The following is a 68,390-nucleotide window of genomic DNA, read 5'->3' as shown; positions in this document are numbered from 1 at the left end:
GGACCTCATTTGACCATGACACATTTAAAACTTCTCAAGTATGCAGAGCAGTTGTATCAGGGTAAACCAGAGTGTTTTACCTTCTCCCTGTTGGTTAGAGGTCTTGGTAAATGTTGGCTAAATGTGTTTGTCTGACAGCTGAGCCCAAATATGACAGCTGAGCCACAATGTTCATTGTTCCTTTGTGTCAGAAAGTTTAACAGTCACAGTCAAAATGTTTGCTGCTGGTAAGGGTCTAGTCATTTTCTTTGTTGTATATTTTGCGTTTTGTTGTGAAATGCAATTTGTTCTTGGTTTAAGTCTAAATCCCCTGTTTGAGGAGCTATCTTGGCTTAACATTGATCTCAAATCATACAGTGCACATGCAGCTATTGTTGGATTTAAAGAGAGAGGAAGTGATGAAAAGAAAAATTCCTTTGGAGCTACATGGTAGTTACCAGCCTGTATCTCAGTCCTCCTGTCTGGTATTTTTCAGCAGTCAGCAGTTGAACACGTGACACACATGGGAGAGAGGGTCTTTGTGGGCTTTTCCAAGGAAACCCTTTGTTGACACAGTAGTGATAGCATGCAAGGGTAGAGTTTCAGAGGAGGAAGGAAGGGGTTCGGGGTGAGCTCAAGATTTAAAGGCACTTGTAAATCAGGACACCTCAGATTTCACATTGTGAAACAAATGTCAGCATCTCCTGGAACATTAAGCTCGTCTTTCCTGTTGTGTCCGTGACCAGAATATAGACAAGCCTTACTCCAACACAAGCAAGCAGCTGCCATGTTGGAGCAGAACAGGGCCATGGGTTGTTTACAAAGGAAATATGATACTGTTGTAGTGGGCAGAGTGTCAAAGGTGATCAGATGAATTGTAAAACAGCCAGGACAAGACAGGATGCTTCTTACCCAACTAATGTGGGCCTGCCTGTCTGTTTGTTCATTCATCTTGTTGTTTTTGATCTTTTGCCTCAAAGCCAGTGTCTCCCATTACACAACTTCCTGTTGTGTTGTATTGCAGCAAAGGCAGGCCGAAGATATCGTCATAGGACGAAATGTTTTCCCAAGTTGCGCACATACACGCTCATTTTCGGGATGTAATGTGTGGTGAGAAATGACTCGGGGAGTTTTGAAATGCCTCATGTGGCAAGAGCCATGCAGAGGGAGGAGGGGAGTACTTTCTGAAACTGTTGGCCTACTTTGTTCATCTCTGTTTAGTATCTTGTTTTACCAGATATGTCGTGTTTGTTCTTTTGCAGTCAAGATGCTTTTGCACTTTTGCTTAGTGAGTCAGAGCTTTGTTGTGTGCTTGGTGGATGGAAGTAAGTGGCCTGATTAGGGACTTTTCATTATTGGAATTAATCACAATGAACCTGTTGATCACCTTGAAACCTCAGTTGCCCCAATGTTTCGAGGTAATCTAGAGTTTCATTGTGTAATTGTGGTTAATTTCATTTACTTTTTAACACAATCACCTCTTAGTTTTCAGGGAAATAACTTTGCTTGAGGACAGAGAACACTTGATAAGAAAAACAATGTTTTTCTTAAAGCAGTCTACAGATATGAAAATAAAAGATGGGTTAAATGTTGGCAAGGGCTTGAGAGCTTCCCCAAGGGGTGATGGGATGGGAGAGCTGGCAGGAGGGAAGGGAGGGGGGGGGGACACACAGAACAAAGCTGTGGGACAGAAAGAGAGTCCAGCTTCTGCCAAAGGTGCTGAACAGAACACAGTGAGTGTTGTTTGTTCTCTGGACTTCCTGTGGAGAGGCGTTCATTACTGTATTCAGGCTGAAGGGCAAGTCAAAACAGACAGATGTGTTGTGTTCCAATTTTCATAATATGACTCTCCTGTTCTCCTCTGGAAGCACATTGGATGGTCGGCGGTAGGGAAATGTGTCTGGGAAAACGCTTCGGCTCTCTCCTGTGTTTCACACTGAGGTGCTTGTGGAGAAAAATGGTTTCTCTGTGTGCCTCTCAGTCTAATAAACAATATCACTCTGTCTCTCTCATTCTGTTAGCAATGGCTCAAGAGACGAACCAGAGCCCGGTGCCCATGCTTTGTGCCACAGGCTGCGGTTTCTATGGCAACCCGAGAACCAATGGTATGTGCTCTGTATGCTATAAGGAACACCTGACGCGGCAGCAGAGCAGTGACCGCATGAGCCCCCTCAGCCCAATGGGTAAGATGCCACACAATTTCATTTCTTTCTGTTTCTCTAGAACTGTAACGGTTACTGCAAGTCAGATTGATTATAGCAGCTTTGACGTTTTTTGTCGTAAACAGATAATTAGCCTATAAATTTACAGCTAAAGATAAGGAACGACTCCAAGAAGAGTAGTCATTGTTTTCAAATACAAGCTGGTCCAGTCGAGTCGGCATTTAGTCTGTGTTTTCCCCGCCGCTCCACCCCTCGTTTTTCCACTTTGGGTAATGAAAGGCAGCTGTTTTCTTCATCACAGTGTTCAAGGTTAGGGGGTGTTCACTCTTAAGACATTTCTAAGGTTCCAGCATTGAACTTTCTGTCACAATGCAACACTTGGAACCTGTTAGAACTTGTTTTGCAAACAAAACAAATACAGCAGAAAAGAGGAGATACTTTAATGCACTTTTGAGAAAGGAAGGTTGTGATACTACATTTCCCAGAGATTTAAAATTATTATTCTGGGATAGATGAGATTCATTTGTTTAATGTAAGCATCATTACAGTTTAGTGCTCTTAGAAATTATTTTTTGGTAATCACAGTATTTTTCTCGGACTTTGCTAGTGATTGTACGTATTTGTAAACTGAATCAGTGTCATTGTTTTCCATTTGAATTTAATTGAATCACTCTGCTCTCATACAGGCTCCAGTGCTAGTCCTACCTCAGAGGCCTCAGCCATCCAGAGACTAGAAGCCAGTCGAGCAAAGGTTGATTCCTCCCCTGCCTCCTCACCAGACATGTCTAGGTCAGTATTGGCTCTGATTGACTGTTTGAGATAGCTGGTGAGCTTTTCTTAAATTGGAGAATGTGTGAACTGTCGACTGACTGGTCCACTTTCCTCCCTCCCTAATTTAAAACTGCAGAACTGTTCAAGGATCTCTTCCTGTGACTCAACAAATGACAGAGATGAGCATCTCGAGAGAGGACAAGCCCGAACCCCTAGAGCCTGGTCAGACACACAAACACACACACACACACACACACACACACACACACACACCACACACACACACACACACACACACGCACACACGCACACACGTACACACATACACATGTAATAAAAGACAAGCTGGCCGACATAAACTAGGAGACACTCAACACGTAGACACACAGTTGACAGCTCACAGACATTTTAAAGCAAACATGGCTTTGTATGACCCGCTGTAGCCTCAGTTTATTTTTGATGCTTTGCTGCAACCTTAAACTCCAGTGTTGGTTTTACTTACAGCCTCCAAGAAAGAGAAGGTGTCTAAAAATAAACCTGTTTAAAAATACCTCTACACCAGAGGGCCTTCTCAGGTTTGATGCCGCTTGCCAGAGGCTTTCTCAGAGTAGTGCACTGTTTTCTGCCAAGAACGAGAGGGGCAATTGAGAGATAAGGAACAGACAAATTACAATCATTTAGGACCAAAAGTGCACCATTTTAGATGCCGGTGTGTTTGTTGTATAAAAGGATGAACAAATGTGCCAGAAATTGCAAGAGTATTTATTACCCCAGCAGGACTTGTAAGTATTTTTTTCTCTTTTTGTCTTTCTTTACATGTAGTTGTATGCCAGCCTGCTGCTTCTAGCCCTACTCCTTTAGCTTCCTCCAGCAGTGAAGAAAGCAAGGGTGACACCCCTAAACCCAAGAAGAATAGGTGCTTCATGTGCCGCAAAAGGGTGGGCCTTACAGGTGAGCAGGGGGGCATGAAGGGTCAACACATATGTACCTGTCGGCGAGTATAATAATAGTTTTACTGGTCATTGATGGAAAGTTAAAATGTTTTTTCATACCGTCTTTCCTGCGTAGTTGTTCACCCCTGATGTTCTGGCTTTGACCCTTGGCCTTTTTGCCTACAGGGTTCGACTGTCGCTGTGGCAACCTGTTCTGTGGCATCCACCGGTATTCTGACAAGCACAACTGTCCCTATGATTACAAGGCTGAGGCTGCAGCCAAGATTCGCAAAGAGAACCCCGTGGTGGTGGCCGACAAGATCCAGAGAATATAGATCTGACCGAGCACCCACGGCGGCAACAATGAAACACCTTTGACAAAGACTGGAGTATGAGTGTGAACCTTTGAGATGGCTAAGTGATGATCGAAAGGACTTGATTTTCTAAATTCCAACCTCAAGAAAATAATGGGAAAAAAGAAGAAAAAATTAAAAGATCCTGTCTGAGGAAGATGCATGAATGATCACTTTTCTCCTTTTTTTTTTAATTTTTATTAATTCATTAGTTTGTTTTATCCAATTCTCTGTGATGTGACTTTGCCGCTGTTTGGTCTTTTCTTTTTTTTAAGAATATGTATCGTCTTACTAAGAGCAGACCAGGCTAAATGTCCAGGATATGCCGTGCTCCTCTCACCCATACCAGGCGCCATTTTGTGCCAAACAATAGATAGACATTACCTGAGGCCCTGTCATGTGTCAGACACTATCAGGGCTCTCAAGTCATTCAGACTACACAGAAACAGTCCATACGAGTTGTGTCCCTCCATCTGACCGGAGTCAGTCAGCGTCTCCCATTGCATTGCATGAGGGGATTTGTTACTTTGTCTTTCCTAGCTTTACCTACCTCACAGCTGCTCTGTTAAGCTACGTTGTCTTCCCATTTACTTTGTTATCATCAGCTTCGACCCCAGCAGAACAGTGGATCATCATGACACTCGGCCTCAGTGACCCTCCGAGCCTGCGTTGACTTAGATCAGTCTGATTGTGATGGGGCTGTTTCCATTACTCCTGGAGGTATCATGCTAGACAGGGACAAACAAATTTACAACACATTTTACTGAGACTAAAACATTTGCAACGGACGCAACGAGTACAGGAGTCCCCCAACTGGTCCGAGTTCAGATTGTAATCGCAGACGCCTGGTGCAGGGCTGTGTGTACCAATGTGTGGCCTGAGAGGAAGGACGGCACCCTTCCCTGGCGGGCCTGGTGGGTGAATTTAGGTTGCAATATTGTAGGGGCATGAATGAATGGAATAAATGCATGAGTTACTCTTCATCTACGTTAGAGTTTCAGAAATATCACTCGACTTAGGGTTTCAAATGTTTTATTTGCTGAGAGACAATTATGTTATGTTTTAGGTTTTTTTTTCTCTACCATTGTACTGATTTTAGCGCATGTACTCAGTGCATATGTGGAAATAGGGTATGTGAACCATGATTTTTCTTTTTCTTTTTTTTTTTTAATGCGCTAACAGAACAGTTATGTGAGCACAGTGTGTGTGTGCCTGTGCGTGTGCGTGTGTGTGTGTGTGTGCGTGTGTGTGTGCGTGTGCGTGTTGTTTCCCCAACCCTGTTGACTGTGGAGCTACCCGGTTTATCAGCACATGTTTACAGAACTACAGGAGCATGCCAGACCTAGACTTATGAAAAATAATAGATACCAAGAGTAGATGTAACTTCTCATCCGTCTAACAGCTATTGGTCTGTGTGTCTGCAATAGAACACCGTAGAGAAGTGTGTGTGTGTGTGTGTGTGTGTGTATTTGTGCGCGTGCATGTGCACATTCACGTGCAAACAAAATGTGTGTTTTAATGGCTGCCTGACACATTGGAATCCATGTATGTTTGTGACTTGTGTTACTCCCCCTCTTTTCTCCCCTGTAAGGATGTTTTTCATTTAACTGTACGTATCCGTTTGAGTTTTTCCTTTCTGATTCTTAGTTATATGCAAATTTGTACAAAAAAATGAAAAAACAACAAACTGTGTTGATATTTATGTATTACATATAATCTTGCTATCCAGCATTACAACAGAATAGTATCATGTAAATAAAACTGTACAGAGAGACATTACCAAGCTTCTCTGTGTGTGTTGTCTTTGTACAGCTCAGCATGTCTCCATGTTGTTGGAGTTTCAGTGTGTTGACTTTGCAACAGTTTCAAACATTTTTGAACTAAAGACTTTTAGTGTTTAATTGTAGATAGTACAGTCGATACAAGATGGTTAGGAGTGAACATAGGGCTAATTTCAGTCCGGACGAAAATAGTGTCGGAGGCACATGTCAGGAGCTCCAGCATCACCCTTTAATACGTTACCTAGGCTAACCTGACCTCCCTGTAAACCTCACTGAAGAGACTTTTGTTCAAACCTTGTCTGGGTCACACAGGAAGAACTAATCCCTGGACCGTGGAAGACAGAGATCCTGCTCCGCTCCATCTAGGCTAACACTGTACATGCAAAACACTGATTGTGTGTGTATGAGTGTGTGTTTGTTTCACTGTGTGTTTTCCTCACACTCCTGTTGGGAGTTTCAGGGCAGAGTGGTTTCACAGATGGCATAACGGCAACAGCTGCTTAGACAGCTGAGGTGTGTGCATGTAGTTTTCCTGTGACAGAAAGCTACAAAGATCACATTGTCTGGACACAAGTCTGTAGTACAATGGGGGATGTCCACTGAGGGATGTCGGGTGTGGAAACATCAGATCCTTCCAATGTTCAAACTTAAGATATTTACTGAGCTGTCTAGATCAGCCGGTAACAAAAAAGTATACAGTAAATTAATCTGAACATACATCTGCATGTCCTTTGAAGCATAGACGACAGAGGAGCATGCTTTCCGCACTCCGAATATGAACTGGAACAACTGCAGCCCTCACTTCATTTTTTTTTTTTTTATATTTGTGTGTGCACGTGCAAAATATTTCAACACACACTGCAGTGTCAGTAATCTCACCTTCCTGCATGCACATTAACCTATACTTTGTTTCACTGATGTGTGCAGCTCGTCCCTCTCTGTCTCTCTGTGTGTCTGTCAGTGGGTGAGACCGAGGTTAAAAAGCTGACTCGGTCGACGTAAGACTTCAGAGATTCTGACTGGTGGAAAACGACAGATGTTGTTGCCAGATGTGCCAGAGGAGTTGGAAGTTAAATGAGGCCACAGACAGTAAATACAAAACAGGAACGTACTCTTCTCTCTCAGGATGACAGTCACACCCACATTAACTGCATCTACCGCCATTTCTTGTTTTTATGTGCCTCTGTCTGACTACAATATTGTCTCAACATTTTGTTGAGTGATTTCTGCATTAAGATCTGAATGAGAGTAAGTTTGGACCAAAGCGAGAACCTTTTTTTCCCCACATGAAACCATTTGAAATACTTCTTGAATGACGTTTATTTTCATGCATAGTCAATACCTATTTACACAGGAAGCTGTTGTAGATATTTAGGAGTGGTTATGACATCCATGTAACTTAAAGTTTGTGTTTGACAGAACTGGCTCCTCCTGTCCACAAGTCAAAGTGTCCTCGAGTAAGACACTGAACCCCAAATTGTTCTCATTACTGCCATCTGGATGTGAATGTTGTGTTGGTACAGCTCATTCATTATGCGTTCACAAAGCACTCATTCATATTAAAGGAGAGCCCACATTATACGAAGACACACACACATACAGTAAACTTCTAACACAGAGAGATAAGGCTTATCGTCTCCAAATGAATACATTAACTTCAGTCAAACTGCATTGTAAATGATTTGGTCGGTTGTCCAAGCCAGTATATGTGATGTGTGATGTCACATCTGAAGATACATTTTTCAAAAAGTGGGAAAATATGAATTTCTGTTTAGGTATGACAATGATTTATAAAACCAATAGATTTATCCAGGTTTGATTTATAGTTCCTTTTGGGTGTAATGTCATGGTGCATTTGTTAGCAAACTCCCAAATTATAATAAAATCCCTTTTTAAAAAATGGATACGAAAATACGCCTTTAACTATACTTTACATAAAATGTTTGTGAAGCTTTTCTTTACATGCTCTGCAAGTCTAACCCATCTGTTGTCTTTCTCAAGAAATTAAAGGCTAGATCAGATTCATCTACATTTCAGTATCGCAGTTTTTATGAGATTTTTATTTGTGAAGTATGCCAGCTAATATAGACATTTACCTGTCTGGTTGATATCAAAGTGTAGGACACTTACCTCTCCATTCATGTACATATAGACTATGTACCATACTATACCTCTACCCTATTCTACGCTTCTATAATGTTGTTTCCACATTTTATCCTCAGTGTCTTCCACATTTCATACTAGATTAGAATGAGTGCAAATATGGACCCAATTAAGATACAAAAAAAACCAAAAACAAGCCTACATGTACACAGAATACACACATAAAAATGGTAGTACTGTGTACTGCAATGCACCTGGGTACAGTTAAGTACCGTGGTATGTGTATCATCTGACTCACTACTAACTACTACCAATACTACAACACAAATAATAAAAAAAAAAAAACACCTGTACTTATGTAACATTTCAAATCAATGTTGCAAAGGAAAATAGACATGAAAACAAAGCCAAACTACCATTAAAAAGGGATCCAGGACAGTGACTTAAACTGGATAAAACAGCAGATAAATACAAAAAAAAACCATCCTCGAAATAAGCAATAACGCACAAAAACATAAAACAATGGGAGGAGTTTCTTTTCTTGTCTTTTTAAAAACAAATATATATTTTCTTGTTCTTAAGAAAATACACAGATTCTTTAAAATTCTGTAAATATCGCGAATTTAAGCGCTTCAAACCTAAAACCGACAATTAAACGAGCACAACCTGAAGGGGGCGCTACTTGAATTTCCTCCGTGTTGCCGCTCTCGCCTTCGACACCGGAAGAGGAAAACAAGTGGCAAGCAGCGGCTTGTTGTGCGCTCGTGTTAGCTGCGCCGTTGTAACGTATCGGAGACGCATTTTCTTGTATGAAACTTTGTACTTTTAGGAACAGTCTATATGTTACAAATCTGAACGTTGCGCCGATGTTCTCACCGTTTCCATAAAAAAAAAAGCAGAGTGAAGTAAACTCAGTGGGCTCGTTCTTAAAATCGGTAAAAAAAAAAAACAACTAAAAAACTAAAGAGAAAAGCGGCACCATGGCGGATGTTACTGCTCGTAGCCTGCAGTACGAGTACAAAGCGGTGAGTACGTTTGGAGACAAACTCGTGGATATCGACACGATGGATATGGCGGAGATTAATATTCGTTACGCATTAAAGCTAACTTGCTTCATGTTTGTACTTCACGTTTGCTGCTGCCCGTCGTTTTCACCTAGCCGCCATGCTAACTAGCCGCTAGCCTGGCTTTGAGCTGCTCAGACTGATCACTTTTGTGTTGAATTGTCAGAACTCAAACTTGGTGTTGCAAGCCGATCGCTCTCTGATTGACCGCACTCGGAGGGATGAACCCACCGGAGAGGTGCTGTCCCTGGTGGGGAAGCTGGAAGGGACCAAGATGGGGGACAAGGCTCAGAGGACCAAACCTCAGAAGCTGGAGGAGAGACGAGACAAGTCAGTGCAGGCTACGACTGTCTTGTCTGTCTGGTGTAAAAAAATATACATGCAGAGATCCAAGGTTTATCAGAAACAATCCACCGCAATCAATGTGAAGACTTGTAGAATTAAATTCCATTTATTTGTCTTCTTTTCTTCTGTTTATGCAGCAGGAAGTTGACATTGCTTTGGAAATACACGTGTTTCTGTACTCAATGTTTTGGGAAGCTCACTGTTGTAATTTTGACTTGATTGTTGATGGAAATCCAGAATATAAGCATTTATTAGATTTTTATATTTTTTCTGAAAGCGAATTATATAAATAAACCAATCCAAAAAAAAAAATCAGAGGTAAACAATGATTGCCATTTGCTGGATAATAGCAAATACTTGATACCAAGAAACGTCTGTACAATGCAGTTTCAATGGTAGTTCACCAAATATTCATTGTGATGGATTATTTGTCAAACATGTTTGAAGGCTCTTCAGGATATTTCTCATTCTGTACTGAAAATAGTGGCTGCTGTGAAGTAGTAAAAGAAGTAAACCAGTGCTATGCTTTGGACAATATTTGGCTTAAGCATTTCATGTATGACACTCTAATCTTTTTCATTATCTCTTGTTCTGTTCATATAGGAGGCGAAAAAGAGATGAGGACAGACACGATATCAACAAAATGAAGGGTTTTACCCTTTTGTCTGAAGGCATTGATGAAATGGTTGGCATTGTGTACAAACCTAAAACCAAAGAAACCAGAGAGACATATGAAGTGTTGCTCAGCTTCATCCATGCTGCTTTGGGGGATCAGGTCAGCAAACGCTACAACAACTGCTGTCTTCAAAAAGTCAGCCTGTATTCTGGCTCGTGAACCAATATCTGACTTGTCATCTCACTTGGTTATTGTCTTTTTAATCTCATCTGCAGCCACGTGATATTCTGTGTGGAGCAGCTGATGAAGTGTTAGCAGTGCTGAAGAACGACAAAATGAGGGACAAAGAAAGGCGGCGTGAAGTGGAGCAGCTTCTCGGACCTGCCGACGACACGCGCTACCACGTGTTGGTCAATCTCGGCAAGAAAATCACAGACTATGGAGGCGACAAGGACCTGCAGAATATGGGTGAGCACATGGGAAATAGCTATGGAATAAAATCTGTTCATGATGTACAGTAGTGGTTTTTTTGACAGTCTCATGTTACACATTTGTTTTTTTAAACAAAAATATTAATGCGATTGCATGTTATATCTTCTATCCACAGATGACAACATTGATGAAACATATGGTGTCAATGTCCAGTTTGAATCTGATGAGGAGGTGAGGTTTTAGTTTAGTTTTTCTCTTCAGGAATTGCAATCCTTAAGTTATCACAGATTTATAGTTTTAGCTTTAAAACATCGACAGACTGAAATGTTTGGGCTACAAAGGTTGTCAGTCATTTTTTTCTACTCTTATAGGAAGGGGATGAAGACCAGTTTGGCGAAGTACGAGATGAACACTCAGACGAAGACAGTGAAGGCGAGGAGGCAGATGTGGGCTGCGCTCTTTCGGCCAATGTGAGTGCAACTTCTCCATCAATACTGTTTTAAGCCCATTTTCCAACAGAATCTTTATGAATTGTTGGGCATTATACTACACAAATTAATACATACTCTTCATTCAGCTCGGGGCAACGGGTGATGTGATGACCGTAAAGAAAAAAGATTTACATCCCAGAGACATCGACGCTTTTTGGCTCCAGCGGCAGCTCAGCCGTTTCTATGACGATGCCATTGTCTCACAAAAGAAAGCTGATGAGGTTTTAGAAATCCTCAAGGTACGTGTGTTCCCTGTGTTTATATTTTTGTTTAGAGGAGATGTACATGTATTTGTCCTTGACATCCCTCCTCTCTCTTTTCCACAGACTGCCAGTGATGACAGAGAATGTGAGAACCAGCTGGTGTTGCTGTTGGGCTTCAACACGTTTGATTTCATTAAAATTCTCCGTCAACATCGCCGCATGAGTAAGTCTGTCTTGCAAAATGACACTGTGTCAGATTGTTGCCGTTTGATTTATGCCTTTTCGAGGTTTCTAATTTCTTTTCTTCCCCATTGACACACAGTTCAGTATTGTACCATGCTGGCGAGCGCTCAGAGTGAGGCAGAAAAGGAACGGATCATTGGAAAGATGGAGTCTGATCAGGAGCTGTCTAAGATTCTGTACCAGCTGCAGGAGACGGAGAAGGAGGATATTATTCGAGTAAGACCTCTCGTTTGTGAACTCATATGAGCACTTCACATAAATACATTTTCCTGTTTAGTCGTTTACATGTTATTTCTTGATTTCTTTAGGAAGAGCGATCTCGCAGGGAGAGGTTGAGGAAGTCTCGTGTTGATGACTTGGAAGCAATGGACATCGACCATGGAGAGGTAAATAACAACTGTTCATATATTAATTACACATCATGCAGTCTGGTTCACTACATAGGATGTGTTTCACCATTAGATAACCTCACATTAGATAGAAATATATGTATAAACTAGGAATTTGCCATACTGTTATATGATGGAAAAAAAATTCAGACCATGATGATGACAATATTTCGACTTGTTGATTCATTGATGTCATACTGTGACACAGCATGATAGTATGATTTAGGTTTTATGCGTAACAACATGCATGGGTGAAAGCAGCTCCACAGCGGAGGTGTTAACTTGTTCTTCCTATCCTACAGTCTCTGGCCCCTCGACAGCTACTAGACCTCGAGGACCTGGCCTTCACTCAGGGGAGCCATTTCATGGCCAACAAGCGTTGCCAGCTGCCAGACGGCTCATTTCGCAAACAGCGCAAAGGTTATGAAGAAGTCCACGTGCCTGCCCTCAAACCCAAACCCTTTGGTGATGATGAGGTTGGTTGGTTGAATGGCTCATTATGGAAAACCTGTCACTGCCCAACTGTGCAGCAACTAATGTGAAACATTCAATAATGAGCAGTGTATAAATGTCAGCATACCATTGTGTCATTAGGTGCTTGTTGCCATTGAGAAGTTGCCCAAGTACGCCCAGGCTGGATTTGAAGGGTTCAAAACTCTGAATCGCATCCAGAGCAAGCTGTACAAAACGACCCTGGAGACAGATGAGAACCTGCTCGTGTGTGCACCCACGGTCAGCAAACTTTTCAAAATCCAAAAAGATTTCTGAAAGTTTTTTTAGTTGTATTTTCTCCCTAAATGTCATCATTTGTTGTGCCCACAGGGAGCTGGTAAGACCAACGTTGCCCTGATGGCAATGCTGAGAGAAATTGGAAAGCACATAAACATGGACGGAACAATCAATGTGGACGACTTCAAAATCATCTACATCGCACCCATGCGCTCACTAGTACAGGAGATGGTGGGAAGTTTTAGTAAGGTGAGCGAGCCCGTTGTCTCTCCTGCACAACTTTGTTTACATACTTTTAAGACATTTATAAGCCTGAGATGTACAACAAGTAACAGTTTTCCTTTCCTCATCGCAGCGTTTGGCGAGTTATGGCATCACAGTGTCTGAGCTGACAGGAGACCACCAGCTCTGTAAAGAGGAGATCAACGCCACTCAGATCATTGTGTGCACCCCAGAGAAATGGGACATCATCACTCGTAAAGGTGGAGAGCGTACCTACACCCAGTTAGTGCGCCTCATCATCATTGTAAGTGCTCTGAACAAAAATACAGCAAATGTGAAAATGTATTTGCTATAAAATTGCCATGATAACGAAGTGAATGTGTTGTGCAGGATGAAATCCACCTGTTGCACGATGACCGTGGACCCGTGTTGGAATCTCTGGTGGCAAGGACCATCCGCAATGTGGAGCTGACCCAGGAGGACGTGCGTCTGCTGGGCCTCAGTGCCACACTGCCCAACTATGAAGATGTGGCGACCTGCCTGCGTGTCGATCCTGCCAAGGGTCTCTTCTACTTCGACAACAGGTCTGCTCTTAACACCAGACATGATCATGTTCGGATGATACTTTTTTTCTTTTCTTTTTTTTTTTTTTACAACAGCGACATGTTTTTTCTTGTTTGCTCCTTTTTGGATAATCATCTCTGGTTCCTTTTTTTCTCTCTGTAGTTTCCGCCCTGTGCCCCTGGAGCAGACTTATGTTGGTATCACAGAGAAGAAGGCCATCAAGCGTTTCCAGATCATGAATGAGATTGTGTATGAAAAGATAATGGAGCATGCTGGAAAGAACCAGGTGAGTCCATCCGACTGGTTCTTATTCCTATGAGGAAACGTTGGTGTCGAGCAACTTGTATGTAGTTGCTTGACACCTCTTGCTTATAGAGCACCGATCTACAACAGTGTGCAACCAAAGTTGAGAGACATAATGACGCTCACTTTCCCCCCAACAGGTGCTCGTGTTTGTGCACTCCAGGAAGGAGACAGGGAAGACGGCCAGGGCCATAAGGGACATGTGCTTGGAGAAGGACACTCTGGGTCTTTTCCTCAGAGAAGGTTCTGCCTCCACCGAAGTGTTGAGAACTGAAGCAGAGCAGTGCAAGGTGAGCTAACGGTATTAATCTTAAAAAAAAAAAAAAGTTGTGTTGAACACAGACTGATAGATTAAACTCTCCTGTAGAACCTGGAGCTGAAGGATTTGCTGCCATACGGCTTCGCGATCCACCACGCTGGTATGACCAGAGTCGACCGTACGCTGGTGGAGGATTTGTTTGCCGATCGACACATCCAGGTTCTGGTCTCCACAGCCACTCTGGCCTGGGGTGTCAATTTGCCCGCACATACTGTCATCATCAAAGGAACCCAAGTGTACAGCCCAGAGAAGGGCAGATGGACCGAACTGGGAGCCCTGGACATATTACAGGTCAGTCTGCACCTGATCGTTACTGAGCTGCAACAGATTCAAATTTAGTTTGCACTTTCACTGACAGTAATAACTGGAAATAATTTGTCATATCTGATTTTTAGATGCTCGGTCGAGCCGGCCGTCCTCAGTATGACACCAAAGGAGAGGGAATCTTGATCACATCGCACGGAGAGCTGCAGTATTATCTGTCCCTGCTCAATCAGCAGCTGCCCATCGAGAGTCAGATGGTGGCAAAGCTGGCTGACATGCTCAATGCGGAGATAGTTCTGGGCAACGTGCAGACCGTAAAGGTCAGTTACTGACATGTACAGCCACTTGGTTAAAGGTATCAGGAGCTAATCAAATTCCCTTTTAAATTTGAATGAATTTCTTAAATTGGTTTTGTTTTCAGGACGCTGTGAACTGGCTCGGCTACACCTACTTGTATGTGCGCATGCTGCGCAACCCCACCCTGTATGGCGTTTCTCATGATGATCGGACTTCAGACCCCCTGCTGGAGAGGCGCAGGATGGACCTGGTGCACACAGCAGCCAACGTCCTGGACAAGAACACGCTCATCAAATATGACAAGAGGACCGGCAGCTTCCAGGTACGCACACCTCCGCCCCGAGCATGCGTTTTATTGTTCTTTGTGATTCCAGTGCTGGTGAATTACCGATAAGTTGGACTTAATTATGTTAACTTGATTTATTTTTTTTGCCTCTTTACCTGAAGGTCACAGACCTGGGACGCATCGCCAGTCACTTCTACATCACTCACGACTCGATTCAGACCTACAACCAACTGCTGAAACCCACTCTGAGTGAGATCGAACTCTTCAGAGTCTTTTCACTGTCCTCAGAGTTCAGGAACATTACTGTGAGAGAGGTATGCAGACTCCAAACAGACATGGTGGCTTAAATATGATCTTCAAAAAAAAACTTAATTGAACCATCTAAATTAATAGAGTAACATAAAGCTTTGTCTTTTAGGAGGAGAAGCTGGAGCTTCAGAAACTGCTGGAAAGAGTTCCTATTCCTGTAAAGGAAAGCATCGAGGAGCCGAGTGCCAAGGTAACGCACAGAACCAACTTTCTAAAATGAAATTAATATTGTCCAGGACAAACAAGATTGTTGATTTCAGGTTTTAGACAATTTTTCACAGTTCTGCTTGATGTGCTCAGATTAATTACCATTTGAAATGATTTGTCAAATTGCAGTCACTCATACTTTCTGCGTTTTCATTTCAGATCAATGTGCTGCTCCAGGCGTACATCTCTCAACTCAAACTCGAAGGCTTTGCCCTCATGGCCGACATGGTGTATGTTACGCAGGTACAGCAAGACCCACTTCAATTATTGGTTTTGGTTTTCATTTTTCCACGTTTCCTTTTTTCATTTATTTTTCACAACTTTGCAAATGCATTCCGGTCCGATTTTGACATAAGTCTATTATTAATAGAAATTCCATTTGTGTATGTTTGATAAAGGTTTTCTGAAAACGTAAAATGATTTTGTCATGAGATTTATGTCATTATTCTTCCTTCAGAGTGCTGGACGGTTAATGCGGGCCATATTTGAGGTTGTGCTGAACAGGGGCTGGGCTCAGCTCACAGACAAGACCATGAATCTCTGCAAGATGATTGACAAGAGAATGTAAGTGTGTTTTCTCTGCTAAAATGAAACCGTATTTGCCGAGTTGAGGCCGGCTGCTGATATTCTAAATCCCCCGTTCTCCTCAGGTGGCAGTCGATGTCTCCTCTGCGTCAGTTCAAGAAGCTGCCAGAGGAAGTGATCAAGAAGATTGAGAAGAAAAACTTCCCCTTTGAGCGTCTCTATGACCTGAACCACAATGAGATTGGTGAGTCTCCTCCCTCCGTGACATGTTCACTGGATTCCCTCCTCAGCCTGGAGAGTAATCGGTAGCCTGTCATTTGTTTCCTCTTTCAGGTGAGCTGATCCGAATGCCAAAGATGGGAAAGACCATTCACAAATACGTCCACCAGTTCCCCAAACTGGACCTGGCTGTCCATCTGCAGCCGATCACTCGCTCCACACTCAAAGTGGAGCTCACCGTCACGCCTGACTTCCAGTGGGATGACAAGGTCAGTAATTCGACCCTTCACATGCTGCTCTGAAATGTCTCTGTGTCTCAGCCTCCTGACCCACTCTCCTCTTCCTGCTCAGATTCATGGATCATCTGAAGCTTTCTGGATCCTGGTTGAGGATGTGGACAGTGAGGTCATCCTCCACCACGAGTACTTCCTCCTCAAAGCCAAGTACGCCCAGGACGAGCACCTCGTGACTTTCTTCGTCCCGGTGTTCGAGCCTCTGCCGCCACAGTACTTCATCCGTGTGGTCTCAGACCGATGGCTCTGTAAGTAGCTCGATTTGAAAAACATGTAACAGGATTCTCATGATCTTTATGTTCGCATTTCAACAAACTGCTGTGTTTTTTCTGTTTCTTGCCAGCCTGTGAGACTCAGCTCCCGGTATCCTTCCGTCACCTCATCCTACCAGAGAAGTACCCTCCACCCACTGAGCTGCTGGACCTGCAGCCGCTGCCAGTCACTGCTCTCAGGAACTCTGCCTTCGAGGCTCTCTACCAGAACAAGTTCCCCTTCTTCAACCCCATTCAAACACAAGGTAAACAATGAGCGATACAGGGCTTGCTACTCTATATTCACAATGCATTTCCATCATCATTCAACCGATAGTTTTCTCCCCAGCTGTTTCTATTTTTTATTCTTAATGTGAAACTTTTCTTCACTCACCTTTTTTTTTGTATGTTGTTCCTTCAGTCTTCAACGCTGTGTACAACAGTGATGACAACGTGTTTGTTGGCGCGCCCACCGGAAGCGGAAAGACCATCTGTGCTGAGTTTGCCATCCTGAGGATGCTGCTGCACAACGCAGAGGGTCGCTGTGTGTACATCACCCCGATGGAAGCACTGGCTGAACAGGTACGAGTCACATGGAAGCTGAACGTGTACTTATTTAAACTATAATTGCTTACATTGTATTAGATGGAAACATTACATCTGACATATAAATCTGGTTTCCCTCGTCTCTCAGGTGTTCGTCGACTGGCACCAGAAGTTCCAGGACATCCTGAACAAGAAGGTGGTGCTGCTGACCGGCGAGACCAGCACCGATCTGAAGCTGTTGGGAAAAGGTGACATCATTGTCAGTACCCCCGACAAATGGGACATCCTGTCTCGTCGCTGGAAACAGAGGAAGAACGTCCAGAACGTCAGCCTTTTCATTGTGGATGAGGCGCACCTCATTGGAGGAGAAGATGGGGTAAGAATGAGACACTGCTTTGTGCTTCGTTTCAGTCGTTGTTTTTATGTGATACACGTTAGGTGTGAGCTGTTTAGTTATTTGTAGAGTGTGCGCCATTTTAACATCCCTTGTTTCTGTCCATCAGCCTGTGTTAGAGGTCATCTGCTCCAGGATGAGATACATCTCCTCTCAGATTGAGCGTCCCATCCGCATCGTGGCCCTCAGCTCGTCTTTGTCCAACGCCAAAGACGTGGCCCACTGGCTGGGCTGCAGCACCACGGCCACGTTCAACTTCCACCCCAACGTCAGACCGGTGCCTCTGGAGCTGCACATCCAGGTCTGGAAACAGAGATTTGTCTTTCCTCAAAACATCTGTGTGAACAAACAAGACGGCATCACTTCACGTCAGGTTCATTACTTTTTTTTTTTTTTTTTTTTTTTTTTCGTGTGTGTGTGTGTGTGTGTGTGTGTGTGTGTGTGTGTGTGTGTGTGTGTGTGTGTGTGTGTGTGTGTGTGTGTGTGTGTGTGAAGGGTTTCAATGTGAGCCACACCCACACCCGCCTGCTGTCCATGGCTAAACCGGTGTACCATGCCATCATGAAGCACTCTCCCTCCAAGCCGGCCGTGGTGTTCGTACCATCCCGCAGACAGACCCGCCTCACGGCCATCGACATCCTCACCTTCTGTGCTGCTGATGTGGTTCCTCAGAGGTCAGTCACCACAGTAAGGTTCCTGTCTGTAGATCAAGGAACATCATCACTGTGTGCAAAGAATAAATGTTTTTCTCCCTGTAGGTTCTTGCATTGCACTGAGAAAGACTTGGTTCCGTTCCTGGAGAAAATAAATGATTCAACTCTGAAAGAGACTCTGGCCAATGGCGTGGGATACCTGCATGAGGGCTTGTCTGCAACTGAACGCAGAATAGTGGAGCAGCTCTTCAACTCAGGTTTGTCTCAATCCCGCTCGACACTTCAGTCTTCGTGGGTAGGACGGAAACTTAAAGAACAGATCTTAATGTTTTTCTGTGTTTTGTCTTCTTGACTTTTCCAGGTGCTGTTCAGGTGGTGGTGTCCTCTCGGTCACTCTGCTGGGGCATCAACATCTCTGCGCACCTCGTCATCGTCATGGACACTCAGTACTACAACGGCAAAATCCATGCGTAAGGCTCCCGCAACTTAGTTTGAAAAACTGTCTACTACCGTAGAAATAATATGTTTTGTGTTGGTGACATTCTCCTCCTGTTTTCCTCCCTCTGTCAGATACGTGGACTATCCCATATATGATGTCCTGCAGATGGTGGGGAAGGCGAACAGACCCATGCTTGATGATGAAGGTCGCTGTGTCATCATGTGTCAGGGCTCCAAAAAGGTAGAAAGACACCTGTAATTTCTGTGTTATTCAGCTTTAAAAACAGTGGTTGTGCAGCAGCAGAGAACAAATCGAACCATTTCTTTTGTCTTTTCTTAATAGGACTTCTTCAAGAAGTTCCTGTACGAGCCGCTGCCAGTGGAGTCTCACTTGGATCACTGTCTCCACGACCACTTCAACGCTGAGATCGTCACCAAGACGGTGGAGAACAAGCAGGACGCCGTGGACTACCTGACGTGGACGTTCCTCTACCGCCGCATGACCCAGAACCCAAACTACTACAACCTGCAAGGTGAGTCGCATCCTTTGAAAGCACGGATGAGTCTGTACGGATGCTCGCCGAGTGGCCTCAACCTTGACATTGTCGGGACCAACACGTCGAGTCTTCTCTCACCCCGTCAGGCATGTCCCATCGTCACCTGTCCGACCACCTGTCGGAGCTGGTGGAGAACACGCTGCATGACCTGGAGCAGTCCAAATGCATCAGCATAGAGGATGAAATGGATGTAGCGCCGCTCAATTTGGGCATGATCGCTGCCTACTACTACATCAACTACACCACCATCGGTTTGTGCCAACACTTGCCAGACTGTCATGATCCCTCGTGCATAGAGTCCACGTATTGAAGTCTCACTGAACCGTGTTGCTTTGCAGAGTTGTTCAGCATGTCCCTGAATGCCAAGACAAAGATCCGCGGGTTGATCGAGATCATTTCCAACGCTGCCGAGTACAACAACATTCCCATCAGGCACCACGAGGACGCTCTTCTCCGACAGGTAAACAAATCACGAACCATCTATTTACAGCGACATACCTCCCAGCGAGTCCGTGGCATGAATTCATTCTGTCGACTTGTTTTTAAATTCCAGCTGGCACAGAAAGTGCCCCACAAACTGAACAACCCCAAGTTCAACGACCCCCACGTCAAGACGAACCTGCTGCTGCAAGCCCATCTGTCCAGGATGCAGCTGAGCGCTGAGCTCCAGTCTGACACCGAGGACATCCTGAGCAAGGTTTGGATCTCTTGACGAGCCCGACGCGGTCACGTCTCTGGATTCGATCCCGGCACGTGCATTTCATGATTGTTGTGTTCGTAGGCGATCCGTCTGATCCAGGCCTGCGTCGACGTGCTGTCCAGTAACGGATGGCTGAGCCCTGCCCTGGCTGCCATGGAGCTCGCCCAGATGGTCACCCAGGCCATGTGGTCGAAGGACTCGTACCTCAAACAGCTGCCCTTCTTCACCTCGGAGCACATCAAGCGCTGCACAGACAAGGTAAATGTGCTTCACGTCTGACTCGGACGTACGTGGATCATATGCAGATTGAAACATGTTATTTGACATGCTTTTTTTTTTTTTTTTTTCTCACACCAGGGAGTGGAGAGTATCTTCGACATCATGGAAATGGAGGATGAGGACAGAACCGGACTGCTGCAGCTCTCGGACGCTCAGATGGCCGACGTGGCTCGTTTCTGTAACCGGTACCCGAACATCGAGCTGTCGTACGAAGTGGCAGAGAAGGACAACGTCAAGAGGTGTGTGTGCGCTCTGTCAGCAGCAGCGTTTGGTGCAATTACTACAGGAAAAGGTTCATAGTTCTGGAAAGGAAAAGGTTATAGTATAGGGTTTCCACGGGTCGTTGGATTTCTGAAATATTGTGCAATTTTAAAGTCTATTCCAGACATGGAAAGTCAGGGGATTTATCATAAAGTTTTGTTTGCGCGAGAGGGAGCCCTCCGTAACCACAGCAACAGTAATAAGCATGCTGTCTGCCTGAAGCCAACGAGAACATCCGCTTCGACCCAACGCTGCTCTGCTGCAGCCCAGGAGAGGAGAATCTTTAGTCGGGGGCAGCAGCCCCAGTAAATTCATTCATGTTTCCATTCAAGAAAAAAATGTTTTGCTAGTTTTTTTTGTTTTTGTTGAAGCAGTGATGAAACCTTTTAAGTTTCATAATGAAAACTCCTGTGAACTTGTAAATAAAGCTCACAAATAACTGTGAATAACACAAAGTGGCAGGTTGCTCTGATCAGCACACAGGCGGACTGTTTTTCCTTCATTATGGAGGTGATCAAATTGAACTTTTCAATTGGTGAAAGTAATTGAGTTTGGCATATTTTACTTCGAGTGGGAACCCCGCAGTGTGTTTTTATACCCGTGGTAAATGAACGGGAGTGCAGTCCTCTGGATACCTTTCTAAGGTAATCTCTCGTTTCCTCACAGTGGCAGTCCAGTTCTGGTTCAGGTTCAGCTGGAGAGAGAGGAGGAGGTGACTGGACCCGTCATCGCTCCACTCTTCCCACAGGTAAGTTTCATTATTCTTTGCATCTCCAAGAGTCTCCCGTTATATTTTGTCATTTGCATGTAATGACCGACTCTTGTGTAAAATATTTCTCATCGTTACAGAAACGCGAGGAGGGCTGGTGGGTGGTGATCGGAGACCCCAAGTCCAACAGCCTCATCTCCATCAAGAGACTGACTCTCCAGCAGAAAGCAAAGGTCAGCGAGTCGTCCACTGCAAATACCCTGCGATCGGAAGTGCTCCTTAAAGCCACCGCATGTTGTTTATATCGAATATGTCCCTCTTTTCTCAGGTCAAGCTGGACTTTGTTGCACCAGCGATGGGCGTCCACAACTACACCCTGTACTTCATGAGCGACGCCTACATGGGTTGTGACCAGGAGTACAAGTTCAGCGTGGATGTGAAGGAGGCCGACAGCGACGGAGACAGCGACTCGGACTAATCAGTAACTCGAGTCTTACAATCTCCATTATTCCTGTTTGGTAGAGGGGGATCTGTGAGTTTTTTAAGTTTTTTTTTTGTAGATATTTAACCTAATTGATGTTCCTTGACTTTGACTGTCATCTCTGCTCTTATGAAAATAACTGTCATTTTATTCAGCACAGTTGTGTCAGTTTAAATCCCCTGAATGATGTCCTCCAGCCCAGAATCGTAGTGTACAGGATCTGTTCACCATTGATAGACTCACACATGTATTACAGATAAGCTCGTCTAGGTTATAAATGTAACCTTGTTGATCTATAGTCAGTTTTGAGGTCTGAGATTTGATTGGACATTGTGGATTTAAATCCAACAGGGCTGCCCAGTTATATTCTGGAGTGTTTTGTTTTGAAATCTGATTCTTGGACTGTTATAAATGTTTTTAGTATGATGTGCTGTCGGAAATGTTTTTTGCAATAAAGAGAAGCCACATATGCAATTTTTTTTTTTTTTTATTAGTTATTTATATAAACATGTCATTTCAATTAAGCCCTTGCTAAGAAATATATAGACTCAAAGAACACAAGATGCACTGAAATGGTATCCTTTGCACAGAAATACACCATGTTAAGCTGAATCAGATTAGCTGTAAAAGATGAACAATGACCCCAAAGCTTCGGGTGTAACTTCGAATAAGAAAAAAAAAAGACCGGTGATGTTTACTGTCGGTTCAGTTCTCGTCTTTGAACCTCCAAATGGCGATCTCTCCATCATCGCCGCAGGAGGCCAGGAGGCCCGCCTCTTTTGGGTTCCAGGTGGCGCAGTTCACGTCCTGGCTGTGCGCTCTGGTCGCCTGAGCAGCCAGCGAGAACACGGGCTGGTCGGGATCGGCTGTCACGTCCTCCTTAAACACCCTCACTGCATCGTCGCCACAGGCAGTCACCAGAGCGCCGGTCAGCCGACACCTGTCCAAAGGTGGCGAGATTTCATCATTTGATCCGATTAGACGACGAATTCGGGTGCATGCAGACCTGCGAGGATCCCGCTACATTTGACACGTAAAAAAAATCGCATCATATCGAGCGGGTGATCAGGTGAACGGATCTTTCATGCACGCGGAGTGCAGCTGAAAAGCAAATCTGTGATCAGTTTCTCCTCGTGTCGATTTACTCTCCGCACCAATATTAAGGACAACTGTAAATGCCACGTTTTCCTCAACTTAAACAAATTCCATCTGCGTTGTGGAAAAAATAATAAAGTCCTGTGATCGCCTCTCTCAGGCTGTTGGTAAATGCGAGCTAGGCAGCTACAGAGAAGCCAATAGTCTGCAGTTACTGCAGCGCATGCAGCTCAGACAAATGTGTGGCCAAGAATGTGTCAATTTGAAAAGAGTGAAATAAGAATGAAAGATTTACCAAAGCTGAAACAGATTTCATCTCCCACAGATATCACTAAACATCAGGGGAGAGAGTGCAGTTGTAGCCATGTCTTGCATAAAAAAGTGGGAAAGGTCTTACCAGGCTATATCGTACACTGTTCGTCCATGGTACCCAGAGAGAGTGCAAACACATTTCCACGACAAGTCTCCTTTTGACAAGCAGAGCGGAGAAACGCGTTAACGTGAATTTTCCTTTTTTTTTTTTTAATTTTTTTTTTTTATTAACTCCATTTATGTTCAGGAGCAATGCGTTCTACCACAAACAACTCACCCTGTCCACTTTCATTTGGACACTCTTTCCAGATCTTCACGGTGCGGTCATCGCTGCAGGAGGCCAGCCTCTGCCCAGTCGCATCGAAGCACAAGCTCCACACCGTGGACGTGTGTCCCTGCAGGGTGGCCCGGCACTCCCAGTCATCGTCCTCCTCCTTGTAAACACAGATGTTGTTGTCGTAGCTGGCCGAGGCCAGAATCTGGAGAGACGCGCAAGTACGGAGTAAGGTGACGGCGCAACAGACTGAGCGATCATTTCAGGTGCCGAGAGCGGACCTACCTCCTGGGTCGGGTGCCACACGACATGCTTCACATCTTGCGTGTGAGAGTTCACAACTGTAACACACTCGTACTCGTCTTCCTCGTCCACTGCGAGACATGAAGAGTCAAAGGTCACGCTTGTAAACAAACGGAGGGACAGGTACACATTTATAGCAGGACTGTGATGTGGTGACACAAACACAAACCTTCCCAGACCCAGACACTCTTGTCTCGGCTACATGTGGCGAGAAGATTCCCCGACGGGGCCCACGCCACACATTTGACCTCATTCTCATGTCCTTCCAACACGGTCAAGCTCTAGAAGACAAGACAAGACTGGGTAAAAAAAAAAAATCTACAGAGCATTTCCAAACTGTGCTAAATCAAGACTGAATATCTGATGCGTCTCCTCTCACCTCGAAGTCGTCGTTCTTCTTTTTCCAGATGCATGTGGTTGCGTCAAAGCTGGCAGAGGCCAGATAATTCCCACATGGAGACCACGCCACTTTCCTCACAGTGCGCTGGTGTCCATCCTGAAGAACACTCTTACATATCCAAGAGTCACCTAAAACAAACAGAAAGGGGTCAGAGAGAGTTTAACATCGAGGGAAGTTGAACAAATCATTGTGAAAGACTTACTTTATGGCAATGTTGACCGTTTTTGTTTAAAACATTCAAATGTTGACTAAAACTATAAACTGACCGGTGAAGCGTTAAGTATAATACTAAAGCCCAGCAATAAATACTGCCTTCATTCAAATTATAACGCTCAGTTGTTATTCAATCTGATCGAGAGAGCTGTTGTTATATTTTAATGCTCGTTTAGGAGACTAATACGTGGTGCTGTTGAACTGCGCAGTCACACCGAGAGGTGTTCCTCATATTTTAAATAAAATAGGCCGACAAGAAATCAGGAATCCCTTTTCTGCTCGGTGTGACCAGTTATATATGAATATGTGACGAACAACATTATCCCAAACTCCGATTCAGTAAAACGGATGACAGGAACAGACACGTCATCTTCATTTGGTGACGTAATGACTTTTTAAGATGTTGTGTTATAATATTACGTCAGCGCAGAAGCGGGTTTTTTAACCGCACGTGTCAATAAAGTGACTAGTTTCTTGTCCCTCGGTCCTTTTTGACGGCGGCTCACCTTCTCGTCCCCAGATCCGGACGGTCTTGTCGCCCCCGCATGAAGCCAGCAGCGTCCCGCTCGGGCTCCAGCTGACGAACCAGCACCGGGAGTCCGGATGTGCGCTCAGCCTCTGGACCAGGGACAAAGCGTCCTCCATCGTCGCTGCGCCGGTCAGATGTTTGAACCCGTCGGGTCGCTATCAGGTCCTGTCCGTCTTCCGCCGACAGACAGGAAACTCCGCCGAGCTACGGTGACAACCCGCACAAACAAACCGGCGCAACTGTCCTAAACGGACAGACGTTTATCAGCAAAAGGTGGCGTTGGGAGAAAAAAAAAGAAAAAGAAAAGAAGAAGGGGGAATGTATTTGCACCAAAGAACAAAGTACAAAAGTTCACAAAAACAACCGCGTCGGAAATAACGCCATCTTTGATTATCAGGTGCTGGACGCGCTGCATTGTGGGTTGTTTTTTGTTTTTTTAATTTTAAAAAAAAAAATGATTTCTTTCCTTTTTATAGATGTGATGAAAAATCTGGTATACATGGGGAATTAATTTTTTTAAGGAAATAAAATCAGTTGTATGAGTGTCGGTATAATAGGTTTTGCAGATAACCTTTGTTTTTCATTTTGACCTACATTAATGACATTGCACACTAGCTATATATATATATATATATATACATGTAGGTATTGCATAATGCCGATATATATATCGGAATAGAAATCTAGCGTTAATCATGTAAACTGTGTTTAGACGAGCCACCGCTAGGTGGCAGTAGTACTGATCGCCACTTCTATTCAGGCCACGAAGAAGAATGGTGTGAACGAGGAAGTCAATATTTTAGAGGAAACCAGCGTAAGCTGTCTTTTGTTTTGTTTTCTCTTTGTTTTTCTGTACCAAATTTGGAGACCTTTTTTTTACCAGCGTAGTCAGATAGATTAGTTCGTAAATTATAGGTTATCTTATTTGTTTCAATTAAGTTTATTTATTCCCGTAAAAGCTGTCGTTATTTGGTGTTTACTGTGAGTTAGCTTCTGACGCTAACAACAGAGCTAACAGGCCTGAAGGCCATCTGTCCATTGTGTACCCGTCAGTCAGATCCTGTTTGGGTTTTTTTTGTTTTTTGTTTACCGTGCAGCCGGTTTTAAGGTCGGACTTCGTTTGGAAACATTTGATAACAGTGAACGACGCGCCAAGACCGCTGTCATCCGTTAATCGCCTTGGTAACGTCAACTGTTACCGGGTTTGTATTTTGGTCAGCTGAACGCGAGTGAAGAGAAACCAAAACCACAAGAGAAGATAATAAGGAGGTCGGGATGAGCATGTATGCCCCGCCGGGTTCTGCTGTCCCCGGAGGCCGGAGGAGGAGAGGGGCCACCTCGCTGCCCAAGCAGCCCGAGCGGAGCCTGGTGTCGGCTCTGCCCGGAGCTCTGTCCATCACTGCGCTGTGCACGGCCCTGGCTGAGCCGGCCTGGCTCCGTGTTCACGGGGGCACGTGTCCGAGACAAGAGCTGGGGGTGGCAGATGTCCTGGGATACATCGACCCCAAGCTGATGGATGGTGAGGACCAGCACTGACCCGTTAAAACCCCACAGCAGAGATTAAATCCAGGAGCTCGCTTGTAATGCTTTTGTGATGTCACTGTCTTCCACCAGATTACTGCGTGAACCCGCAGACCATCTTGCTGCTGAGGGTAATCGCCGCCTTCTGTTTCCTGGGCATCCTCTGCAGCCTGACGGCTTTCCTCTTGGACGTGTTTGGACCCAAGCACCCTGCCCTAAAGATCACGCGCAGATATGCGTTTGCTCATATTCTCACAGGTATTCATATTTCATGCTGGAGTTCTTCTCAGATCTTTTTCATTTTCTAGAAAATGCAATTTGTCAGGTTTGGCTACTTGGAAAATAATTTAAAAAAAACAAACAAACAATAATCATCTATTTAAAAAGCACTTTTCCAAACTTGCATTACAACGTGAAATTAAACAAGCTATGCAATCATTTAAAGCAACGAGCATGAACCAAAAAAAAAAAAATGCAGTTGCAGTGTAAAGTAACAAAAATACGAGAAGGATCACTACGACAAAAAATGAAAGTGGATCACTCCAAACCGGGAAAGGCTCTCCGACAGAAGTATGTTTTTAGAAGAGATTTAAAAGATGTCACTGACCCCTAAATTATGAGCTGAATTTCATTTAATTTTCAACTCGGGTGTCCGATAGTAAATGCTCAGTCACCTTTAGTTTCAGCCGCCCCCCGCGGGAACAGGTAGGAGTCCTTTCTCTGAGGATACAGGCTCATGTGCAACAATAAGGTCAAACATGTAGCACAAGGAAGGACTGAAGAGCCTTAGAAGTCACCAGTCAAATTTTAAAATCAATTCTAAAACATACTGGGAGCCGGTGGGCTATAACGGGTGAGATATCCGAGTTGTGTACCAAATTGAGTTGACTGATGGACGTCTAGACGACACCGGTGAAGAGGATGTTGTGATAGTCTCGTCGTGGGGAGATGAAGGCGTGTAAAATGTTCTCTGGGTCTCAAAATGATAAAAAAAAATAGATAGTATTATTGAGGTGTTTCTATGACCAAAAAAAAAATGCGATTGCACAAGTTTTGTGATGTAATCCTGGAAATTTGAAGTTGCCGTCAAACCAAATGCCAACATTCTTTTCACCAGGTTTAATGTTCTCCGTGAGTGGGCCAGCAGATGGCAAGATTTGTTGTGCTCCGTGCCAGGAACCGATTACAATAATCTCCGTTTTTGATAGAATTAAACTGGAGATCGTTTTGTGACATCCAAGCTTTTGACATCACACGTGCAGTACTTCAAACCGTTTTCTCTGTCTCCCGTCAGTGCTGCAGTGCGCCACGGTCATAGGCTTCTGCTACTGGGCCTCGGAGCTGATCTTGTCCCTGCAGCAGCAGCACAAAAAGTACCACGGCTCTCTCATATACGTCACCTTCGCCATCAGCTTCTACCTGGTGGCGGGCGCAGGCGGAGCGTCTATTCTCGCCACAGCTGCAAACCTCCTGCGTCACTACCCGACCGAGGAGGAGGAGCAGGCTCTGGAGCTGCTCTCGGAGATGGAGGACAGCAGCGAGACTTTTCCTGCTGATTATGACATTGCCAATCAGTTTCAGCCGCCGCCCGCCTACACGCCCTAACGCCGCCGGACTGGCCTTGCTCACACAATTCTTTCTCGGCACAGCTATTCGCTTGATGGGCAAAAACCACCACTCTTTATCAAATGGATCTCTTTGCAAATACTCTTGGCAATGAACACGCCGTGTGCACAGTTAGTGCGCAGGTTCCTTGAATGACAGTGCTTGGGTGCATGAAAGCTTTCTTTAGTGGTGACAGAAATTTAGGAGATGATTCTTACTTTCACCACCAAAGTGGTTAGTGATCTGCATGTAAATGGCTTTTAGGATTTGGTCCTTACATGTAAAGAAAACGAAACTGCAAGGAGCGCTCAACACGGTGCATCACGAGTAAACGATGAAACGGCCGCAGCCTGATCAATACCAATTATTGAATCGGGGCTGTTAGTGGTTGTGTTGCTCTTGATTGGACGTGGACGGAGCTTTGTTAAGCGGCATTTTGATTTGATTTGAATTGATTTGATTTGATTTGATTTGATGTGCTTGCCACGTGTTTTATTTTACTGATACATCATAGCTGCAGAAAAACACTAACAAGATTGTTTTAGACATTTTATATAAAATATCAAAAGGACCTTATTTATTGTCCGTGCTGTCTTTTCTTTGTTTTGTTTTTTTTTCCTTTCGCTTTGTACACATCTGTCACTGGTATAGTCTTCTTTGTTCACTTCTGTACTTGAAATAACGAGAAAAATGTGAGGCAGGTCTTTGTGGTGTTTTAAAAAGGATCATGGCATGTGTTGTGTGTTGAGAGCTGGCACCCACGGAGGGTCGGAAAAAACCGTAAGGGTGACGTTTAGTAACCGAAACCTCACGGCGTGAGGTGGTCATGTCGCGTTCCTTGTATTTTATTTTATTTTTTTTTATTTTTTTTTAAAGAACCCTTATTTGTACTTTGTGATTACCATATGTGAAAGTTTCAGTATGCGTTTCCTATGCATGAGTTATTTTGTGTGCAGATTTGAAACCCTCAGTCCAAATCTTGCGAGAACATCTCACACGAGGTGCCAGCTGAGGCTTGACATTTTGACTGATGGTGGTGATTCTAGTTTGTTGTATATTCTTCTGTTGATGCCATTTCCTGCATTTTGTTCCCTCAGAACTGTCACTATAGTTTCGTCACCAGTATGTAAATATTGATCGTTTATACATAAAAAGTGGTCATAATAAAACGAGATGCCATACTTTGCCTCCTGTTTATTGCCTGTAGGGTCACAGTGAATCGTAGGCTCTTCCTTGTCTTCCAAATGCAGGTGGGAGCTCCGGTTTGGAGTCGACAGTATCGTCTCTGGCATTTCCGTCCGACCAAGGTATTTCTGGGTTTAACGTCTAGACGTTGTAGACGCATCATGGCATTACAGAGAGTAAGAGCCTTACAACCTAATGGACTTTAAAGGGCAGACAGTATACCTTGTACTATATAAAGGCATCACTTACACTGCCACCACATGAAATAATACAATACAGTAAGCATTTCCAAAAAGTGCACAAAGATGCAGAGAGTTGTGCGAGAGAAGGTCTACTTCTCATCAGTTAACTGCCTCTAACATATAAAATTGGGTTTTATTCCTGCAAGTTCCCCCCCCCCACCCCCTCATCTTCACACCCTACCCAAAGTTGAATTCTAATTACGTCAAGATATTTTATGGATTAAACGACATGTTTAGATTCCTTTCCAAAGCTGAAGTCACTCGGTGGCCAAATGACTTAAGTTAATCAGATGAATAAACGAGCTATTTTAAGGGAAGGGTGTTCAAGAGGGGAAGAGGTTTGTCAAGGCAAAGAAGAGGTGGCTCTTCGAAAGGAAACAAAGCTTATGTTGCAACGTCACACGGCCAAACTCTGGTGGTATATATACCGGCAGTCTCAGAGAGACAATATCTCAACCGTCGAAAGTCTTTACAGGTTCCGTGAAAATCTGTTAAGTCACATTTATCCCTCCTGAAACAGTGCGATTGAAGCGAAACCATGCTTGCAACCAGGACTTTGCTTTCAAAACAAACACTGGCTGTTCTCTCTCGCCAGCCTGCCTGCTTTGTTCACCACGGTGACTATGGCAACTGGGGAAATACCAATGTTGCACTGGTAAGTGAAGTTAGATCAATATGGGACCAGTGAAAAGAAGAGGAGACATCAGTGTGGGCATATTTGTGATTTGTGAATCAATGTGTTGCAGGTTTTCTCAGGATGTGGATGGGGGGATGGGACTGATGTCCACGAGGGGGTGTAGTAAGTATCAGTCCTGCTGAGATCAGGGATTTCAAAATCAATGCATTAACATGCATCATCGAGCAGATATGGTAATTTACAACTCTGTCTTCAGCACCATGTACCACCTGAGCCGTAACGGTGCTCGCTTCCAGATGTTTGCTCCAAATCAACAGCAGATGAATGTGATGGACCACATGAAGAAGCAACCTGCCTCTGGCGAGAACCGGTAGACTTGTCAGGAACCACTGATACACCTTCAGATGTGTCCAATGGCTTATCTACTTCACACCTGACTCGTCTACTTCCACAGTTTATGATATTTTCTGACCGTTGCACAGGAACATGATGATGGAGTCGGCGCGCTTCAGTCACGGTCAGGGAATGATGCAAATGCAGGACCTGTCCAAGCTGGATGTCAACAGCTTCGATGCCATCATCTTCCCCGGAGGCCACGGAGTCACCAAGAATCTGTGAGGAACAATATAATATCAAGTTATCGCTTTGAGTAGTGTGAAGCAAGGTGAAATGAGATACAGTACAAGCTGGTATGATTTAAAACAAACGGAGAATTAATATCAGTTTATAACTCAACTTCTTAGGTCCTCTTTTATGAAGGATGGCAAAGACTGCAAGCTGCATAATGATGTGGAAAGGGTGCTCAAAGAGTTCCATCGTTCACGGAAGCCCATTGGGTATGTATCATTTAATCAATATTCAGTACTGAAGGGCTGTACAATTATGTACAACTAAACAATCCGAAGTGCCAAACAGTCACTTGAAATTTACATTTTAAATTTGAACATGAGGCCACATTGCAGACTGTCACTGATTTGCCAGATACTTTAAATCTGATTATTTAAAGATTTATTTAAACAATCCCTGTAACAGAATTGGGACAGTGGAGCAGCTGAAGAAAGGAAAAAGACCACACAATGAATTTGGAACCGTTTGTTAATGTAAATAAAAACAAAGTACAACAGATAGCCTATAAAATGGGCAAAGACAAATGTGTTAAAACATCTAACGGTATCAAAACAGCTCAGTCTATCTGCAAAATATAGAAGAAATTAAAATATGCATAGAAAAGTAATTTACTTAATTTTATTTTTAAACTGCACCTAAATCAGAAATAAAACTGTGCCTCATGAGCTGTATGTCAAACCCTTCTCTCGTACTTTGCTGCCTCTTTTAAGAAGCTGTGTGGTGAAAGTCTCAGTGGCAACAGTAGGAAGAGCAGGTGCAGGGGGGAAAAAAAATACAAAAGTCTTAATCTGCGTGAAAGCATCGTGAAAGCAGCCAGGTAAATCCCAAAACTGGCAGGACATAGTGAAGGCTCCAGTACTGAATGCCCCCGCAGTAATCTGGCAGGAAGCGGCCGGTCCACCGGGTCCTACGGTGGCACGAGGAGGACCGACGAGGTGATGAGGGGCAGCTGTGCAGATAGGGCACAGGGTCAGGTGACGGGACACCTAGTGGCCAGGTGCAGAACGGCAGGTCCAAGGGGGCTCCAGGTGGTGGGATTACAGGAATTAAAGACCTGAGTCGTTGATTGAGGATGAGGAAGAGGAGGATGAAGCAGCTGTCACTATGACAACGTGAGTTCAAAAGGTACGTTGACTTTTGACCGAACGGAGAGTAATCCTCTCCTATCGCCACTAATGCCTACAAAGAGTTTGGAGCCATTAAAGATGAAGTTACAAAGAACTACTTAGAAGAAAAAAAAAAAAATTATGACGTTTTAGTTTAATAATAAGTCATAAAAATGTGCAACTCGACATACCCTGTGAAGTCTGTAGGCTATAATCTTCTATTCCAAAAGAATTACAGCAAACTTACTGCTGCGTAACAAGACATTGTGAGGAAGAGTACAAGTGTAAACTGTAAACTTAATTGTTGCTGAATTCCATTTAGCTTCTGTATTCTTAAAGTGCACACAGATATTTCAGCTGCACAGCAAAATCACCATTACATCATTGAGACTACAAGTTGGCTCTACAGTTGTGTGCAAGAAATCTAGAAACCAAGCGTAAGCCGAAACACTGTTTTCACTTTGTCTGATCAGTTTATGAGCTCTCAGCTCTGCTAAAATTTATGTTCATAACTCTTGACCATTCCTGCTTTGATTTAACCTTCGTTATATTAAGTTTAGTGTGGGCTCGGCTACTCTTTTGCAACTGAGTTGATGAAAGAAACAGCTCCTGGACCATGTTGTCTCCTGTGTCTGCGAAACACTGGTCATGTCCAGTTCAGGATCTTATTCCACCTGATTTGAGGGAACTACTTTTGGATTCATCTATCCAACACATCAGGGCTCCCACCGAAATCTCCTTGGGGTGAACAGTTGAGTGGTAGACTTATTGTTTCTTTGAATTAGGGAGATGTTGTCCATCCAAGTAAACTCCTGCATGCTTTAATTTGATTGTAAATGCTCATAGACACCTGACAGTCTGTAATCCTGCCTCATTGTGTGACACATAACAGTGTAACCAGATCGTTATGCTGGGAGAGACTTTCTTTTTCAGGCCTTGAGTGTCTCCTGTCCTGACACTGCAGGAAATTATTCTCACACCCTGATTTACCTTGACGAAAACCTCGACCACTTGTCTTCTCCGGTTCCAGACTGGCCAGCACGGCTCCTATGATGGCCTGCCGTGTGCTGCCCAGCATCGAGGTGACCATGGGCTACGAGAAGGACGACAATACCCGCTGGGGCAACTGGCCCCACACAAACATGGTACAGGCTGTGAAGGCCATGGGTGCTCGGCACAATGTCCGTGAGCCATATATATCCTTTCAGGGGTCTGTGTTCACTGTAGATGTTAGTTTAAAAAAACAAAATCGATGTCCATTTTGTCATTGCTTTTATTGTGAAAGAACTCCTGCTTTGACCTTAACCCTTTCTCTCACGAAGCCTACGTGGATGAGAAGAACAAAGTGGTCAGCACTCCCACCTTCATGTGGGAGACAGAGTATCACTATCACTACATATTTGATGGTATTGGAAACATGGTCAAACATGTCATGCGCATGTCGACCAAGTGAGGTGGCATTTTTAAATAGAGGAAGTTGGCGTTGACATGCAACGTACACGTGTGTATTGTGACGAGTTCTGACCTGAAATAATAGAAATGCTTTAGGTTAAGAGCAAATGGCTTGTTGTGTGTACTTGGTGGTTCATGTGGCGTGTGTAGTATGTGAGCCAAATAATTTGTGAGTCCAGATAACATCAACACAGAGCAGATCTGCACATCTCAGCGGCTCCTGGGTCATTTATGAACTGTGATGCATGTTTTCACCTAAAGACATACTTTCTTAAGCATGACAGGCAGGGAGAAATTCATTCTGCCTCCTCAAAGTGACAAGTCAGCCAAATCACTGATGAAAACCCAGTTGTCACAGTTTTGGCGCTACATGTGTTGCAGCTTTGTGGCCGTGAAAAAGCACCAAAACAGTTCAACTGCAAACTTAAGATGGACAAAACAAAGATGTGTCTTTGGTCCCAGGCGAAACCAGTGAAGATCTCCATCTTAGACATACAGGAACTCGTGTTTTACTCTCTGACTCCAGTTTCATAAAAAAAGAGATGTTAAATGCTTGAAATAAACACAAATGTTGTGAGCAGCGTCTGGTAATGTTGTTCAGTGTTTGTCACACCTACTGCAGCCCTGAAGAAAAACTGACTCAGCTCTCTCCAGAAGTTTAGCTCCCTGCTTCACAGGTTGAACTACAGGAAGCGGAGGATGATAATGTTCTCACTTTCATGCTCCAATACATGTTAGCAGTGTATCAGTAAGCATGGTCACGTTAGCTTTTTTTTGCTCAAATCGCTACAATGCAGCCTGACAGATGCCCTAACATGGCTGTAGATTATTCGATATTTGATTATTTTCTTTGTGAAAAAAAACACATCAAGTAGACATCATTGATCCAAGCAGAGTATGTTTGTATGTCTCATGTCTGGAGAGTATCTTCACAGATTGGCAGGACAGAAAGGCCTTAAAACCCCCTTTAAGCCTGGTACCTGGAGAAAGGAAAGACATACACAGGTTTAAATAAGACAGAGGATAAAAAGAAGGACGAGATGGATGGGAAAGGGAAAAAGTGAGGCTGGGAAAGACCTGGAAATTAAGAAAAAGCAACTATGTTTTTCGATGTCACACTTTTCCACAAAGCACTGAAAAAAAAAAAAATCAACAATCTCTCCATCTGGTACATTCGGAATAAAACCATTTATTCATTACAAACATATAAAAATGACAAAAACAACCAGGTGGTAAGATATAAAAATTTTCAGTTTATACAAAGCTTTCAAAGCCATCGTCAGAAAATGCATATTCACTCCACATGAGGATTTTCATCTGGGTTATTTCACTAAATATAATACAAATGTTGACTGTTCCCAAAAGTACAGCTACAAAGATCTCCTTTAAATCTCTGTTTGTCAGGTGACGTACAAAAAACCCCCCCCAAAAAAACCCGCGTCGGTCACATTTCAGTAAAAAACAAAACATGTAGGCCAATGGGCACAAAATTCATACCGACAGACTTGTAATTCAAAAACAGAATCAGAAGTCGATGAAATATTCACAGTGCTGCCTTCACATCAGTGATGTGAATTGTAAACATTTTTGCATATTGTAAATCACCTCAATAAATATACAGAAACACTCATCATGTGAGTAAAACCTTTGTAAAAAAAAACAAAAACGTGTTCAATAATTTGCAATCCTCTAATCAGTTTTGTTTGATTACGAGCCTCACAGTGTCACTCCCACCAGTGTGCGCATGATAGTAACAAAAATAAGGCAAAAATAATTTTCCGCTGTTTGTCGTCAAGTTTTACAGCCTCTGTTGTTTCATCGCAGAGGTTAAGGTTCGACCGATTCAGGTGGAGTGAAGTAGCATTTTGTCGTCTGATGAAATGATGAAGAGGAATATATAATACAACAGCGGGATTCGTTCTCATTAAACTATATATAAACATTTGTACACTTTGAACAAACACTGAAGCGAATTGATAAACAAATGTCTCAACAGAGAAGTGTTATTGGGACAGACAACATGTATGACAGGAAATTATTTCAGGCCACCAGGAGGTAAATCACAGCAGCGACTGAAACAAAGTCTTCTTTTAAATAAAGTAAATTACTGTCTGGAGTTATGAAAGATAAGTAACACAAAAAAAAACAACCACGGAGCTTCTGCATTAAAGCACAATTATTAGAGTTCCCTTAATCATGTGATCTTTGAGTATGGTTATTATTAAAGTACTTAATGTATGTCGAACTGAGGGGGAGAAACGCTTCGGGCACTGTTTGATTGGCATCACAGGCAACATTACAGATGCAGACAGATGTTTTCTTGGACACAGACCTACATAATTGTCATTAGCGTCCCTTCATCACTAAAGGACATCAACCTGAAGTACCACCTTCATTATGTAGCATGCTGCTGCTTTTATAAAGCAGGTCTGTCCTAGCTGTCTACTGGAAACCTTTCTTAGTCTCCATGTTCATTCGTTTGTGCCTGATTGTCAAGGTTTAAAGAAAATTTAAAAAAAAAAATACAGTTGCACGAGCTTCTTAATTTTTTTTTTATATAAATATTCTCAGCTTCATTATGCAGAGCACAATGGAAGAAGTACGAAATGAATCCGTCATGAAAACCACTGAGGAGTTGCAGTGTCACGTTCGATGGCATTCAGCAGTACTCTCTCTTTTAATTGCTTGTCTGCTGTGACAGATGATACAACTTTAAACAGCGAGTTCTTTCACATGACGAAGCTCCAGTGAGACGTCACAGCGTCCTGGACCACAGTTCTGTCGTCTGTTCTTGAAAACTTGCTATTTGGTACTTTTCTTAGATGCGCCTGTGAAAGACAAAGACAAGAGCAGCATTAGAGAGCCGTCCTTAAAGGACACGGTTCAAACATCAGAATCATAAACTGAGCAGCGTGCACTAATTCACCGTACGTCGCTGACACAGTAAGCGGGCAAGAAAAGGATGCAAGCGGGCGAGCAAAGCGAGAGGTGGGGAAAAAAAAAAAGAAGGAGGAAAGAGGCGAGAGGGCAGGCGGGTTAACGGACCGAGTTCACTGCTAGAGCAGCGCTGAGTTGGAGTCAGAGTCTGATTCGTGGCCGGGGGCGAGGCGGGGCTCGCCGGGACACACGGATTCCTGACCCTGCCTATACCGTTGGTACTCCAGGCGGAGAGCGTTGAAACGCGCTTCACTTAGGGAGCGGCTGTACTGGCAGTGAGGTGGGTTGAAAACTGGTGGGCTGACTGAGGGAGACGGGCCTGGAGGGTAGGGGGGAGGGGAAAGGGGGGAATCAGGGACAGGAAAGGCATGGATGGGAAGGTCATGGGACAAGCTCACAATAATCACAGCACACAGGATGGAACACATGCAGCACCATCACGTCAAGCGTTACTACACGCACGGCGGTACATGCAACATTGAGAACGAATATGTGCAAAAAAGAAAAGCGCTCACCTTTCCGTCGCTGATCCCGGAGGCCGCCGGCTTGATCGTACCTACGTTCCCCCCCGCCCCTCCAGAAACCTGTTTGTGACTGATCAAACCTTGTGGCCTCCAGGATCTCGGAATCCACACAGGCATCAGCAGAGTCCCACTCATAACTCTCATCTACTGATGTGTTCCTTCTAATGAGATACACAAAACAAGTGGTGAGAAAACAGCAATCGCAACCAAGAGACAAAAACAACAGCGTGAATGTTACTTTGGCAACGCAAGTAAATCCCTCAGCCGAGAGGACGCTCCAGTGTGATTGTTACTCCGGGTGTGGTGGCGGTTCACCTTTTCGCTCTCCTCTCAGGCAGCTCCATCTCAGCTCCGTGCCGCTCGTTTTCCTCCGTGGTCTCTGGGGAGCTGAGCAGTGTGGGAGTGATGGACAGGGACTGTCGGAAGAGACCTGCGCTGCCTCTACCGCTGCTCTGACTGGCATAACTGGCCCTCCCGCCCTCCCGGATCTCTCTGACCTCCCGGATCTCTGTCTCCCCTCCCCTCCCCATCACCCTGTCTGGCTGTCTGCAGCTCTCTCCCTCTCTGGGTGGGAAGGGGGAGGCGTAGTAAGGCGAAGGCCAGCTGATGCCCCTGGGCAGGTAGGACCTCGGAGGGCCTCTCCTGGAGTCCGTGGGTCTCGAGCTTTCCGCTCTGGATCCTGGCCAGTGCTGGTACTGAGGGACAGGGATGGAGGTGGGCATGGGGACATATTTATGCTGGGCAGACCTCAGAGTTTCTTGATACGAGGGAGACCACCTGGAGGACTCTGGGAAAACAGTGGCTTGTCGTCGTGGATCGGAGGGTTCCAGCATTGGGGAGATTGAGGTTTGTCTGGGTGGGTACATCGCGGGAATGAGGTAGGAAGGGCTAGCTAAAGATCTTCGTGTGTGATGAGGCCGCTCTAAGCTCCCCATGCTGGGGTGTCTAAAAGGGACATACTCCCGCCAGGAGGGGCCCGGCCTGGGGAGGGAAGATGGCGTGCGACCTAGGCTGTAGGACTTCACCCTGACGTCTGGGTTCGTGAACTCGTCCCAGTGGCATTTCTCAGAAACATATGTTCTTGGGCTCTCAAAATGCTCCCACCTCTGTGAGCCCAGGCTGATGGATTTCTTTAGGAAAGGACGAGGCTGTCCCATACCTGAGAGAGTTCGACAGGGTCCGATGCTGAAGGATTTCTTTAAAAATGGCACTGGGGCTTGACATATTCGTGACGCAATCTTATTTGTCCTGCTGCCCTGAGAAGCTTGTCTTTGGGATTGCTCTGAAAACTCACCACTGTCTACAAAACTCTGTGAGTGTTTTGACACTATTTCCGCCATGCCTTTAGCTGCACTGAACAAGGTGTGAGCTGACCTGGAGCCGAGCCTGGATTCAGGCCGGCCCGTGCTGTTACTCCCAGCTCGAATTTGTGTTTTCTCATCGTAGAGCTGCCTGCTAGATTTTTCTGGACCAGCTAATGATGGTGTTGTATCATCAGGAAATCTTACTCTAGCTTCCACATGGGGGTAACGTCTACAGCCTTGTTTTTTACCAGCACCGAAGCTGGCCTCTGCAGCACCTCCAGAATGAGTCTGTTCAAGCCACACCTCCCCCTGGTTGGTGCCTGGTTCTCTGTTTTCCTGAACATGAACTTCCCAGTTTTGAGGAACTACGTCAGGCTTGGCCACCACAGAATTGTCTGACATTACTTCTGAACTTTGTCCAGTCGTGTCTGTGACTGCAGCTTCTTCCACAGGCTCATCCACACTCATTTCAATGAACCCTGGAAGGCTCAGGTATTCAAGAATTGCACTTGTCTGGAGTGGGGACATCGTGGGAGATGGGGCGGTAGGCTTGGCCTTCGAGGAGTCCGACATTCTGGGGACAGAAAACTGAGACTGGTCGCTCTCGACCTCTTCTACAAGAGTTAAGGTTGAGATAGGGCTGGGACTATCAGAGAAAAGACACTTGTCACTCCTCCTGGAGCGTGTTCGGACGCCTTCTCTCTCTAACTCAGAGTAAACCCCTGAACTTCGTCGGTCATCCCGGCACCGAGTATCTCTATCTTTGGCCTTTGCCCCTACTTCATGATGCTGGTAGGGTAAAGTAGAATAACTAGAAGGACTGGGACCCCTTGTGGCTGAGTAGTGTACTTCTGCAGTTCTCTCAGGCTGATTAAATGGACCAGAAGCTGAACTTTCCAGCCTCTCTGTGGTGAATGACGGACTTCTGGCAGCTGACTCAGCGTACGAATGTGTGGATCGTGAAGCAACACCTTCGTCCTGCTCGGTGAGGGACTTCATGCATATATTTGGCTTTCTCTGAGGACTGAATGACCCGTCTCTGTCCGGTGTTTCTAGACACAGAACAGGGGTTTCAGAGGTGACGTTGAGGGACAGCATGGGGAGGGAGGTGTTCTGTGTGAGCTGGGAGCGAGATGAGTCAACAGCAAGAGAGTCCTCTGTGACTTCTCTGCATGTGTGAGGATGATGTAACCTGGGCGATGTGGTCTTGCGGGGTCTCTGTGCAGGAATGAGGCTGGTGATAGACGTAACAGGGCTCATGTCCCACTGTATGCGAGATGAACGGAGCCGGTCCATGGGACTGCTGGTGCTGCCAAAGTAGCACGCCCTCCTATAGTCAGATACCCGACTTGTCTGGCCGGAGGCCGTGTGTTTCTGTCTGATCGCAACATCTTGCGGCTTCCACACGGGGTCTTCTTCTGACGTGGGTGCATCCCTTTGAGGGCTTTCTGTTTTATTAGACTGTTCTCTCCCTCGACTGCGACATCTTTGATCAGCTGTGTAGCTCTTCAACTCTCTTTCCATTTCCTCCCTCTCTTTCGCCAGCTGGACGCACTTGTCCATGCTATTGCTCTCCAGCTCACCGTCAAGTTGTGAGACCATGGTGCTGTTATTAGTCAAATGACTCTCCATAAGCTGGTAACTGGAGTGGTGTGCTCTGTCTCTATCCAGAAGCTTTGTTCTCCTCCCCAAACTGGGGAGCAGGTCTTCGGTGTGACCCGGCTGGCGATACCTCCTCAGAGAATCGCTGGGTTTTTTCTCACTGTTGTCTGAATAAAAGCTTGCTCTTTCCAAAAGAGCCTCTGAGCCCTGTTCGTCGTCAGAGTAAAAGCAGCCGTGACGGGAGAAGTTTCTGGCCATGGTTCGAACTCTTCCAGGAGAGGAAGGATGGCTGTTCATCTCGGGGGCGTCCACCGTAAGAGGAGAATCCTTCCTCTCGTCCTTCTCTGAGCTCAAAATGTTTGATTTTGGAGAGTCCCTGAATGATGTCCTCTGGCTCCCGGAGCCACTGGCCCCGCCGTTAATTTGCAGGACGTCCTTGTTCATGTTTTTCTTATAGGAGGGACTGGCACCCTCAGGCAGTGGCTGGACAATGAAGCGTCCGTCTGGGCCTCTGGAAATGGACTCTATAGCAGTTGGTGAGGGCACCTGAGAACCCAGGTGACTCTCAAAGAGTGTGTAATGAGGTGGCGGGGACGAGTTGGACAAGAGCTGTTTCCGCTGGTCGTGGTATTCCCCGCGGCTGCCTTTATCAAAGGAGGACCGATTGGACTGAGAGGAGGAGGAGTTGGGAAAGAAGGGAAGCGGTGGACACAGCTTCAGCTTTAGGACGCTGTCTGGGCTGCGAGGAGGTGAGCGAGATCTGAGAGAGACAGCAACAGGGGGAAAAAAAAATGCTTAAAACAGAGCTTTCTGCACAAAGATGGAGACTGTAATGACTTTAGTCAAATAGTTTCACCCCACATGTCTTCAAAATGTCACCATCAGAAAAGAAAATGTAAAAACAAAAATCATTCATTCAAGTCCTAGTAGCAACAGTCCACTGGCAGTTATCATAATCATACATTGATTGAGAAGCAAGATTTACAAAAGATTTGCAAATAGGTCATATGTACTGTGCATAGACTGCTACAAACACAATGAAATTAAGCAAAATGTTTAATAAGAAAACACAGCACACTTACTCTGGAGATGTGTTCTTCTGGAAGGCAGATGGCAAATCTACAAAAAATGTGGAGAAAAGATTAAAAAGATCAAACCATCTCAGGAATCAATTTTGGCACCGTGTTTAAAGCACAATTACATATTATTGGAAAAAAAAAATAAAAAAATCCAGTGCTTCACCTTGTCTTCTCTTTCTACGCCTGTGCTGTTTCCGGTGACTCACAAAACACGCTGTCACCAACGAGAGGATGATGGCCACAAACAGAAAGCACACTCCTCCTAACACACCAGCCAACAGCGGCTCAGTGATGACCTCCAAGAAACTTGGACGCAGTGGGTAAATCTCCATCCCTGTAATCAGACCGCAGTCAAATTCCATTGCTAGGAAAGAATGCTAATTTTGTAACCGTCCAGTAATAACCATTTATCGTTTGTAACGCTAATGTTCATTTATTTATTTTATTTATTCTGTAAAGCTTCTTACCTGTGGTGGATATGTTGACCGACTCGCTCGGTTCACTGAGCACTTTGTTGCTCCGAGACATCAGCCGCAGATCATAAATGGAGTCCTGATAGAAAGATAGTCAAATTTATCGATTATACATGAATTAGCAATCTTGAAATAGAGTTGCTTTGTCAAACTTTTTTTTTTTTCTTTTTTTTTTATTATAAATGCAATAACATGATTTTTGGCACAATAACTGCTGTATATAATCTACATGTAAACAGGTGAGAGATGGAAATAAATCATTACCCTGAGCAGTCCTTGTACAAGTAGTTCACTCTGATTGACGCTGATGTCGCTGCTGAGGATGACCCACTGGCCGCGATCCCTGCGGGCCTGCAGCACATAACCCGTCAGTGGAGAGAGTGGATCCTCAGGAGGAAACCACTGGAGGAGAACACCATGTCGAGTCCGGTTAGCTGACAGGAGAACCGGAGGATCCAGGACTGGGACAATGGTGACAGCTGTAGGTGCTTCTGTTGGCAGAGCTGATTGGAAGATAATAATAATAATACTTAGAGCAAAAAAACATTAGGGATTGTGAGGAAAACTCAAAACACTTTCACAGACCTTGAGTTCGCACGGACACAATGTCACTAAAAGGTCCAGAGCCGAGTTTGTTCTGAGGTAGGACACTGAACTGATAGCCGGTGCCAGCAAGTAGCCCAGTGACCAGCAGGTAGTTTTTGGATGTTGGCACGGGCAAAGACGCCCATTCATGTTTCCCCCTGGATGCCTGTTTAACCCTAAAAAAAAAAATTGAAACGGACAAAATAAAGACAAAGCGTTAGAGTCAGGACTGCTTTTGGTAGCCAAGAGATCCTGTTCTTATTTTATGTTACTGACCAGACTGTGAATTTCTGGGTGAATCCACCGTCGAAGCCAGGCACCCAGGACACGTTCGCCTGGTTCATCTCCGTGGTGACAGACACTGAGGACACAACATGAGGACTGGTGCCTGAGGAACAAAACAAAAAAAACACTTCTGTAAATTACAACTCAAGCTGTAACTTCCAATTCAAGTTTCACATATCGACATATTTGTTTTCAGAAATAAGGTGGACCCACTCACCCAACACCATGACTACAGTGACTGCACCGACAGTCGCTACACGATTAGAGGCCAAGCACTCCCAGCCCCCGTTGTGATCTTTACTGAGCGGCTGCAGCAGGAGGGAGCCGTTAGCCAACACAGTGTACGGGGACCGAGGAGTAGGGCCAATCTGAGGAAGGACAACAAAGAGTCAAAATAAGGGATCAATAATTTGTGTTTATGCAGCAACTCTATCTACCAGAGTGGAAAATCTCCTGTACCTTGCTCCACGTTATGTTTGGAGCAGGGTCTCCACTGGCCTCGCAGGGGATGATCAACTCTCGGCCCACCTCCTGGAGATACTCGGGCCGAGGAGGCACTCGAAATGTAGGTGGGTCCTGGAGGAGAGAGAGAGAGCCTTTTTACTTCTGCTCGTGTATAACTGAGTACACTCAGAGGAAAGGATTTTCTCTGTAACCACAGCTGAGAGTTGATACCTGCAAAATGACTTTGGTGGGTTCAGACTGGCCCATGGTGCCGTAGCTGTTATAGGCCGTACAGGTGTACATGCCCACAGCATTGTCGTTGGCTGTTGCTATAAAGACGGATCCCTCGGAGTTCACCATCCAACCTGGGAACTGGACGGGTGAAAGAAGAACAAAATGAACATGATGCTTCCCAAGGTCTGTATGTATGCAGTTTTTTTTTGACAATCTCCACTCCATGACACTTTTTCTTTCCATGGCACATCACTTACGTTGTCAGGATTCAAATTGTTCCCGTCTTTGGTCCAGTTGACATACAGTACAGGTGGATCAGCCTGGACTGGGCAGACAATGACCCCCTCCATGCCCGCAGGTAGATACGTTTCCCGAGGCATTCGCGCCACACGTGCAGGATCTAGGATGAGGGAAGAAGAATTAATGACAAAAAAATAACTAAAAGAGCGGGACAGGCAGGGTTATAAATAAATGGACAGAAAATAGACTGACGTGACACTTTCAGGTGTGCAGAGGCAGAGGGTGGAGTCAATATTCCATTGGTTGGGATACAGGTGTAGTTGCCAGCATCTTCTGGGATCAGATTAGGAATTAGAAGTGTCCCATCTACTAAAATCTTCACTCGGGATTTAAGGGACCTAAAGCCAAAAGATACAAAACACAGTACATCTTAAGTGATCAATTTGACACAGTGACACAAAAACTCTTTGCTGCAGCAAGAAAAAAATATTATTTGTTTATAAAAGTTTTGTGTTTGAGTATAACCTTGAAAGATGGCACTTTAATCTGAACAACAATCTCTTTTGTCTTTGGTTTACAGCTCATGACCACATGATACAATTGTCTTTTTACTAATCTAATTAGAACTGATTGCATTAGCAACATGACTTGGAAAAGTTCCTGTTTGATTCCTTTATATATATCGTTCTAAGTATTCCATTGAAGTAAATAAGTGTATTTTGATCGATTATTCATGACATGTCTGACGATGTAATCTTCATGGACTTACTCAATATGATACACATTCTGTCCTTGTTTCACCCACTCGTAGGTGAGGTTTGAAGGGTAGGCATCAGCCTGACACTGCAGAACTGCATCCTGGGACATGTTGAGACTCGTGTCCTCTGGGGAGATGATGATGATCGGAGGACCTTTTAGGAAAAATTAAAGAAAAAGAAAACATCAGGCTCCCTCATGCACCTATAATGAGGCGGGTCATGACCAGGATTAATGGACAGATCAGTGTTTAGTGTTGGGTAGTCTGAAGTCAATGCAAAGCAGAAAATGGACTGTAGGTGGCAGTAGAGGCTACTGCATGTAACCATGATTCTGAAACAGGCTCACCTGTATGTTTCAGTGTCAATCCGAAAATAATTAGCCTTCCAGCCGGACAGGTATCAAAAGACGATTTTATTTATCTGAGGAATATTTTTTCCCTTTAAAACATTAAAGTTGTGCGTCGTCGCTGAACATAAGATAAGCAGAGATTCTGTCTCTCACTGACGAGTGACAGTTCAACACTGACCTTTAACCTGCAGCTGCGTGGAGTGGGTCAGATTCCCCTCCGAGTTGGACACGTGGCATTTATAAACTCCTGAAATATTTCTTGTAACGGAGGCCAAAGACAAGCTCCCATTGAGCACCTGAAAAGGGGGCAAAGGTAAAGACGATCAAAGACAAAGAGAGAAGGTGGAGGAAGATTCGTGAGACAGTCATGTGGAGGACAACAAAGCAATTTGCTTCAAAGAAACATCAAAGCAGAAAATGCTCATTATAAAAAGTATTTAATTAGAATACTGCAAAATGCCATCTGTTAATCCTCACTTTAATTTTTTCATGCTTCTCAATTGGGCTCTCGTCCTTATGCCAGACAACAGTTGGTCGAGGGTTGCCATGGGCTCCACAGCTGAGGGTGAGCGAGTCTCCGAGCAGAACCTCCACGAAAGTTGGTGGTGTCTTGATAAACATAGGTGGAGCTGGGACAAACACAGAACAGACAGCATCTTCAAAACTTCTCAATAAATTCTCGTAAGAGGCAGAAAATCCTCAACCACGTTTAAATTTAAACAGGTGTGGTGTGATGTGCCCCACCGGTAGCTCACCACAAAACATTAGATCTCAGTGGGAACTGGTTTGAGGCTGTGACAGCTGTGTGGAGATGAGAAGCTGCATATAATGTTGTCATTGAAACTGTTACAATAAGATTTAGAGATATTTATAAGTAACTGTCAATATAAGAGACGCTGGAAAGGGAGTATTTAAACTGGGATACCAACAAACCGCAGCAAGCTCCTTTTAAGCTGTATGACCTGGCAGACAGGGCTTTCTATTTCATAGCACATTTGCCTACGTAGCTCAGGCCTCACTGTTCGGGTTTGTATTGAGACCATCCCTGCTAAAAATACATGCAATCACTAAATTGCAAAGAACTTTGGATAAACAATGTCACCACTGTCCACGTACAATGCCCTGTGTCAAGCTTGGTTGTCTTACCCAAGACATACATGTGTAAATAGATGTTACCCAACATGTATTTACACAATATCCAATACATGAATGATGTCATCTCATTATGTACAAAAATGGTGTCGTCTGCAACCTGATGCGGAACATGTCGGCCTTTCATTCACTGGAGTACAATCATATCGAAGCCCGACTGCACACCCTCCACTGATCTTCTAACTCAGGGATTCTTAAACTGTGGCAGGTGTGCCACTGGTGTTACGCAAGAGCCCCACTGAATGGCCGAAAATCCCAAAGTTTTAATTTTATTACAGACAAAAGTCAGAACTTATATACGCATCACATTATAGTGATGTCAAAATGAGTTGTTAATCATTTAACTGTTTGACAAATAAAATTTGACATCACATTCGTTATAGCATAATGCTAAAGTTAACTTGATGCAGTCAGATTCCGAATTTTCAGTTGTTGGTTTTTGGAAGCAGAATGAGTGGAATTTTCTAATGGCTATAAGGTCCAAAGGTCAGTGTGGAAGCAACTGAGGCAATGTTGTCCTTATGTTGTTTTATTTGAGTCTTTCTGAGGCTTTTGCAGGGTTAAATCAGTGAATTTAACTTGAGAATTGTTTTGGTGTCGTGGCGCATAGTGTAAAAACTTAATGAAAGTGTGTTTTATCTCTACTGTAGCATAACTGGCGTGTGTGTGTGTGTGTGTGTGTGTGTGTGTGTGTGTGTGTGTGTGTGTGTGTGTGTGTGTGTGTGTGTGTGTGTGTATGTGTGACTGAGAGTGACCAGTAGGTGGGTTAAAAGCTTTAGGCATCTAATTTTAGTCTTAAGCCGCAAACCACATGCACTGTCCTATTCCTCTTATTTTTAAAACCAACATCAGCTCACAGCAGGGTAGTTACTGACAAATACAGGATGTGGTCACTGTGCGCTTCAGTACGTCACACAGAACCTCGTCAGACACTGCAATAACAGTCAGCTTGCCAGGGCCTTCAGAGTCCGAGCCAGGTCCCATGCTGTAACTGTTCTAAATAAGGACGGTGCCAGCGATGAGCACCGAAAGGAGCAGCTCCCGAGTCCCCAAAACCCTGCAGTGCTGCACCTGTGATGGAGAGGAAGGTCCATGTGCCATTTCGAAAGTCGTCTGTTTTGCTGTCCAGGAGCAGGATGCGGCATTCGAACCAGCCCTCGTCCTCCAGGGTCAGCCGTTCTACCAGCAGAGAGGCACCCCGGGTCAGAGACACACGGCCTGTGGGAGGGGAGGGGGGCGGTGGTGGGCGGGGTGGCAAAGAGGGAGACATGGTCAACACACACACACACACACACACACACACACACACACACACACACACACACACACACACACACACACACACACACACACACGCAGACAGGCAGAGTCAGCATATGCAGGAAGAGGGCTTATCATGCAGAGGACACAGGCATCCAGTGTCACAAAGGCCACAGTCGAAGTCACAGAGTTTCTGTTAACAGACAAATCCACGCACAGTGTGAACAGCGACTGCAGCTCTCCTGTTTGTCCCAAATAACCAACCACATAATTACGATTCATGGAAATAGTGGCAGACGAAATATGCATCTCAGGATGAGAAGTGAGTGGCCCCGTGTTGGAGTGCAAACACATGAATCACTAAAGTGACGATTATAATGACATGCAAGATGACAGACAGAGTGGTGTCCTGTCATTAAGGGTTTGGTTGGGGGAGTGGAGAGCGAAGATGAACGTGCCAGGAATACTTGAAATCCGCTTCTTTAAACTATTAAGTAGAAAAAGTGTCCCGAGTCCATTTGCTTCTTGTTTAATTTTCAGCTACACAGCTTTTCTAGCTATAATGAAATGAGACACCTGTTAATGGACAGACATAAACACTGTAGTGCATGGCAGGTGCGCGCTATGAACTTGTGTTAGGACATCCTTAAACAGATGGATCCATGCACGAGCACACACACGCTCCCTCTACTCCTCTGTACTTCTTACAACTCCTTGTCAGGCTTTGAAACTTGATCTGCTGGTTGCCTGGTGACTGCAGCCTGGTTTTCAGGGTGCACCCCCCTCCTTTCATTCAGTCTCTCAATGAACCCTTTTTTTTTCCGCCATTCAATCCCGGGGCTTTAAAAGACAGGAGGATGCGTGCAGGGGGGAAACACACACGTTGCTCATACCAGCTCCTGCCAAAGCAGTTTGAATGTAAACAAGGAAATGTGGAGAAGTTCCCAGCAGCCCGTCACTCTTGTTTGCTACTGACGAGCTGCTTAAATGAACTGTGTCAAAGGCAATCGTCTCTGCAAAGTATTCAAATATAAAGCAATGCAAGAAATTTTTTTCCTCCTCCCTTATCTTTAAAGTGGGCACTGACTTTATCTACTCCAGCACCGATATTGTATCAATAGAGAACTCTTGAATATCCTGCAACCTTGAAGAACAATATCACAAGAAACACAATATCCTCACTATTCACTTCTCTCCAGACAGTAGTGTCTGGAGCTCAGCCTGTGAGCTATGAAATTCATTTGACTGTGTTTATGGCCTTAGGACAGGGTGAAACACACACTGAGAGTAAAGACAGACAACAATGGCTAACAATTAACCCTGCATTCCTGGCCGGGGCTGTTGCTGTGCTTTATAGTTAGGTTTAATGATTGACTGACCTCCTAATCGAGAGAGAAGCGTTTGATGGGCGGTGCTCACTTAGAGGCTCCATAAAATGAATACCTCTGATTTCAGGTCCTTCAAACAACTGGGCAGGGCTCAGAGAGGGGAAATGTGCAGGGAGATGATAACAGGTTTGGGGAAAACTGCAGGCATTTTCCTCTTATCTCGCCATGAGGGATCCTCCCTGAGCTGCATGTTTCCAATGCAACTTTTTCTAATCGGACATGAAATTAAATTCTCAGTGCAGCAGGCTAAGAGGAAAAACACTTCCACGTGCAACATCACCCTCTTTAACAAACACCTAATCCTCATGGGTAAATATTATGCGATACTTAAAGATCACTGTGGCTTTAAAATGCAGTCTATGACTGACCATGTGCACTGATCTCGTGTGTTCAGAAGCACGTGGGTATGTATACATGTTGATTTTCAAAAATCCGGTGAGCGCCCTGCACCCTGGATCTACAGGGGAAGTCTAGTTTCACTGTCGAACACTTAACCCTTTCCCGTAGCCTCCCTCTTGTCCATCACTACAAAGAAGCAGCAAACACCCCCCCCCCCCCCATCCCCATTATTCATTCTCTCGGGTTGCCATAGTGATGAGACTAAGAAAAGCCCGGGCTGTAGGTTTAGATTTGAATTCAGTTGCTGTAGAAACACAGCACAGCCGAACACGGGGAGAGTCGCGGGTCGATCGTGCATGGGGGTGGGTTTCTGCTGTCACACATTTGAAAAATTACAAGTGGGGGGAAAACATGGTTACATTTTTTTTTTTAAGAAAAAAAGGTTTCGTGTCACATCCAGGTGCTCATGAGGTAGAGCTGGGAGAGAAATTAATGAGGCAGAAAAAGAGAGGACTTTTCTTTTCAGCCCGTGAACAGACAAACACTGAGGCTGTGTGATAAATGTTGCTTTATTTAAATCTGAATGTTGCATCTTGAGACTTGAGCTGAAATCTCAGGCGACACTCGGCAGGTGCTCTGCCCTAAGTGATGTTAAAAAAAAAAAGGGGCTGCTTTTATCTCTGATGGCCTGGTGCACTGACACAAAGCAAATATTTTGCAATAACTGAGCACAAGAGTTGAAAAATGATAAACCATATCAGTGAATTCCACCCTCTTTTTAAATCCAAAGAGCAATTGAACACGAGGTCACGCAGAGGCTACTCAAATTATGTGCATCGACAATCCACCGACAACCATTGAGAAGTTGACCTTTCTGACCTCCGTGCTCCAGCAGACACATTCATCACTCTACCGGTCGAACTCTGATCCACGAGTCCTCCTCAAGAGACAAACATCATTAGAGTCAATGGCCGACAGAGAGAATTGCTGGAACAATAGCTGCTGCTTCATCTCATGTCCACCCTCCTCCTCCTCTTCCTCATCCTCCTCCTCCTCACTGTTTTTCTTCCAGGAGCTATCACATGACAGCTCCAGTCTATCTGAGAATGAGCCCTTGTTTCCAACAGGTTGAGCTGCTGTGCAGCCAAGGGTAGAAAATGGAAACACTAATCCACCAGTGCTGTTTGAACCCTCTTCATATTAGCGAGTCAGGTTCTCACCCAGTGGACGGCGGGTTTGGAACGACTCAGCTTTCATAGCTGTGCCGCTGGCCGGTAGCTGGACTTGTTTCACTGCTCTGATCTCCTGTTTCTTTCTCTTTTTTCTACACAAGATTGATGTGGCTTTTTCTGCAAGTGAAACCACTGCAGTGTAATCAAGCTGAGGACAGTCGACACCACGTACATTCTACTTTTACTTTTGTAGTTCTTGTTCAGTTTTGGTTACATTTAAGATGCACAACACTTTCTTAGAAATGTTTGTTGTATTTTCTAAGATTTGTGGCATCTACAGCTTCAGGAAAAGGCTTATATTGTTCCAAAAGATGGAATCAACATGTGCTTTTTGCATTGGAGGTTCCCACTCTGTACTTACTGACAAAGTAATATATGCAGTATAGTGAATTTCATGTGATACAATAGCAGGGATGACTATGGAGGAAGAAAAGATTATTCTGTTTGGAGAAGCATGAACGCTGCTTTTCTTTGTCCATCCGTATGTGCATAAGGGAGACAGGCAGAGGTGCATTGTGGGATGTGTTTTGATTTGAATACAATCATAAGTCTGGGACCGGCCCCCTGCCTCTGACAGCTCACCCCTCCCATTCCCCCAAATTTCTCTCTTCAATCCTCCTGTCCCCCTAATCAGTTTAACCCTCTTATGAATAGCTCTTTGTCGTGAGATAGATTACAGTTAACTCTGTCCCTCTCGCTCTGTCCAGCTCTGTCAACCCGCTGCGCTAGCAAGCACACAGCTCACGTGCTGAATTTCACTACAGTGGCAACTCCACTGGCTTTAGCTCTTGTGCATGATCGTGACGCAAAGTATTAGTATTAATATTCAAATCTTTGACATTAAAATCCAGAGTCCAGTGCAATGAGATTACAAGAGGTATTTGAACTGTTTTCCAGTACAGAACTAGAGCTTTGTTTCTGAGGCAGGAGGAGATAACAGTGATGTTAATAATTGCCAGTTGTTTAAATTTGTACTTAAGTTGCAAACCTGTTCAAAAACTTGTAGGCAATGTTGCTAAATATAAAACACAACTTTACACAACTTTTTACACTCATTAAAGAGTACTTATACAGTGCTTCGGACTACATCTCAACAGCACAGCATGGTTTAATATGAACCTAGTCAAGGACACTCCTGAAGGCACGAGGTAACAGGACCTTTGTAATGGTTTACTGCTCTAAGCCGGCAAACATGAAATTCCCAGGTTGCAGCCATCTATTCTTCTTTCATCGTGGCATTGTTTGCTGCACATCTCCGTGGTCTGGTTGTAGCAGAAAAACTGGTTGGAGATGATAGACTGATCAGTTTCACATTGCAGCTGGGCTATTTTCTGCTGCTGGAGTTGTCAAATACACTGATGTTTGCAAAAGCTTAGTTGTTCAATATAAAAGTTTACCTGCGGAAAGGTTATAGAGTTCAGGGTATATGTGTTCGTGCATTGGTATATTGAAGTGTACAAATGTGTACGTGACTTGTGCATGTGTGTGACAAATGCAGGCTTTAACTTCTCCAGTGTTCAGACGTCACACTGAGAGAGTGATGGAGGCTTGCTGAGATCTGGGGGTTTGCCCATTGTCATTCTAACCACAGGTCAGAGTCCCCTGCTCACAGTCTCTGCTGATTTACTTCAGCACGCAGGAGATATTTGATCTAGCTGTGCAACAGTAAACCATCCTGACGCCGCGAGACTCAAACATTTTGTCTCTACAAATAAAACTCAAACAGGTTATAACAGCGTGTCAGACAGAGTTTATCTGGCTGTTTCCTCTGTTGTGAGGTGACTAATGTTCAGTTCTGCAGGGCATGCGGGGCGTGAAACAGAGAGGAAGAGGGATGAGAGGGTCCTATATCTTCCTGATTCACTTGAAGCTCGGTCTATGAGACCTCAACAGGCTGGAGTCGAATGGGTTGACAGAAAGGACGCTGCTGTGAAGCCATGACACTCCTCAAATAAAGAGCACAATCTCAAGTACACCTGATATCATATCAAAAAATTGCTGGTTTAATGGACTGAAACAGGGATCCAAGATACCACTTGCTCTGATTCTTTCATCTTGGTTTCTAAAAATTGCCAAAGGCATCAGCGAGCTTGAAGCAAAGCAGCAGACCAAGGACAGACAGCATTTGAGAATGATTTTTATGTTCATTTTAATCTACTTCACTGTGCAGCATTTGCAATGCAAGTCCACCGAAGGAAGGGGGGGGGGGGGCAAAAACATTACACACAATACTGATTTAGTGTTACATACTCAAGTCGGATACCTTACTTAGGTTTAATGTAAGCAGCCATAATGCTGTAAATACACCCTGTAGCTGAACAACAGTAAACAGTCTCTGCAATGTACATTATTCATTTTCTTGATCTTTTAACTGTTTATTGATCTTAAACCTTCAAGTTTGAATCATCCCTGCTCTCTAGTTCCTGTTCTTAGACAAGCCATGACAAAGATCAGGAAATGCTCGCTGCCTTGACTATCTTGTGAGTAAATCTGAAATCCACCGACATATTTAATTTGAGGGTAGAATACATTAGACACACAGCACTGACACGCTTCACATGCAGCCATCTGTCTCCAGCGGGAGGGGAGATACGAGGATCTGAGGCAGACAGGGTCAAAGCCCACACCAGACAAGAGTACACACGGGGGATGAATATGGCAAAACATCAGTACATCCCAAACAGTCTTGGATTCTGGGCTCCATCTCTGCAGTGTTATTTACTGCATTATGGCTGTTTATGCATCAGATGGCTGCTCCTAAACAATGGCACGTTTAACGGCCTACATGAGGGTTAGCACGCCAAACACATGTAGTCCAATTGCCTGCCGGGGGGAGCTTGTTTATTCTTCAATGAGTCTCATGTGTTGTCACGTTAATGAAAACATGTTTCTGAATCAGAGGGTTTCATTCTCTGTAGTATATCCTGTATGTGTTCATAAAACAAATGCAGAGGGATTTGAAGTGAGGTTTCCTTGCGCGTTTCAGTGACCTAGTTGGGACAGTATGGGATTTTGGGGTGTCCTAGTAGCCTTGTTGGCTTTGGCAAAGCAAAGGGAGGTTGTGATACCCCTTTCTGTCTTTTGTGTTCTGGTAGACAATGACGGGATTATAGGGCTCCAGCAAGAAAACTCCCATTATTCCCAATGCTTCATCCATCCTCCTTCCAGAACAACAATCTCCCCTTACTGGGTCACCCCTCAGCATACTAATATAATACTGTCATCACACCACCAAGCCCCCACCTACACTTCTAATCCCCCCCTCCCCCCCCCCGTGAGCAGTGTTGCTGGTATCCCCCTTTTTCTTGCAGCCACCCCACCCCCCCTTTAACTGCCTCCATTAAAACACATCCATTCTCGCCCTTCCCCTTTTCCCTGCTGTACAACTGCACTCTGGAAACACACAACACCAGCTGTAATTACAGGGATTGTGCCTTTGGACGGATTTGTCTATTTGGGGTATTGTTTCATCCAAACTTCCCCTCCCTACGCCTTCATAAATACCACTGTAACCTCTGTATGCCTACCTTTGCCCACACACGAGCTACAAAGGTTTAGTTGCCACATGAACACCTCCTTTCCTCTAACAGAAATCTGCTGAAGCATGTGTCAGGGACTGTTGCGATAGAAACTCCAGTTTCAGTTTTTCATTTTCCAACTGAGAAATGCTTTTAAAGCTCACTCACAAAAGCAATGGAAAATAAAAGATTCATTTGAAGTGTGGTTTTGCAGATCTACTTCAAGGGAACGGACTGCCAGCCAAGTAACACGTCCCTCATCAGTTGTCTGAAAGGAGTGCGTGACTGAACACATTGGAGTAGTGCTTACCCTTATAGTTTGGATGAACACGAGGAGCATAAACTCCAAATTTGATGAGGACGGGAACGCTGTAACCCAGACGCACCCACTCCACGACATGTAGGGGGAAGAGGTTTGGGGTGGTGGCTTCTTTGGACGTAGAAGTGAGACTACAGTCCAGCTCTGCGGAGCCCCCCTCTCTGGCAGGAACCAACAATGACACACCTTGAGACACACCTGTAAAGACAACAGCATATCACCAGGATTCAGCAGTGCGTTGACCGTGGACATGTGCTGATAGCACAGAAAGCAATAAACAGTAAAAATGTGAACAAACACATAAATCATGAGAGTTATGGCCGCCAAAGAGGGCGGATTAACCTCTCTGGAATTTTTTGGTCATTTCTTCCTGTGAAAAATGTTTGCTACACTCGACATAAATGTTCAAAGTAATGGCTCTGGGGTGAGAAAAGGGTGCGTGACCACACAGGCAGCAAGAGGTCTCGGCACTGTGAAGTTGGTGGGAAATTAGTAACACTCATAACAAATCCAAAATCCTTTGCTGAACCGAAGCTTGGGTCAGCCACTGAACATGACTTGCCCTGAGTGCTGAAAGCGGGGCCATCAGAGCACATGTAAAACAATCATGTGCCATTTGGTGACAAGATAGTATGGCTGCAAAGCCAACAAACACACAGTAATCCCATTAGTGGCACCTGGAGCCGTCTCTCCGCTCTCTTATCTCCTCTCTGTCCCTCAATGCCATGTGCTCATGTGGGTGTGTGCACAACTGGGTGCCAATGTTTGCAGTGCTACTCATCTGGCCTGGTGATTACTTTAATCTTTTTTTTCTTTTTTTTTTTTTTTTTTTTTGGAGGGGGGGGGGTACTCTGATGCAGGACAGCAGGACCCTCTGTGCTTGCTCCAGCTGACCTCCCACCCACCACCCCCTGGGGTACACACATGGTCTGTACAATCAATTCCCCCCCACCACCACCACCCCACTTACAAATGCACGCATGCACATACAGCAAGCGTGCCTTGGGTGGGTGGGTGGATGGGTGGGGTGAAAGGGTAGCATAAATCCAGGATTGATCTAAATCCACATCCAGAGATATTATTTAAGTTGGATTTTGGCCCCATTCTGTCTTTGGTCCACTGATGTCTGTGCAGTAACCCCCCCCCACCCCCCCCCCACCCCCCTTCACTCTCCGATGTAAGGCAGCGGGAGCTGTGCCAGCTTCATCACGGTGTCACTCAAACAACATGTAGGCAGCGAAACGGCAACATATGCCAACTGATTTAATGCTTCACCATAAAGAGGGCGACAGCTTTGGTTGATGTTGGTAAACAATGTAAACTTTTGGTGAAAGAATAAAAAAACAAATGGCAGAAACAAATGGTGGAAAACAACTAGTTGTCTTTCAAAACGAAAATAATGTCTAATGAAAAAGCTAATTTGTTTAAATACATGACATTACTGCACAAAGCAATGATTTGATTTCTCCAATCATGTCTTCTATGACTAGAAAAAGTGAAATCAAAGAATTAAATGTACCAAAAAATTTGCCAATTATTCGACAGAATTTAACTAAAAATTATTCATAAATAAAACTTAAATTTCTTACAATCAAAGTTGAAGGTTACATAGTTGCTGTAATAATAATACATAATATGGTGAAAGTTATTTCATTCTTCAAAGACAAACAGAGACATTGTGAAATGTAAAAGCAGATGTTCATCATTGTTAATCTTTACTGTACAAGTCGTTTTTACACACGTTAAGTGAATTTTCTAAGTCAGTGTTGCTTTCCTGTGTCTGTTTCTTTTACTGTTTTAATCTGTTATCCTCAAAATGCTCAAGTCAACATCTGACAGTTCCAGCTGCACTGGATGAGTAATTCAGTTGTCTGTAAGGTTTTGATCATCTTAAGGCATTTTGTGAATAAACAGCCGGTCGAAAAAAAAAATCATTTTACTGTTAACAGTATGTAGCAAAGACCAGTCATTGCCGAAAAATGCCTAAACAGTTTGTAAAAAAAACTATGAAGGCTTAAATAAGGAGAAATGAATGATGGAAATATATGGTTAATGTAAGCGATGGGTCCATATTTGCATACTTACTTAGCAGACAGATGGCCAGAGCAGTGGTGACAGCCTGAAGCCACCGTCTCTCCAGTCCCATGGCCGTGCGTCACACTCCTTCACACATCTCCCAACCTGAAAAAGAAGACCACACATCCCGTTCACTCCTCAGCAGAACACTGCTGCACTATTCACAGATTCACCGCTGCACAAGGACTTCCCCCACATCCCCCCTTCAGACAAATGTAATCCCTCGAGTTAACATCAACTCATTATCCAACAACTACACAACATTCCAGATGCTTCTTGGTTAATTTAAATAACTGTATTCTTTGAAAACACATAAATCCTCTGGAAAATTGCATGTCTGAGCGTGTTTGAATTAAAGCAAACAAACCATTGCAACCAAGTGCTGCAAACAGACAGTAGTTCCATGAGATTGCTTCGGGTACGTATGGATCCTGACGAGGTTTGCCTGCATAGACTACAGTGTGTGTCTATGTGTGGCCATAGAGAAAACCTATACACGGCTCTAACTGTACGTACAGATTAACCTGATGCTCGTGATGGGTCCAGCTCGTCCAGAAGGTCTCATCTCCCACTAAATAGGCTAAAAACAATTGGCAGGTGACGCGAGCAATATTGAAAGGTGTGTGTCTCCCGACTCCAAATAGTTATTTTATAACCAGTGCTTAAAAAAAGGAATTTAAGGAGCATAAAGAGGCTGCCATTAGACAACGTGCTTCACTTATACTTACAGCATATCAAGAACTCCACTGACAACAGTGCCTGCTAAGCAGCCAGCGGCAGCAGGTGCTCTTCGCCTGACAATTAAATAGACAAACAACTCATGCAAGTGCACAGATTCTCATCTCCTAATGAACTCCATAAACAGGACTCCACTTGCACAGACTGTGGGCCCACCCCGCAGTCTGAAAGATGGGGACAGCTGCAGCAACTCATGAAGTCCTATATCTCAAATTGGATTTGAGGCACAAGTTTGAGTTGTTGCCCTTCAAACATAATGGAAGCCCTCACACGCTTCCCTTAAGTCGCTCCAGTCAGCACCCCAAGCTTATTACTTTAAGTTCATTGAGGTAATATAAGAAGGAGGTTATTCTTAGAAAGCAGGTAGGTGTTGGATATTAGCTGATGATGCCCTGCAGAAACGCAGGACAACTGAATCATTTGACGGAGACGTGCTGTCTCTTGGAGGCACTCGAGCAAACAAACAGCCCAGAATAGAACGGCAGAAAGATGCATTTATCTCCTTGCCCTTGACCAACACCGCAACTGTTTCTGTTGGGGTTGGTAGAGAGGCACTATAATAACTTTTGCATCGCACCTTTCCAAAACAAGCAGAAAGACAAGTCTGAGGATATAAAAGCACTGAAGAGGACAAAAACACATTAAGGGGGGGTTTGGCTTTAAAGTAAAAGCTGATGAAAAGAGGAGGGTGGTTGGGCTCAGTGGTTGTGATCAGTAGTTTTTGCATGGCAGACTCATTTCAGGGCAACGTTTGCAATGAAGGAAAGGATTATTCCGACTGAGCGAATAATGTTTGCTCAGTAGGGGTGTTGGAATAAACGTCCCTCTTATAATGGGTTTCACAAAATAAAGAAATAAATGTGTTCAGTTTAATCATTTGCGTGTCACCTAAAGCAAGCCAAAAAGAAAACCAAATGATGGAAGTGATTGTGCATCGCCGCGTCATCTCGCCTGCTGTCTTAACAGACATTTGAACGACATGACTGCAAAAGTAATGAGCAAATCCAAACATATATCTATAATTGTAGCTCACATCTAGACCTCAAGTAACCTCTGATAACCTCGAGACAGAACACGTCTTGTCTTTGCTGCTTCCTGCTCTGCTGTGCTTCCACACCGGAATAATGTGACTGTCTCAAGGAAAGAGACAGCCCAGGGAAGCCTGGAGGGGGGCATTGTCTGCAGGTGCAGGAGTAGACAGAGGACAAGCAGGTTATTTCCTCAGGCAGCAGAGCAGAGTAGAGCCATTTAATTGGCATGTGCTCAGAGAGGGCCTCAACAGGAGCCCAGATGTTAAAGTCAGAACACTTCATCTTAAAGGTCCATTTAAAAAAATGGAACGGCACGCCTTCTGACTGCAATCTGACATTAGAAATATAAGTTATATATCACGATTGATTTACAAAGAAAAAACGAAGCGTGGATTACAGCTCCTCTTTAACAGTGAGAGCGAGCACCATACATACTTGTACATGTGGGAAGTCAGAGGGGTTCACTCTCACACACTAAGGTCCTCACAAGGGTACCTCAGGGAAAGTGAGGACAATGAAACCTCACCTCTCAAGTGACAGCAAGATGAAATCTCAACATTTCTAAAAGATGAAGCCTTTATGAGTTTAGAAGAGGTCATCTGAAGAATAACTAGTCTAAAAACACAGTAAACTCCTGCTTCAGCACAAGACAGTCCACTTAGTGGAGCAGTGTTTCACTGGATTTCATTGACACAAATTGCTTTGGACGTAGTCATGACTTAGCCTTCTGGATGGTACCTTTGTAACACCCAAACTAATCCTGCCCTGCTGCTTCGAGTGTTAATAGTGTAATTGAATTAGCGATCAAATTGGTGAGACAAATCAAGGACATTCTGTCATCTAGCCATGAAGTGATCAATCACTGGGAAATCAAGTCACACCAGTCTGCCCACTGGGATTATACAATTTCTACCGGTGGAGACGTTTTCTCATCTCCGCTGCACCTCAAAAATTGAACATCAAGCTTTGGTACCAGTGCTTGACTCAAAAGAGACTCCTACTCTTTAAAATCATTCATAATAAAAATTAGGTAGAAAAGTGATCCCGGAGTCGGAGACTTGATGGGCCGATGGATGGATGTCTACGCTGAATTTTTTTTTTTTTTTTTTGCATTAAATGTGAATAAGAAGCTGATTCCAACCTGCCAGCTATAACAGCTGGTAGGCCTGGTCTCTCTATGCATCTCCTCTATATCACTACTATATTATTCAATCATAAACTGAATAATGCAAAAGGTGGACTTTGTAATGGGTTACACAGTGCAGGAGTTACCATGAGTAATGCAGCTATCTTTTCTTCTGTCCTGTACATTTGTTATGTGACCAAATTAATTTAATGATTGATTTAGATGATGTGATTCTCTTACGGATTCTGTGGCTCTCACAAAAAAACTCAATGCAACAAAAACTTTTGACCTGATGTGTGCGAGAGTTCATGTTATCCCCCAGTACCTAAGCAGATTCATCAGTGATGCTAGTGACAGATACAGGCCTGATAAGCAGTAGCATTACTCTTTTAGTAATCCTCGGTAATCCCGACAGGCCATAGCCGCAGCGCAAACCAGCCAGCCGCAGGAACTGCAAGTGTTAGTCGAGCACAAATTTTGACGGTTGCACACAAAACTGTCGTGCAGAAGAAGAAACATCACAACCAACCAGAACAAAGGCAACGGACTTCCACCAATAGAACATAGAAACCGCAGTCATTACCACAGGGGTTAAAAACCATCATTTCCAACTTTGACTGGTTGGACCAGCCTCCATAGCTATGTGATCAATTCATGGATTTTGTCCCTGGAACTGCAACCCAGTTTAGAAAGTGTATTGACTTTACATTAACGAAAGGAAATGAGCTGGGCACGTCGTGGGCACGAGAGTGCAGTCCTCATCTCGCTGGGAAAACCTACTTTATTTTGATTAACATCATTGACAACCTAACACATGGAACTACAGGGTATAACGATACTGATTACTTGAGCGATGGTTGAGTGTTTTCAAATTAGTCACACAAAGAAATTTCGACAGTGTTTTCTTTGCTTTGCATTGAACACTGCTGCAGATTAAAAAAAATAAAAAAAAATCATCCATTGGCTTCACGCATGAGTGAACTGATTCAGTTTTTCTTTTTCCCATAAAAGGCTGCGACATCCAAGGGGAATAGAAGTACAAATATCTACAATGTGAAAGCAGAGCAGCCAACATCATTCATACAAGTTTTGAGTTTTTGTCTTTCCCTGCCCCTAACTCTGAGGTCAGTCCCATAAAGCTACTTCCAAGACCAGACAGTGAGAGGAACCAAGCAAAGGTCACGAACTTAAGAGTTTGGTGTTTAAGCACGGCACGGGATTTGTTTTCAAATTTGGGGATTGATGGGACACAAAGGACCTCTACAGAACAGGGCCTACTTATTTTAGTGGTATGGTTCTTATTTCTTCTCTTAGGGAAAGGTGTTACTGCCCAGATGTAAAGACCTCTTTCAAACAAATCAAACTAATGAGACCTAAAACATACATTGGTGTTGATTTATGGTACACTGCATGGCTCTAAAACATTATTAGACCCTTTCTGTAATCACCTCTGGGTTTATTACATTTCTTTATTTTTCTGTATATTCTTTAGTACCCCATGAGCTTTAGTGCCACGTCTCTTGCTTGCATTCACCATGGAGGACTACAAACTCTATCTTAACCAATAATAACAGTAATTTGAAGAAAGCACTTTCAAGTCATGAATAATTTGTTTCTCGGGGCAATCAATTTCCTCCAGGATGACAATCTGCCTACAGGGGACAGTTGGCCACACAGCACTTTGAACAATGCAGTATACCAGTGAAATGCCAAGGCTTCCTTCATGTTGAGTAATGAGTGATGTTACTGTGCCAAACGACCCCCGTCATGATCTGACTCTGTTAAGCTGGAGAGGCCAGGATGAGGCTGCTGAACAACTACTTCGAGGACTCTGACACAAAAATGCAAAACTGCTTTTTAACATGGCTGCCAACTTGTAAATAATGCAAAAGTGATCCAAAAAAACTCACTTATAATTCAGTTTTTGCTAAGACTATCACATCTTTTACTGGTGTACCACTGTATTTAAAGGAAACAACACTTATTAAAATTAATTAAAAAAAATGTCAAAAGCAACAAAAACCCGTGACAACCAACAAGCTGATTAAGAACGAAGGACGCACTATATTTATGTAAACTCTGTTGTGAACTGTACCATCTGAATTACAGGCATCAGCAGTGATGTGCGCCTCTATGCACCTCCCTCCAAGCACAACAAAAACAAAGGAAGGGGAACTGTAGAGCAAGGATTACACACTATGTAAAAAGAACAAGACGGCTGGTCTCTTCTGCACAAAGCAGCTAAAATTAGTTGGTTTTTTTGTCCAGCACCTTGTATTATTAGCAGGTTTATGTACTGTCTGTAGGAAGAAGAAAAAACTCCAACCCACCAGCCCTTTATGTCTACACCCCATACAGTGAATGTTGATGCAAACATCCCTTTATGTCACCACCCAGATCTCCTGTAAAACAAAACAGGTGCATCTTTTGTCTGACTCAGGGAGTCTGATGCCAGCTGAAAGGAGAGAGTCCTAAATAAAGAAACAAAAAAATGTGACTGACTGTTGTTCTCACTGTTTCAATCCAAGGGACCGTGTTGATTTAAAGGACATTGTGTGTTTAACCTATAGAAATGAAAAACAACGTACTCCTTCAGGGATTACAAGTGGTGGCTGTGATATCCAAAACATAAACAAATGTTATACAAAGATAACGCCCTGTACTACTGTCCTATTGAGACAGTATATTGAACATGAAAATAAGACGAATGCCACAGCATAGGTCCCTGAAATAATATTATAATTATAAAACAGGAAACAAAAGACAGTAATGTAAGCAGCACTCACAAGGCTCACAGCAAGTGGTTATAGGAAGACTATAAAAATGTTATGGAGATTTCTATCCAACCAGCAGACACAGTGTTACAGACAAGATACAAACTAGTACTACACATTTTGTGTTTAGTTGACGGGCCAGCCCTGCAGAGGAGGTTTTAGCTGTGCCTCCCGCACAGCTCCTCACCTTGCATGAGGCACTTTTTACTTGGAGTTCAAAATCTAATCTCTCAATCCATTGATGCTCTTCTTTCTAGACTCGTCTATTCCTTTTTCTTCAGGGAGATTTTAAACAAAACGAGACTTTAAAAAAAAGAAGAAAAAAGAAGAAGGTGTTGAACAAATCGCAGGTGGTCACATTTTTTTTCCCCAAGCCCAAGCGTGGATCAAAATAAAACATCAAAACAATCCCGGACGTCCATGGTCCTTAAAAAGTTTTTTTTTTTGCAGCTTCAGTAAAATCCATTAACCCAAATCACTCTCAAGAAATCAGCCCATTTATAAATCCATTTAAACTTTCCGCGTTTTGGCTTTTATGTCCGCAATCCTCTTAATCCAAACTTGCCCAAAGTGCCTTTAATCGTGAGAGAGTTTGTAATTAATATAATAAATATGTATCGATCAACGAGATCCGCATGTATCCCCAAACAGGAGCAGGATTCATCAGAAAGAGAGCAGCACACTACACGTTTCGTTGGAGCCCTGCTGTTGATACTCTACCCGTGGTGTCCCTCCTCCTACTGCGGCCCCTGCCAATGCACACAAAGCATAACCACAACACTTCCGGTTAAATATTTCAAAATAAGGCTTTAAATTAAAAAAAAAAAAAATTGCGGTGTTCCTGAGTTTGTTATTGAACCCCGAACATAAAATAAACAAATACACGACACAAAAAGATTAGGCTTTTTCACAATTTTTGATTAGCTGTGTAAATAATCAACACATTAATCAGAATTGTTAACAGAAGACATTTAGAGAAGTCACAGTAGGAAATGCATCGGTGAAAAAACTAGATTTAGGATGGTTTGAATACATTCAGCTGCTACAGTTTTAGGGTCCTTGTACACACCGGGACACTTGGGCAAAACAAGTCTTCTTGTGGTTCTTATTTCCATGACTATTCAAAATGACTACGACAATGTACCTTGCAATACCTGTCCCTCAGCCGCGGCTCCGGTCTTAAATAGATGAAAATTGCTTTTCCACATCTTGGATCTATAACCACGCAGGCTACAACCCTTTGATATACAGTCCGTGGCTATTAACAAGGTCAGATGAAACGTATAACAGGCTCAGACATGAACTAAAAAACAAATTACTGAAAAGAAATACTAAAGACTGTGAAATCGTATTACTGAGTCCATCTGTGCTTGGAGCATTCACAGTCAAAGTCTGAGAATCCGTCTCACGGTAAAATGCTTTTATGTTGAAGGTCCGATAAGCTACTTCCGTTCATGGGCCGTCTGTCTCTGTGACTTGACGAAGCTGGTACTTTAGCGCCTCGGACAAAAGCGACTTTCCGTGGGAAAGGCTGGTGGTCTTAACAAAAGGAAAACACACCTTCAGGGCACATTATTGACGCGTTGTCAAGAAACCTCTGAACGTCTGTCCAACATTTGTCCAGAAAATTCTTGGAAAACGGGTGTGATATACTCAAAACCATTTTAAAATATATGAAGGTGGTTATTTTATCTCTCTCACACACACACACACACACACACACACACACACACACAACCTTATTCTTGCTAGAGCCCTTGCTAGTGAAAAATATAAAACTTTGAATTTGTTAAATTCACATTTCCAGTTTAATAACCGACCAAAACTTCCCCACTTGTTTTAAGTGGGGAAATAAGTACATAGTCTATTTTACTCTTAATATATTCGCCAAATTTTTAATAACCTGAATGTCAATGAAATGTGTTAATTAGACAAGCAGATAACCTAAAATAAAATATAGCTGTATATATAATTTTCCCTTTAGAAACTGCACTGCCATTAAAATGTTATAGCTAAAATAATTAGCTTTCCGTTAACTAATGTTAAAGCTATTAAAAAATAAGTTATTATTCTCCCTTTAAACCTAACACATAAAATTATGTAAACACGTGTTTGTTCAGACTTCAGTCGAGCCTGTCCTTCTCTAACATGATCAGACTGAAACAAGCCATTACATTAGCTATGCTTAGTTTATAGCTTACTTAAATGCAATATAGCCAATGTTAAATCCGGTGAAGTAAACATTGATTCCTGACAGATTATGTCTCACCATTTCACATTAACTTCAAAGTCAAAGATTTGCATTACCTTACCTCAAAAGTACTTTTTGAGATGTCCTAAAATGTGCTGGACGTTTTGCCCCCGAAAAAAAAAAAATCTACTATCACGTTTTACCGATGAGGATGTGATTGGTTGCATTACTTTTTAAAATAGCCAATCAGGTGCCAGATAACCGAGCTGCGGTATTACTGGGAACAAACATAGACTTTTTAAAAAAAAAATTTTATTTTAAAAGGGGAATAATTGATAGAATAGATGAACAGGCATTGACCTGGTTCATTAAAATGCCCCTCAGAAAGTGGGCAGTATTGTTCTTGTACTTTACTTGAGTATTTCCATTTGATATTTTATTCCTCCACTCTACATTCATCTGACAGCTTTATTTATCTTTAAATTAATATGTGAGGCAATTGATAATATAAACAACTTGCAACACAATGTTAAAGAGAAAACCTGTGGTTTGCAACCTTCTTGACTTCTGACTTCTTACAAAAACCAGTGGGTAGCTGGGGTCACATTTCAGATGTCTGAGTTTTTAACTGTCCCAACAAAAAAATAAGTTTTCTCTCTAAATTAAACACATGGTTGAATTTCAATAAATGTTCAAATTCTCAAAAATCTCACAAAAAAAAAAATCCAGGATTAGAAGTGCCAGAACTGGAAACACTTATTGATCAGAACTTTTTGTTTTTTTTCTTCTTTCCTCTCCCACTAATCAATAATCATCAGCACCCCTCAGATGTTTCTGCTGTTCCTGTGTATAAAACTGGATATAAAGTAGTTCAAACTAGCTCCACCTGTAGCAATAACAGCAGTAACATGCTGCTTGCAAATTATTTTTTATTTAATTTTCCCTCGGGGATTAATAAAGTAAATACCTACCTACCTACCTACCTTACACACCGATGCTTCACAATTGATAATCTATGAAGGTCATATCATATTCTACCAGTCAGAGGGGCAAAACCAGTACTTTTACTTCAAAACTTAACTACATTTTTCTGATAGTAAGTATGTACTTTTACGTAAGTAGGATTTTTCATGCAGGACTTTTACTTGTAATGGTGTATTTTTGCATCGCAGTATTGGTACTTAGACTTCAGTAAAGGATCTGCTTTCTTCACTGATCTTGATATGGTTCTGCTCAGCAGCTGTAATGTTTATTGGCACTCAACTCATGTCACTGTACAAGTTTTTATGTTTTCATATAAAAACTGTAATTCTTAGACATTCTCCTTGAACAGCAGCGGCTGCTTATACAGAAATAATGTCATTAAAACCGAGGGTTACGTGAACGCACACATCAGCCAATAAAAATATTTTGCCAAGGCAATAAAGTGCAAATTAAGTGTAGGTAGCAGGGACAATGCAGTAAATCTCTTTTTCCGCTAAGAGGTTTTGTGTGTGTGGGAGCCTCCTGAAAAGAGGGTCAGTATTTAGGAAAAAAAAAGTTTCTGAGCTGCTTTGAAGTGCATAATCTGATCTAATTAATACCAGGTAGTTTGTGGTTGGTGGCTGATTAAATGGACAGTTAATAACAAGAAAAGAGAAACAAAGAGACACGCACGCAATTATATCCTTGAAACTATCCACTTGGTGAGCAGCGGGTTACCGGGGCATCTGAAAGGATTAGAGAAGTCCAACCCTGTCTAGAAATGTGTTTTACATGTGACATTATTCTGCAAAGAACATAGAAGAGGTAGCTTTCACCAGCAGACTTTCAAAGTATGCTTAAATAGATGCGCTGATGACACAGAATCGAAGGAGAAAGGTTTGTTAACAGATTGGTAGATCCATAATTGCTTGCGTGCTGCACTGTTTGACAATCTTTACTCTCACAGGCCTGGTGCACCATATGGAGATCAAAGGATTGGAATTAATCACTTGAAAGCCTCCCACATAGAACAACTCTGAAGAGTAAGGAGGCATTAACCGGAAGACAAACAGCGCTATTGAACTGTGGCAAACAATAACAGCCTTTTATTACATATCACTTAACCGCCAGAGGAGTTGTATAATATATGATGCAGGTGCGTGACATCTTTGCACATACTTATGATCTTGATTGTACTGTAAATAATTTTTTAGACAGTTTTTATTCTATTTTCTGTGCCATTAAACAGGTGGATGGATCACCTCAATTTAAAGACGACACTGAATAAGATTACTTTTTTTTTACATGCAAATATTTTGATTTTGAAAATAGGTTCTACTGAAAAAAGTGTCAGCCTGTATTTACCTTCAAGTAGCCACACTGGCTAAATTCCTCTGTATTGTCAGCTAAAATGTATTGCAGGCCAACTCGGTGTTGGCAGTGACACTGAGACTGTGTGGTTTCTATTAATAATAATAATAGTAACATCAATTTGACACTGATCTGCATTAATCAAATTTATAATAATACGGTTCCTCTGTGAATATCTGAATGATAAAAATGGCATAATACAAATAAAAAAATTTATATAATAATAGTTGTATTAATTTATCAAGCTAAGAAAACAAATATACAAATCAAACAATATCTGCTATTGATCTGGATTCATAACAGCAGCCAGGCATTAATTACCCAGGCATAAAAATCTACCAGAAGAACACTGTAATTTATAAAAATGAATCAACCTTACTTTCTATAAAAGGTAACACTTCCTTCTATTCAGCGCAAGCAATAAAGGTACATGTAAGCGAAGCAAGACTGAGGCTGAAGCTATGATGTAGGTCAGTCATCAAAGTCTGGGATATCATCATAGGAGTACCCTGGGTAGCCCTTAGCTGCATAGTAAGCTATCCGTAGGTGGTAAATTCCCGGCAGGAAGACAAGGATCCCAATGATAAGGACGGGCACGGTTCGGTCTGAGTCCTGAAAGACACAAAACATTGATTTAATGTATTGTTTGTTCTGTGTGATGCTGTAAGAAATAAAGTCTCTGCCTTAAAAAGGTACTCACAGTGGCTCCGAAGTATCCTGCCAGGAGAAGGGCGCCAATGATGATTAACAGAGAGCCGATTAAAAAGAGAACTGTGGCTAGTGCTATGGCTTTGTACGGGACTTTGGGTGGGCTCCTCTTGAACTGCAGAGGAGGAGAAATATTGAATTAAAAACTTAGCTCTGACACATGAGGTCCTCTGTGGCAGTGTCTGTTTTCCCACTCTTGTACTGAACTGGGAAGGCAAAATTAATATGACTCAACCAAAATATAAACGCAACACTTTTGTTTCCACTCTGACATTTTATGAGTTAAGGTAAACAAAAATCTAAGATTTCATCTATTGTTACAAAAGGTTTATTTCTCTCAAATTTTGTTCAAGAAGTTGTTAAAATGCAAGATAAAAGTACACATTCTAGAGTGGCCTCTTATTGTGACCAGTCCGAGGCACCTGTGCAATAATCATGCCGTTTGATCAGCATCTTGATGCGCCACACCTGTCAGGTGGATGGATTATCTTGGCAAAGATGAAGTGCTCACTAACATGAATTTTAACAAATTTGTGAACAATATTTGAAAGAAATAAACCTTTTGTGTGCATAAAAGAAGCCTTACATCTGTTACAGCTATCGTTGCGTTTACCCTATATTTTTGTTGAGTGTACTTAAAATTGTTGTCAAAGTCTGTGACTGATAGACAAATGTTATTTTTTTTTAGAGGGCGTGACCTTTACGAGATATGGAAGTGTCATGTTACGTCATGTATTTGAAGATGTAAGTACATTTTTTTTGTGATCAAATACTGTAGCTTGCATTCACCAAACTGTCATGATAGAGTTATTCAAGTTGTTTTAAAGCGTGGACCCACCTATTGTTCACAGAAAGGTTCATTTACTGGTGCAAAAACGCCTGTATAATGTCTTCTGTGACTTTGGAGGAGCTGTTTTCAAATTTATAATAAACTCGACTTGAACTATGATCTTCAATCTATACAACAAGGTAATCAGTATTAATATACAGTTATATTTGGTTTAATATAAACTGTGCCGCCTGAGGAGCGCTGACTGTTTGTTCAAACTTGCCAACAAAAATACAGCATTTAGTGGGTCAATTTATCCTGATGCATCCTCCCTTACCTGCAGATCAATGTAGCCGTCGTCATCAGTGGCTAACCTGGAGTACCTAACTTTGCTGTTGGGAATCCCTTGTGACACAAGATTACGGGCAGGCATCTTCCTTAGTTGCTCGGGAGTTACTGCCTGTTTGTTTTCAGTGTTTTCAGTGATGCACAAACAGCACAACTACAGAAGCACCAACGACGCTGCAGCCATGCTTTTCCATATAAGCTGTCACTACCAAAACGAAGTCAAATACAACACTGAAGCTAGTGTTAACGTTTCCTTAAACACGCTTTGAAAGGAGATTACAGCGAGCAGGGTGTTGTTTGTTCTTGTTCTTCCGTGTTTTCACGCGTATTTCTGCTCTGCGCTTGCGCAAACTGAAGCGTCTTCACTGATTGGGTATTGGGTAGAAATCTCGATTCCACACTTCAAATCAAATATTTTATGTGCAATGCAAGATGGAATTCAATTTAAGGTAGTTACACAATTTAAAGATGATGTAATCTGCTTTCTTCTGTTAAATTGTTTTCGATGGTGATTTGCAGTGCACCATATCTGACACAAGAGGGCGGTGTCGAGTGTTATTAAACTGACCAGGTCACAGCCAGCCCTCAGATTGACACTGGTGTCAGGATTCATCTTTTTGTGTGGCTGTTCATTTCCTGCGGTGCTCTCTCGGGCTATGTTAGTAATCACAGTGTCCTATGAAGATAACGTTTCCATCTAGGCTGCAGATTTTTTTTTTGGATATGAATTAATATAACGGAAGCAGAGACACAATCCTCATCTGGAGGGTTTTTTTTATGCAATCTTCTACATCACACAAGATTTATTCTTGCATGAAAAATTTTCCAAACAGAAAATTAGAGTATTCACAGAGTCTACTCAATGAAAAGTCATGATTTTGTAATAATAATAAAACATATCATTAATAGATATAATGGCAAAAAAAAAAATCATTTCTGGAATTTCAGGTGTGGGGTGTAGCAGCGTCAATTGTTTGTGTATATAAAGTTATCTACCAATTTTTATCATCTCTTTGGTCGTGCTCAGCAATAAACTGGTCTATGAGCGACTGACCATGAAATAGGTGACACACAAAAAACAATATTTGCTACCCCACTGAAA

General features: G+C 43.4%; 7 protein-coding genes across 9 annotated transcripts in view; 4 read left to right on the top strand and 3 right to left on the bottom strand.

Moving 5' to 3' along the window:
* The window catches only part of zfand5a (zinc finger, AN1-type domain 5a), a 7,704-nt gene extending 1,723 nt beyond the window's left edge, over positions 1-5,981 (top strand). For 2 of the 3 annotated variants that reach the window (XM_069178542.1, XM_069178543.1), the window contains exons 2-6: positions 2,001-2,162; positions 2,828-2,930; positions 3,049-3,134; positions 3,735-3,863; positions 4,031-5,981. In XM_069178542.1, the coding sequence (XP_069034643.1) occupies positions 2,003-2,162; positions 2,828-2,930; positions 3,049-3,134; positions 3,735-3,863; positions 4,031-4,179 (627 nt within the window). In that variant the 5' untranslated portion in view covers positions 2,001-2,002 and the 3' untranslated portion in view covers positions 4,180-5,981. Of the gene's footprint in view, positions 228-2,000; positions 2,163-2,827; positions 2,931-3,048; positions 3,135-3,734; positions 3,864-4,030 lie in introns of all 3 variants that reach the window. The other variant, XM_069178541.1, reaches the window with a different exon arrangement.
* A 2,827-nt stretch (positions 5,982-8,808) lies between these two features.
* snrnp200 (small nuclear ribonucleoprotein 200 (U5)) lies at positions 8,809-22,144 on the top strand. Its single transcript, XM_069139112.1, has 44 exons — positions 8,809-9,106; positions 9,312-9,475; positions 10,094-10,265; positions 10,382-10,574; positions 10,714-10,769; positions 10,910-11,008; positions 11,116-11,268; positions 11,356-11,455; positions 11,555-11,691; positions 11,784-11,861; positions 12,167-12,340; positions 12,459-12,596; positions 12,687-12,842; positions 12,949-13,119; positions 13,206-13,399; positions 13,542-13,665; positions 13,823-13,972; positions 14,050-14,292; positions 14,397-14,585; positions 14,687-14,884; positions 15,010-15,162; positions 15,267-15,347; positions 15,524-15,607; positions 15,822-15,928; positions 16,015-16,133; positions 16,223-16,377; positions 16,460-16,649; positions 16,745-16,918; positions 17,074-17,234; positions 17,347-17,574; positions 17,702-17,893; positions 18,088-18,266; positions 18,351-18,502; positions 18,607-18,715; positions 18,816-18,924; positions 19,027-19,216; positions 19,327-19,491; positions 19,579-19,700; positions 19,794-19,937; positions 20,022-20,198; positions 20,298-20,458; positions 21,147-21,228; positions 21,330-21,422; positions 21,518-22,144. Exons 1-44 carry the CDS (start codon positions 9,062-9,064, stop codon positions 21,665-21,667), a joined length of 6,411 nt encoding a protein of 2,136 aa, XP_068995213.1. The 5' UTR covers positions 8,809-9,061; the 3' UTR covers positions 21,668-22,144.
* Positions 22,145-22,174: 30 nt separating this feature from the next.
* On the bottom strand, positions 22,175-25,196 carry ciao1 (cytosolic iron-sulfur assembly component 1). The gene is made up of 7 exons (XM_069139113.1): positions 24,774-25,196; positions 24,034-24,182; positions 23,824-23,935; positions 23,637-23,725; positions 23,355-23,556; positions 23,163-23,232; positions 22,175-22,610 (listed from the first exon to the last, which is right to left on the bottom strand). The coding sequence occupies exons 1-7, from the start codon at positions 24,910-24,912 to the stop codon at positions 22,376-22,378; spliced, it is 996 nt and encodes a 331-aa protein (XP_068995214.1). The 5' UTR covers positions 24,913-25,196; the 3' UTR covers positions 22,175-22,375.
* Positions 25,197-25,543: 347 nt separating this feature from the next.
* Positions 25,544-29,103, top strand: tmem127 (transmembrane protein 127). The gene is made up of 3 exons (XM_069139115.1): positions 25,544-26,315; positions 26,411-26,575; positions 27,612-29,103. The coding sequence occupies exons 1-3, from the start codon at positions 26,072-26,074 to the stop codon at positions 27,920-27,922; spliced, it is 720 nt and encodes a 239-aa protein (XP_068995216.1). The 5' UTR covers positions 25,544-26,071; the 3' UTR covers positions 27,923-29,103.
* A 742-nt stretch (positions 29,104-29,845) lies between these two features.
* gatd3l (glutamine amidotransferase class 1 domain containing 3, like) lies at positions 29,846-33,876 on the top strand. Its single transcript, XM_069139114.1, has 7 exons — positions 29,846-30,004; positions 30,096-30,148; positions 30,243-30,356; positions 30,469-30,600; positions 30,730-30,822; positions 32,750-32,915; positions 33,038-33,876. The coding sequence occupies exons 1-7, from the start codon at positions 29,888-29,890 to the stop codon at positions 33,170-33,172; spliced, it is 810 nt and encodes a 269-aa protein (XP_068995215.1). The 5' UTR covers positions 29,846-29,887; the 3' UTR covers positions 33,173-33,876.
* Positions 33,877-36,227: 2,351 nt separating this feature from the next.
* Positions 36,228-61,585, bottom strand: igsf9b (immunoglobulin superfamily, member 9b). Its single transcript, XM_069138562.1, has 21 exons — positions 61,126-61,585; positions 55,279-55,374; positions 53,185-53,391; positions 46,209-46,355; positions 44,463-44,614; positions 44,164-44,281; positions 43,648-43,789; positions 43,131-43,276; positions 42,896-43,038; positions 42,636-42,776; positions 42,420-42,536; positions 42,178-42,328; positions 41,952-42,063; positions 41,676-41,851; positions 41,355-41,593; positions 41,085-41,169; positions 40,781-40,951; positions 40,621-40,657; positions 36,948-40,298; positions 36,624-36,793; positions 36,228-36,427 (listed from the first exon to the last, which is right to left on the bottom strand). Exons 2-21 carry the CDS (start codon positions 55,337-55,339, stop codon positions 36,228-36,230), a joined length of 6,066 nt encoding a protein of 2,021 aa, XP_068994663.1. The 5' UTR covers positions 55,340-55,374; positions 61,126-61,585.
* A 3,585-nt stretch (positions 61,586-65,170) lies between these two features.
* tmem230b (transmembrane protein 230b) lies at positions 65,171-67,608 on the bottom strand. The gene is made up of 3 exons (XM_069138930.1): positions 67,278-67,608; positions 66,164-66,286; positions 65,171-66,075 (listed from the first exon to the last, which is right to left on the bottom strand). Exons 1-3 carry the CDS (start codon positions 67,371-67,373, stop codon positions 65,935-65,937), a joined length of 360 nt encoding a protein of 119 aa, XP_068995031.1. The 5' UTR covers positions 67,374-67,608; the 3' UTR covers positions 65,171-65,934.
* Between the last annotated feature and the right edge of the window lie 782 nt (positions 67,609-68,390).

This window comes from Embiotoca jacksoni, unplaced genomic scaffold (assembly GCF_022577435.1).
Source record: "Embiotoca jacksoni isolate LCO1_2020_lvr unplaced genomic scaffold, fEmbJac1.0.p SCAF_8, whole genome shotgun sequence".
Classification (NCBI taxonomy): domain Eukaryota; kingdom Metazoa; phylum Chordata; class Actinopteri; family Embiotocidae; genus Embiotoca; species Embiotoca jacksoni.
This window is presented reverse-complemented; position numbering and strand designations above follow the sequence as displayed.

Bases quoted from the DNA above. Each gene is read 5' to 3' on its own strand.
- tmem127 (XM_069139115.1), top strand. From the start codon at position 26,072: ATGAGCATGTATGCCCCGCCGGGTTCTGCTGTCCCCGGAGGCCGGAGG. The intron at 26,316-26,410 runs GTGAGGACCAGC...GTCTTCCACCAG, and splicing joins CGACCCCAAGCTGATGGATG to ATTACTGCGTGAACCCGCAG. The intron at 26,576-27,611 runs GTATTCATATTT...GTCTCCCGTCAG, and splicing joins GTTTGCTCATATTCTCACAG to TGCTGCAGTGCGCCACGGTC.
- ciao1 (XM_069139113.1), bottom strand. From the start codon at position 24,912: ATGGAGGACGCTTTGTCCCTGGTCCAGAGGCTGAGCGCACATCCGGAC. The intron at 24,183-24,773 runs GTGAGCCGCCGT...TGTTTGTTTTAG, and splicing joins CCGGATCTGGGGACGAGAAG to GTGACTCTTGGATATGTAAG. The intron at 23,233-23,354 runs GTGAGTTGTTTG...GCTTGTCAAAAG, and splicing joins TCCAAATGAAAGTGGACAGG to GAGACTTGTCGTGGAAATGT.
- gatd3l (XM_069139114.1), top strand. From the start codon at position 29,888: ATGCTTGCAACCAGGACTTTGCTTTCAAAACAAACACTGGCTGTTCTC. The intron at 30,601-30,729 runs GTGAGGAACAAT...TCAACTTCTTAG, and splicing joins CACGGAGTCACCAAGAATCT to GTCCTCTTTTATGAAGGATG. The intron at 32,916-33,037 runs ATATCCTTTCAG...CCTTTCTCTCAC, and splicing joins ACAATGTCCGTGAGCCATAT to GAAGCCTACGTGGATGAGAA.
- snrnp200 (XM_069139112.1), top strand. From the start codon at position 9,062: ATGGCGGATGTTACTGCTCGTAGCCTGCAGTACGAGTACAAAGCG. The intron at 9,476-10,093 runs GTCAGTGCAGGC...CTGTTCATATAG, and splicing joins CTGGAGGAGAGACGAGACAA to GAGGCGAAAAAGAGATGAGG. The intron at 15,348-15,523 runs GTAACGCACAGA...TTTTCATTTCAG, and splicing joins TCGAGGAGCCGAGTGCCAAG to ATCAATGTGCTGCTCCAGGC.
- tmem230b (XM_069138930.1), bottom strand. From the start codon at position 67,373: ATGCCTGCCCGTAATCTTGTGTCACAAGGGATTCCCAACAGCAAAGTT. The intron at 66,287-67,277 runs GTAAGGGAGGAT...CCTCCTCTGCAG, and splicing joins ACGGCTACATTGATCTGCAG to TTCAAGAGGAGCCCACCCAA. The intron at 66,076-66,163 runs GTGAGTACCTTT...TGTGTCTTTCAG, and splicing joins CAGGATACTTCGGAGCCACT to GACTCAGACCGAACCGTGCC.
- igsf9b (XM_069138562.1), bottom strand. From the start codon at position 55,339: ATGGGACTGGAGAGACGGTGGCTTCAGGCTGTCACCACTGCTCTGGCC. The intron at 41,852-41,951 runs GTCAGTAACATA...TTTTTTTTTTAG, and splicing joins ACCCAGAAATTCACAGTCTG to GGTTAAACAGGCATCCAGGG. The intron at 36,794-36,947 runs GTGAACCGCCAC...GTATCTCATTAG, and splicing joins CCTGAGAGGAGAGCGAAAAG to AAGGAACACATCAGTAGATG.